This window comes from Buteo buteo, unplaced genomic scaffold (genome assembly GCF_964188355.1).
Source record: "Buteo buteo unplaced genomic scaffold, bButBut1.hap1.1 HAP1_SCAFFOLD_336, whole genome shotgun sequence".
NCBI classification, from domain to species: Eukaryota; Metazoa; Chordata; class Aves; order Accipitriformes; family Accipitridae; genus Buteo; species Buteo buteo.
This window is the reverse complement of record NW_027439500.1, coordinates 1-57,000: the sequence shown is the minus strand read 5'-3', so window position 1 is coordinate 57,000 and position 57,000 is coordinate 1. Positions and strand designations below refer to the sequence as shown.

Sequence of the window (57,000 nt, the reverse complement as noted above, 5' to 3'; positions counted from 1 at the left end):
AGGGTAGAAGCATCTTCTGAGAAAAAAGCTTATCCTTCCGTGCTTATCCCCAAAGTACAGAAGGTCACACTTCCATCTCAGACAAGTGAGTCAGGGAAGCGACTACTTTTTATGCAACAGTCAAGAGCTGAGGAAATTACTGTCCATCAAATGCAATAACCTGGGTTTATATCCTCCTCTGCCTAGGGAGGAAGAACATAAACGATTACTTCAGCTGCCAGGCAAAAGATTGTTCCTCCTGTTCCAGCCGACTTCAATATTGAACTTAAAATGCAGCCTATCTTCTGAACAAATTTAAGACAGGGCCAAACACAAGTACTTTCTCATTTCTTTACTCGGATGCTACGTAAAGCATTTTTCCTCCAGACTTCTGAACCTTACGTGTACCTTCACAATCTATTCTTGCCACCCAGTTAGTCCTCCACTGTCTATTTATGCATCCAACAGTTTCTGGTGAGTCACTGCAGGTTTGCTTAAGCCAATCCCTATCTGAATTTGGTCACATATTTCACGTGTGATTGCCCTTTGGCAGATATCAAATCGTCTCTTAATTTTTCTATTGCTTATAGATTTACATGCCCCTTATCCTCATCTCCAAGTGTTCCAAGCAAATTTTCATTCACACGCAACGTTGCCTTGGAATGGGTCAGTCCCCTATTTTGGACAAGGCTGACATGTAGGAAAGAATATCTTTTCAGGCACAGATCAGCTATTGATTTTTCGTGTCTCACTAGTTTCATCCTGGACGCTTTAAAGAATATTATCCCCAAACCCACATTATTAACATACGTAAGCTTCTCAATGTATGCCCTAATTGCAGTAGCTGGTTCTGAAAAATCATTCCTAAAATCTGGTTCATCAAAACACATACGTTTCCTGGCTTCACTGAACACTACTGATCGGACAAAGCGTCTTAGAAAAATGAGCTCCATCGCATCCTAGACTGCTTGACGTAACCCCAAGAAGCATGCTTTCCACAATCCCTCGAGCCACAGGCACAAGAAGGAAAACAATCCTAGTCCACTGGGGAGAAGGCGGTCTACTTAATCCATGTATGACTTTTAATAGTTATTTCAGAAGAGGATTTCTAAACATCCCAAGATTATACCCAAAATTTCACTCCCTAAAATGTTCTCTTTCATGAACATGCTTCCGTAAGCAAACAATTGAGACCCCTGCACCTCCGGGCATGGCCAGCTGTAAAGGCCTACTTACTCCCTCTTCAAAGTTTTCATATTCCACAGTGACAGGCAGCCATCTGAAAAACCCACAACAAGCTGATTGCTTCTGCTTATGTAGTACAGGGTTGATATTGCTGTTCCTGAAGGATTTTGTAGTTGAAAGCAGAGATGTCTCCCTTCTCTGGTCACAGCTTCTCTTCTTTGTGGAACTTCAGCAGGAATTCTAGTGACAACTTCTAGACCTACACACACAAAACCACGCCATGAGTTAATGTGTCAGGCCATTTAGGCTGCATGTTGAACACTGACGTGACAACACGTCTCATCCAATTCTACCGTCCGGGGCAAAATACCCATTTATGCAACGCTTTCTTTTGTATGTTTCCAAAGAACAGAAGAACTCTCTGATCGGACAGGTATTCTCACTCGTATTTTAAAACCAGGTAAAAGCGTAACCTTCGTAGACAAATTCTTCCTGGGCTCTATAAATCACACGTTTGGGCCTCACGATGAAGCTGGCTGAAGCGACACCAACTCCTGAAGCCACTCTTGTAATAGCCAAAACAGCGTATGCAACCCAAATATGCAAATTAGAGATTTCAGTCATCCAAATGCACGATTTTTACAAGTCGGATTCATTTTAACAAGCAAGCCTAAAATTTGCCCCAAGTCAACCCACAGAAGCAGAAGAACATTCCCAAGAAATAGGGCGCCTCTGACACAACTTCCTCTCAGGCAGCTGCACTGACTCACGTGGTAAAATTCCTACACCTCACTGGCAAGCATCATAGTGACGTACGGATCTTGGTGGCAGGGGGGCATTTATAACATTAGAAGGAGTATTAAGCCACTCCCATTTTTAATCAGGTCGGGACTATACCAAGGCAAACCGCCATCTGTAACCAGCAGTCAGAAATGCCTGCACACTAGTGTCTTCCAAGTGGGATGCATGTTGTTTATACACAAGTTTTCCTACTCTCAAATTCAAGTTTAAAAACTGCAGGCTTACCCGATGCTTGTATTTCATTCTGACTGCAAGAGAAATCATCCAAACAAAGGTCCACCAGAAGTAGATGACCAACATCTGTAGCCACTGCTGCCACTCCAAAGAGCCATCGCAGACTCTGATGTAGGTGCCGAGTGCTCACGCTGGGTCCTCCGTGATTAGTTATGGGTTCTATAGCAGTTACCTACAGGAAAACTGCAAGCTAGCATTTAAGCTGTTTGACAAGCTGAACAGAAATCATTCAAAAGTGAAGCCGGAATTAGCACATCAGAAACAAGAAAGTAAATGCAGAGGACCATAAGACTTAAAAGCAAAGCATTGTTTCCAGTTATATCAAGAAAAAACCAATATAGTCAATCTTGATGTTCTATTAACTTGCACTGATTCTTGTTTACATTAAGATAATGAGACTAGGGGACATTACATCATTGGACTTCCTGGGTTACAGAAGACAGAAAAAAATGAGTAACATTCCACCAGCCTCTCCCATCTACACAAACACAATATTCAATAAGCAGCGATTCAAGGACTGCAGGTTGAAAGTCAATCGTTCAACAATCCGTCAGGTAACTCCCTAACGGCTCTTCTTTCCTATCCTAAGTCAACATAAAAATCTGTTCTGCTCTAAAGCCACCCGCTTGCTAGTCTGAGATTCAGGGGAATGTGTCTAAGTCATTTACAGCACAACTATGGAAGTTTCAGATATTTTAAAGACAGTATTTCTAACATACATAGAAATCAAGCATTTCGGAAATGTATGTTACAGACACTGGGAACAGCGGGGGTTTTTTTCCTTTTTCACTCTGGCCAATAAAAGATAGTTCTCAATGCCTTTTTGTGGCAGTGGAGAATTAGGTAACTATGTGCTCTACCATAAACCCAGAAAACTTGTTTTACAATCAGTAAGCTCAAAAGATAACGGTACCGTTAAGCCCAAGAGTTTGCACCAAGGCTCTCTTGACTGGATACTCTGAAGTGACAGTCTGCACTAATGCAAGATAGAAAAAATACCGCCTACAAAGAGACGCTCCAAAGCTTCTCCTGAAACAGGATTACGCAGCACCTGACAACGCAAAAGCTTCGTTCCTCCGATTAAAGTGTACGTACCCTTCCTGGGAGAACAACTGCTTTAACCACTCTCGATATTCCAAGGTCGTACAGACAGAGAACACTTCCCTCTGCTTCTTCCAACCCAACCAGCAGTCCCGTTCTCTTCTGCCAGGAAAAATCCTTTACCACACGAATGGTGGGAGGCTGTTTCTTTACTCCACGGAAACGGTAAGCAGAGCGCCGCTCTCCCGTCACAGAGCTCACTACCTCCAGTTGAGGACCACACGCCAGCCATGCCAAGCCATTTCTCCCTGTAAGAGAAAAGAAAGCTGACTAAAGCAAATTTCCAATACAAGACTGAAAACAACTGAAAAATCACAGCCACTGCCCCTTTCCTTCACTAAAAGTACCCAAAAGGGAAGACCGACTTCCCTAGTTGTGGTCAATTATTCAAAATCACCCATGGAGATCCTCCAGCACTACCTCTTAATATTAACAACCTTATTATTTTGCATTTCTACTTGTCATTCCCGCACTGAAGGATTTGGACTGCTTGGGATGAAGATGACAACATATTGATCTAGAGACTTCATCCCATATTCGGCTTGTTTTGGCTAGAAATCGTCTAAATACATACGGGAATACGAGTCTTAAAGCACACTTCAAAGATAACAAATCTAAACCAATTCATTTCTAGTTTATTAATTTTACTTGACACACGCCTACTTGGGGCAGGGATTTGGACGGCAGCAAGAAATTATCGTCAAATGGGCACTGCATGAGTACATCTGATCTTTTACACGGGCTGACGACAGAAAGAATTTAACACATTTTGTTTCACTGAACAAACTCGGAGGAAGTATTAACTCAATTACTGCACTTTCAGTCAGGTAGATGGATTCCACCTGGTCTAACAGAGCCTAGACAACCAGGTAGGCACCCAGCTAGCTCTACTTGCGGATCACCTAGAAAGTCAACTACTTAATCTGCTTAGCCACTTTCAGCAGCTCTCCCTGGGTACTCATCTGCACCCTGTTAAATACGTTGGAAATATGGCTGCAGCGCTTAACAGTGTTATCCTCTTCCTTTGCTGTTTGTATTCAGACTAGGAAAAGAAAAAGCGGGGGGGGGGGGTGGGCGGCGGGAGGGGGGTGCCTCTGTAACGTTGTAGAAGAACTAGTTCCGCATGTGGTGTTATGATGGTCATAGAGCTTGAGCTGGTACAAATAAATAGGGCCCAAAACAACACTATCACTTTTTTGAAAACTGCCTTTTATTTAATTAACAATTGAGTGACCACAACATTGAGGAAGGCCCGCTGACTCAGCATGCTTAACTAAATTATTTTAATAGCACAAGACTGGTGAAGGTTGCTGTAATTTCAAAGTTTAACTATACTAGTTTTAAGGTTTTAATATTAGCATTTTTAATAGTTAAAACTTCCTTCCTGTTCTCTCGAAACCTGATGCATCTTAACAACAGCACCAGCCTGACACAGTCGATACTGTGACCCTGTGCTTCAGGTAACCTCCAGGCAATAAGAACTTCAGACCGAGACCAAATTTAAAGGAGAACGCTCACCTCCAGAAAACTTCCCGCTCAGCACAGAACCTAGGGGTTTCTCATCTTCCCCAAGTGCCTCAGTAGTCACCTCTGGAAACTGCAGCAGACTGCTCGTTACCTGAGCTGATAGGTCTCGCATTCTTCACTGTAAATAAAGAAAAAAATGCAAAAACAGACTCATGTCAGCCATAACTGAGATTTGCTTTTTGAGATTGACAGAAGTTTCATCAGTATGCCGCAAGTAATCTCCTAGACAGCTCCTGTAGCTCTTTTCCTTCAAAAAATGGCACTCGGGACAGTTTTTGATCTCACAGCAGAGCAAAAGGAGAATCCTTTTACTTTTCTAATGCCTATGAGATCACCAACAAAAAGCGACACAGGGGTATTGGTAAGGTCAATAACAGGAAAAAAAACAATACACCGAGTTCAAGTCTACTCAGATATGCGAGTCTGTAGTAAGATGCAATCCGAGAAAAAGCGTATTTCAATTAGCGCTGCAGTAAGAGGTGTGAGGTTCCATTAGTCCTTGCTCTTGATTTTGTACCTCATTATTTATTGCCAATTGTCTTCTAGTAGATTTCAGGCATCGTTTGTGTCTTGTTCACTTCTTGTGTGTTTATTTTGAACTCTAAGGAATACTAAGTTCTTAACTACCTTCACTCTCAAACTCTTCCAGAAAATGTACCGTTGATGTTTCCGCATGACAAGCGATACAGACTTTCATAGCTCATCAGTTGGAAAGTAGTTTTCCATACACTTATCACCTGAACATAACACAGCACCTTAAAACACGGATTCTTTTCTACACTTAAATCCCCATATTCCTTATTCCAGTCCTTTCCTTCCTATTGCCAGTCCTTATCACATCTCTGCACTATTGTACAAAAACTTTGAGGCCTTTCAGTTTCCACACCTCTATCGGTGCTCCACAGACAGTTCACGTTTCACTATGTCAAGATAGATTTTTTGGGGGGATGGGGGACGGGGGACGGGGACTTAAAAGCTCAGGTGACTTACAAGATTGAATAGGAGGCTAAATAAGAGATATTCCACACACGTGGAAATACAAACTACTTCAGCTCACTACGTTTTGCAAGTTCTATGGGTTATTGAAAAAGCCTCCGGAAGACAAGACAGGTTCAAGCATCTCTTCAAATAGCACTGCTTTCTATATGGAGTCTCAGAAGGAAGATATTCTACGTAGCTCGCTATTCCTGGGCGTTACACATGCTGACCAACTCGGGCATCAAACAGAACCCTTACCCTATGCCACAAACCAGTACAGCCAGCCACTTCAATGGGCACACAAAGCCCATTGCATTAACTGTAGCACACATGTTCTCCCGCAAGCAAAGTTTTATGGTTGCTTCTTCCAGCGTGCACTAATAACCTATTTTCCTTACGGCATAGGAGGTTACAGCTAGTTCTGAAGACCAGACTCTGGGAGCAACACAAAGTTATTAAAGGGAAACGCTTATAAATAATACCATTTACACAGATTGTACTTCTGTGGAGAAAGGTTATGCTCTAAAGCCTGGGCATTGGAATCTACTATATTTCAGGTCACAAGCACTCTACCTGAGAACATGTTCCAGTATCTTCTGCCAGCATGAAAACAACGAGCGCGTGAAACACAGGCAGTGTAAGCCAGGGTCCCGCACTAAGCGCAAGTCAACCTTCGGAAAAAAAGGCTGCCGATGGCAAAGCCAGTATTGCAGGACGCTGCTGCAGCCGGCCAGCCTGACCGCCCTGCCAGCATTCACAACTAGCACAGGTCAAGTTCCAAGTGGGACAACTCATTTGCAGTAGTTTTCTCGCGTTTGCTTTTTGGTACTTGTCATCCTTTCACAGGGACAGCGGGATGAACTTTTGCACTGCATCCAGGGGCTCCAGAGAGTAAAAAGCCCCACAGTTTGACCAGCCTTCCGGCTCAGTTTAATTGTCACGATTTAATCCATATGTTTTATGAGTAACCCATAATACCAAATACAAATACAGATCTATTGGGTTGGTGAATAGCATCTCTCAAAGGCCTTCAACGTCCAGCTGTTTTGACAGGTGCCTTCAGCAATACCGTGATGCTGAATAAGAAAGGAGGAATGACCAGAGAAGATTATCACGGGAAGAAATTTCAGAAGAGGAAGAACAAGAGTCACCCTGCGTCACCCTGCCTTTGCCACTGCCTACCTGGACAGGCCAAGAGCACAGAACTTGGCGTGGCCAAATTGCACATCAAATTTTAAGATACTCTACTGGGGAGAGTTGAGCGTAAAAACAAACCACTCGCCACCCCAAACTCCCCACCAAATCAGAAAGAATTCTTCTCTGGTGGAAAGCTCACACCTTGACACAGTGTACTCCTGCCTACAGTACACAACAAATGTGCTTATCAGGCCCATACCACCGCTAAGAACCATCAAGTACGTAACACTCCCACGCCCGGACCATTCATGGAACTTTAAATTTAATTCCGCTGCAGTTATTAACTGCATAGAAAAGCACGTGAAAACGCTAGACCATCAGGCATGCCCAGGTTTCCGCCAGTACGCCAATGGCCGTTTGAAACATTTTGTTCCTAGACATCTGGCTTGGTAATATGGAACTAGGAAAATAAACTCCACAATAAAGCCTGAACTGTATATACAGTGACCTGGCTATCAGGACGTTTTACTTGCATCATTCTGCTAAGTTGAACCAAGGATTACTGGCAAATCCACACAGTGGGAAAATAGTTAGATAGAACTAGGTTAAAGGCGTGAAGCCTCTCCTTTAAGAGAGATATCCAACACTAACTGCATTTCTGCTCTCTTTGAAAACAACAACTACAGTCATATTCCTCCTTCTGTCTGGTAGAAAACAGATCAGTGTAAAACGCCACAGGCCTACTCCATGTTCAGGAGGAAGCCAGAATCCAACCTCCCCGCTGTATGCTACACCAAAGTGGTCTGTGCACAAGTTGCCAAAATTACCGTTCTTCTTCACCCTTGCTACTTATGACCTCTAAACACCATGAACTGTTTCCAAAGAAAGGAACATGCCACAAGTCATAGACTGATGACAGATTTCTGGATTAAAAATCCCCAGGGGGAAAAAAAAAAAAAAAAAAGAGAAATTACATGTTCAAGTGGAATCACATACAGCCAAGTCAGAGTTCTGCGATGTCAGTTCTGACTGACGGTAGTCCAGGAAAATCAAAGGCCAACAATGTTACAGGCTTACTGAAGAAAAAGCTAAAAATACGCTCAGTCGCAGCTGAAGATACGGTTTCACAAAACACGTTGCCTTCACTGCCGCCGGAAGAGAGGCCTTGCTGCCGCCTCCCATCTCTCCATCTGCTCCTTTGTTCTACTGCTGTATTCCTGCGGCTTACCTTGCACTGACTTGAGCACTTTTTAGAGCACTTTACGAGCCAGGTTAACTGCCTAAGCAGATGGGAAACGAACCCAGAAAAGTAGATAGTTTTCCACCAGCTTAGAGAGTTAAACTGGCTGGCAGAGAGAACTAGCAAGCATGAAAGTTGGCACAAGGAAGGAGGCAGGACAGTGCGTTGGGAAGAAGGAGAGGGAATTCGTCCGTCTCCATTTTGTGGCAGTAAGCCGTTACGCTAGCTCATACACGTGTGAAACTACACACACAATTTGCAAGGAGAGCTGCAGAACCCTTTCCTTTTAGAAAGGACACCACCCGAGACACAGTCAGTCAACTTTTAACTCCCTCGTGCGCGTAGAGACTCACTGTCTCACTGAGAAAGGCTGCAGCTGACAGGCATCATTCTTTCATTCAGCCAGATGTGGAAGCTAAAGCGATTTCAGGGAAGTGCTACCTGGTGATCAGAGAACGGACAACAGCGTGCGACACGATTCAGGTCACATTTTCCAAGGAAACAGGACACAGAGTGGGAAGAAGCCAAAGAAGAAGAAATGGAAGAAAAACTAAGTCCTTTTGAGAAACCAGCATCCACTTTGTTGAATAACAGCTAAAGATGACAATGACAGAATTTTTTGAATTATTATTAACGACTGGTTCAATGACATTTTCCCCAGAAAAGCAGGAGGCAGCTCACAAGCGCTGGAGGAGCAGTGGATGGAAAAGACACTTTCTGCACCTTAGTAGTCGGGTTCAGTGAATTTGCGCTTTGCCATATTTTACTCCAGCCGAAAGAGGATTTAGTGAGTGAGTTAGCAGGTGACTTTGTGAGTACCACCGGGTCATTTCTTTCCCACTTAGGCAGAAACACCCCCCCACCCCGATGCTTTAGGCAACCACCCTACATTTCATCCAAAGCCTAAGTTCTAGTCTAAAAAGCCACTAGCATAACAGAGACGGTCTGTATCGGAACTCCACAGCCAGGCTTATTTCACTCAAGCGCAGCCTACAGATTCTCTTGCAGAGTTTGTGCGGATGCTCCACAAGCCCAAACCTACAGCAGAAGGCAAGGAGAAGGAAGAATTTCAGCTCTCTAGCCCAACAACCCCCAACAGCTAAGACCATAGATTTGACTTCCCTTCAAAGGAAAACACAAACAAAACCAACACAGCTCAGAATTTGACACTGGAGCCAGTTTACCCAGCCACCTCCTATGGTTATTCTCTAACACGACCATACTTTCATTCAAGAGTCGCAGCCCCTGTCTAACGTGGCTAAGCGAGCAAAAGTTCCTAAAGTCCCTTCTGAACTTACGCTCTTTTTACATTGCTTGGCGTACCTGGACAGACAGACATAGGTGCTAAGTGTCTCAGCACAGAACACACGCGCAGCCTTCCTAAGAGAGGGAGACAGCAGCTGACATTTCCAGCATACCACACCGGTGTGCCATCGCCCCGGTGCCTGCCCCTCCCAGCACAAATTCTAGAATCACAGAATCACAAGGAAGAGAACTTCCAGAAATTCTCTTCTGGAAGCAGGCGGCCTTCCAGAATCACTGGAGGTCATCTGGTCCAAGCCCCTGCTCAAGCAGGCTCACCTAGAGCAGCCTGCCCAGCACCACGTCCAGACGGCTTCTGAGTATCCAGCTCTGAAACGTACTTGGACAAACAGCAACCTGACAAGCTGAACCGCAAAAACATTGGCAACACGTGCAACAGGCCCAGGCTTTTGGTGACTCTCTCCTACCAATTTAAGTATTCTCTCCACCACACAGGTGAAAAAATACCACACCAGCAAAGGCTTGTCACCATTACTTCTCTAAAACTGTATCCAACAGCTTGCTGGGGAGAAGACTCAAAACTAATAGAAGCCCGATTAAGTTCATTTCACCGTCTTAAAAAAGCACACCCCGGGCAAATCAATGCAGGAAAACGAGCCGATGCAGTAAGTGGATGAGGAGCTGTCCTCAGCAGAACAGGGTCCTGTCCTGTGTGCCCAAACACCTGTGACAGCTGCCAGCCAAGACTGATGCCATCATCCAGACCGATGGGCCTAAGGCGGCACTTGAACTACCACGTTTAGCCGTACACCCTACACGGGGTTCAGCATTCCCGACAGAATTCGGGAATGTCCCTGAATGACACCCTGAATGTCCCCTAGTTTTACCAAACACCATCAGCAAGCAATTACTAGAGCTGAAAGACTGACTCCACGCTTCCTTCTATTGGCAGAAGCTCCAGACCTCGAGTCAGGAAGAAATCAAGCACTTTTGTTTAAGTCAGCAACTTTGCTGCGTGATGCAGGCTTCATGCAAAAATCAAGAGACCCCCACAAAACGCGCGGGATTCCTGTAAAGCTCTGCTCTCCCCATTAAACCCAGCCCTCTTCCCGCAATCGATCGCCGCTCTATGCAGAGAGCCGATTTCCCAGCTCCTCTGTTTGGCAGTTACCCATGTTGAAGCAATAAAATGGTTCGTGAGAAGCAGCTGGGAGGGGAGCAGCGTATGGCCTTTCAGTGAAGGTGTGCCTTGAACGACTTATTCATCAAGTCACCATCAGGCCCCTTCTTTCCCAGAGCAGCCCGTCATGCACTCCTTGGCTCTCACGCACCGCCACAGCCTCCTACTGAAATGCTTCTGGCTGGCTAAATAAGTCATGTGAACATTGGTTGCTTTCAGAAACATGCCCAAAACTAAAAGGGGGGGGAGGGGGTGTTGGGTTTTGGGGGTTTGTTTGGGGGGGGTTTGGTTTGGTTTTTGGGTTTTTTTCAGAAAGTGCAAAGAACACATCTGCCCCAAGTTCTAGGGTGTTCATCTCATGACTGGTTTTAAAGGGAAAACCTCTGGTTCTCCCTGTCAAGGACTTTGAAGTGACCCAAGCCTGAGCTGCTTTGACACGGCTCGGTACATTCACTGGCACCTTTTATTTCAGTCATGATTTCTCACAACTACAAAATGAAACCAAGAAACCGTAAGGTACTTAGAAGTAGACAGAATATGCTGTTATCTGAGCTCATGAGAGATTTGCTATTATGTTGTGGACCCGTAACCCAGGGCTACGTTATTGCCAGTTTACCCAGGCTGAAAAGCCCCTGGAGGGTCTCATCGGGGCACTGTTGGCACAGAAGTGTGTGAGCAACGAGTCTTAAAGATGACAAGAAGGGGAAAACATCAGAAGCAGAAGAGCAGAGGTTAAGGTATCTGCCCGCGATGCCCATTACTGGGAAACTCGCCTGAGCCACTGCAGTGTGCTGGTGCTCCCACTCCTTCTGGGCTTCCTCCAGCCAGGACTCCCACGTCGCCTGCGTGCTCCAGATCTGCCACTTGTTCTCAGCCAGCAAAAACCACACCTCTTGTGAACAGCAAGACAGCTTTAACCAGGGTACCTATGTGTAAAATATCAAGCCCCGTGAGAGACGAGGACCAGCAGCGAGGAAGCCATGCAGTGGGAGGCGGTCTGGCCTCTTGCAGAGCAAGCCCTTCCAACCCAAACCTCCTGGGGACCGTACGGCACGTGGGGACACAAACCCACCTCGCTGCGGAACAGCCGAGACGTTTGTTGCTGCTGTCAGCATCCTGAACTGGAAATGAAAGCTGCCATCTTCCTTGTCCTCGTCTAACCAGAAGGTGAGCAACAAAACACGGTGCCCAGAGCGTGCACAGGAGCCAACCCCCGCGAATCCTCCTCAGCTCCATTCCCACCGTACTTCTTCGGTGTTACAGATTACCAACAATGCCTCCTGAGAATGTTTTGGGAAGTCAAAATCTGCTTGCTATTCATAGCTGTATTTATGCTGAAATACGTACGTGTTCCATCGGCTATTGGTCGCCCTGTGCTCCCGAGCCCAGCCAGTCTGCACAACAGTTTGTTATTTGCAGCCTGCGGTTGGTTCTCTTAGAAGCTTCCCACTGGGACTGGCATTTACCACTGCTTTGTTCCTGACCCGTTTTGTCCTTTTAAATATGAAAATACATAAAAGACAAAAAAGAAGCTGTTACCCAGACAATCCCAGCAAACGACAACGTTTCCAATCAAACGTGACTTTTGGTTTGGTTTTGTTTTGTTCTTTTCCCTGTTCGGAAATATCCCATGTAGCTCTGGAACTTCACAAGCGAAAAAGTCTCACAGCCACTTTGCTCCTTGGGTGGAAACATCTGATGCCCTCTCCTGTACCGCTACCAGCAATCACAGCCCGGTTTGGTTTTGCCCCTGCCAGCCCACGAAAACCCTTCTCTTCTCCAGCTAACCCTAACTTGCAGCAATGGAGCCATAGCCGCTCTGCCTCTAGTATGCAGGGCAATATGGGATGGGGTACTTCAAAACCACACCTCACCCACTGTAAGTGTGGGTACGGCAGGTAGGCAGGCAAAGGACAACTCCAGCTGCCCCTGCACGGAGCTGGCTCAGGCGTGGGGAGTTTGTTGGTCTGCGTTCATATCGGCACATGAAAGCAGTTCAGCTCTCTGCAGGACTCAACTGCTGCTGGAGACATTAAATCTTCTGCTCCTGACACCTGCGAACAGCCAGGCTGCTGCGGCTACAAGGTCACCGAGCCATCACCCGCTTTGGGATAATGGACTGGGGTGTAAGTGCCTGACCTCTTTTTATGGGAGAGGGAATAAGAAGGCATTAGTGCTGGAGTCCAGCAAAAGCCTGCCTGAAAGGACTGCAAAGAGAGCGGTTTTCAGTCCTGAGGCCCAGGAAGCGCAGGAGGAGAGCAAAGGGGAGCAGAGAGGGAACCTTCTCCTCCAGAAGGAGCTGACGGACTGGGAAAGTGGCCGGGAAAGCAAGCTGCTCCTGGGCAGGAAGGAATAGCTCTGTGTGGCACTATCGCTGGGATCTGGGATTGGGAAGCAGAGACGACAAATGCCTGGCAGCAGGCATCACTTCTATGTTCTACGTTTCAACCACGGTTGGGCTGTGGGACCCCAAACTACAGCTTAGTTTTAGAGGTGCTGTGTTACTGGGAAAGAAAGGGCAGGAAAGAAGCTCAATTAAGTCACACATATGAGGGAGACCTGGAATCCTCAGGAAATACAGTTACCTCTGTCGTACAACTTACCTGTAAAAACACATGCCGTTCGTTAATAAGGGTAAAGAACAAGCTCTTCATGTGCCGCCCCTGCCTATGGACAGATTCACCCTTTCTTCCTTCTGAGCTGTCAGTCCCGTTGAACTGGTATCTTCTGTCATTTTGCCCAGCACCTGACCGCAATGTGCACCAAGACCAGAAAGGGAAAACTTATGAAAGCGTACCTGTCAGCATATCGTAAGGTTGACAAAGTTTCTTCGTAACAGATGTCTGCTGGACTCAACGGCCGCAATCTCTAAGCATATGAAAAGTATTAACTGACATTAGATTTTGAAGGAGGGTTTTTAAAATAGTTTTAAACGCTACCAAAAACCAGACAGGGATTAACGTGGAAAGATAGACCATTAAGTCCCCAAATATAAAAGGAGAACCCAGGTGTCTTAGCAATCTGGCCATAAATTAACTCTTTCTAACACTTGTGCCAGAAGAGAAATGAGACAGAAAGAAAGATGAGAAGATAGAGGTGGGTTTTGCAAAAATTAATACTGAAGGCGCTCGAATCCTGCTAACTCTGCCTTAATGCTAGCACCAACGCAAAAAAAAAAAAAAAAAAAAAAAAAGGCGCAAAACCACTTTGATGGTCTTTGTACAAGTAGCAATTGAAGAATCTGTCCTTCAATTTGTTCAAAACATCTTTGATGAATTATGCAAGCTAGCATTTGAAGAAACCCAGGTAAGCTGTTTTGAGAGTATCAGCATTTACAGTCAACCTTTTCACATGTGCACATTTTCTGTTCGTATTCTTCCACCTTTCATTTAATTGCACTTCCTTTAAAAAAAATACCTCTTCCAAGATGCTGGAGCATACAGTTAATTCACCTGAGACAAGGAAGAACCTAGGGGAGTTTCATCTCATTTAGGAATGCAACCTCTGGTGCACGGCACAAACGATAATCTCAGAAGTTAGGGCAAAAAGGACTTGTTTCATAATGCAGCCTAGTTTTAGGTAGGTAAAGAACACGGGTTTTATATAAAACAGGTGCCTCTGAGTTTTATAGCTACATTTACCTATATGTCAATAAATTTTTACAGATATGCAGAAAACTCTTTCAGAAGAAACGGAGGTTGTATCTCTAACGTAGACAGAGATATCTATTTTGCGCCAGCCACATTTCTGTTCCGAAAACAGAAGTGCTCTCCATTTGAGTAACACGTTTAGTAGTGGCTAGAAGCTTTTGACCAGCAGAAGGGTTCTCCCCTTTGTGTTGCACAGGAAGCAAGCTTAACTTTTAAATTACACTCACTTTCACCAATGTCAGAGCCGCACAATTCTATTTCAATGGGCAAAGCGGGTTATAAATTCAAGAATCAACTTACCATGATGGTCCTGCTTCTTCCCCCCTGAGCAGACTGCAGGAGTCTCGTCAGGACCAAGTCCCTGTATGGGATGTGCACCACTCTCTTTCCTGTAGCAACCTCAGCCAGAGCACTAAGGGAAAATAAAGTGAAAAGTAGAAGCATGACTATGAAAAGCAAATCTGGGGGGCCGGCGGCAGGGAAGAGGCTACCAGATTAGAACCTTCCGTATATTCATGCTTAGGCACAGGCTTCAGTATGTTTGTGCTTGTGGACATCTCAGGCTTTATTCATTTAAGTAACTTCTTTAGCCAGACGGCAAGGAATCCTGAATGGAGGGAAAACTATTTTTCACCTGCAGAAATTTAATTTTTACTTCACAGGGAAGGATTTTTTTAAAAAAAAAGAAAAAGAAAACCAGCTGGTGACATTTCCTAATGTGGTTAGACTTAGATTTACCCACCTGCCTTCCTTCAACCTGTCTCCTTCAGATCCTTCAGAGGATTTTTGCCTTTCGCTTCCTGCCAAGTCCGCCAGATTTATAACTGGCTGTTTGGCGATGGCTTCGTCGAGAAAAATCTGTTAAAATACGGTATCAACAGCAGGAAAAATTACCAGATCCGTCCCTCAGACATTATGAAGTAAGATACAGAAAACGATACTCTGCAGAAACGCAGAGGAAATAAATAGGTTGCGACAGTTACCGCTCTTGGAACATCTGACCTAGGAAGAATTGCTGTAAAGACGAGAACCACAAAGGTGTGCCTCAAAGCAAACGACCTACCGCCTCTCAGGATGAAGCAGCAGACAAAGCCGCTCATCCCCTGCACCCGCAGAAAGGGGGTACGGAAGCACCGCTGGCTCCCAACCTCCCCCGGCTGCAAAGACGACGTCTCCCTCCCATCCCCGTCCCAGATGAGCCCGGGACTGGCCCTGCCTGCCAGGGCTGAGCAGCTTTCGGAGCTGCCTGCGCGAGCAGCCGTGGGGAGCTGAGCTCGCTTGTGCTCCAGAGACGGGTCACGCACGTCCGGGCCAGCCGGAGCCCCCTCCTCCTCAACCAGCCCCAGCCCGGGCTCGTCCTGCGTAAGCGGCTCTGCAGACCCCTCTCCAGCTCTGTCGACAGGGGACTTCAGCAAAAACGGTAGTTCTGGTGTCCGTCTCCCGAGGGGAAACGTTGGGGGAGCGAGCGATGATAGGAGCAAGGCCCGTTGTCCGGAGCAGAGCCGCGAGCAGTCGCCTCCCCCGGCCCGGCTGCTCTGAGGTGGTTCAGCCGCCCGTCAGCAGCAGCACCACGGTCACCCAGCACCCCTCCGCCTGGCCGGGGGCACACACAGCGAGGACAGCAGGATTCGGGCCACGGTGACCCTCTGGGGTCACGTCTCTGCCACCGCCGCGCTGCGGCCTTCCCTCACGCGGGGTCGGGGAGGTGCCGCAGACTGCCCCGCGCTTGTGCCGCGCCCTGTGAGCTTGCTCGCTGCAGGGCTGCTTGTTAGCGCGAGCCCAGGAGTTCTGCAGAGCTTTTCTCTCAACAGGCCAGATCCCCACCAGAAATCAACACCTAGGCTATTTCGGATTAGTTACATGGGAACCGATGAAACTCCAGCAAATAAATGGATTGCACTGACAACCCTGAGAGTTATCTGCGGCTTTATTGACACACTAGGCATGTTCTTGTAATACGATCCATTACAGATCTTAATATTGCAGCACATTTTGATGGGTTTCACTCTTCAAGCATCATAGGACTGCCACCAGGTCCTTGGGGGAAGGCCTCCTCCTCTGTGCTCTCCTCCAGTGCTAATCGTCTCTTTCTGCCCCGACGCCCTGTTCCTGCTGTAGTCCTGGGTGTGCTTGATTCCTCGTTTGGCTGGGCAGCTCTTTGCTCAGGAGCATCCGTTTTTTCTGGTTTAGCATGTGGGACTCCTCTTATTCTTCTGAACATGAAACAACTAGAGTTTTTACTTACTGCTTCTTTCACAATTTGGGAAATCCTAGATTTATTTTTTCTCCTCGACCTCAACAGAGGGGGTGAAAAGACAAATTGAGAAGACAAGTCCGGGTCTATATCCTTAAGCTGCACAGGATGGTCTTCTTTTCCAGCTAAAATGACAAGGCATTCTTAACATTCATGTACGTTATACATAAACGACGGTGACATTAAATTACAGCTAATAATCAAAAGCACAATAGATTCCTGACATAAAAGGTCCAATTGGGTTTATAAAAAATGTGCAGGTATTCTTCGCCTAGTAACTGCCTCTTGAGATCCATTCTTTTACATTATATAGTGAAACAAAAATAAGCCAGTGTAGCCATTTTACCTGCCCTTACATAATGAAAGATACTATGCTCAAGAGGCATCGACAGTCCTTACTCATCTCAAAAAATATTTTTTTATCATGTACTCCAATACAAAGAACCCCATGAGCAGTGACTTCACTAACAAAGTATATGCCCATGAAAAACAATCCTATAACTAAACAGCTGTATAGTTTGTTGCAAGTTGCAGCTCATGTTAAGTTAAAACATTAACAGAATTTGAAAGCATGTCTCCTTTATTTCTCCACTGGGGGGAAGTGATGACAACCACATATTAAGATATGTCCTCCAGTTTTCAAAACAGATAGACATTCAGCTCATGACAAAAAATTAAGCTTAAATTTCATTTCAGTGTACTCAGATCAGCCTCCTCTCCTGTCTCCACCACAGCTAGCCAGGCAGTCATACAGAGTTCAGAAAAAAGATGAAATGCCTCTTTCCCAATTTTTTATTTCCTATGGTTATACTCTTACCATACTTAAAGCCATCCTCACAAGCTGTTTTCTGTGGTTTACAAAACAGCAATATGCCCTATTTTGCATATAAACATAGTGCACCTACCTTTACATTTCTTTGTCAGCTTTGTGAGAGGAGGAGAGAAAAGGAAGGACTCTTTTTCCTCAAGAGACAGTTTCTGATGCATAGAAGTTTTGCGGGATCTGGCTCTTGTAAAACGATCTGTTAAAGCATGTCCTGATGGGTTTCTGTCTTCAGGCAGCAAAGGACTGTCACCAGCTCCTTGGGGGAAGGCCTTCTCCCCTGTGCTCTCCTCCAATACTGACTGTCTCTTTCTGCCCCGATGCCCTGTTCCTACTGTAGTCCTGGGTGTGCTTGATTCCTCGTTTGGCTGGGCAGCTCTTTGCTCAGGAGCATGTGTTTTTTCTAGTTTAGCATGTGGGACTCCTCTTATTCTTCTCTTAGGAGTATCGAGGATTCCCACTTTCCCACCTGCACACATGTCTTCCTGAGCAGAGAGAGATTCTGTGTCTGCCAGGAGATTTTGTGCCTGCTTCCTAGCACTTCTCCTCGGAGTGACGGGAAGTTTGAATTCTGTTTGAGGAAGCGATGATTTAGACAGATCAAGGTCAGAATTTTCTGAAACTTCTGATGAACTCGTCTTTCTTCTTCTGCCTCTTTGAGTTGCCACCGGTAAAAGGAGTTGGGCACTAGGCTGCACCTCTTGATCCTTGACAATATTTTCCATAAATTGTAAATTAACGCTTTTCAGTTTTCTTGCACTTCTGCTGGGACTGACTGACGTTTTTATCTTATGACCCGTGTCAGTCTGGCCAGTTTCTTGACCTCCTGCTGAACTTTTCCCTCCTCTAGTCCTTTGGGAAGTAGCAGAAGCGATAACGCTACCTTCAGCAAGAGAAGTTTCCTCATTAGCCTCTCCCAAGAGTTCAGCTGCAGCTTCCTTCGCTCTCCTTAATCTTCTTCTTGGAGTAGCGGCTACGGACTGTGTAGGGAGGGACAATGTTTGTCCATCAGAAAGGCTGCTTTCTACTTTTCCTGCAGTACTTGGTTTAGGCTTCCTGCCTCTCCTAGGAGTAACAGGCATCACAAGCGTTTGCTCCTCTTGAGCATTTTCTTCCGTTTGAAGACTAGAAGTCTCAGGTGCTTCTTTTGTTCGCCTGCTACTTCTCCTAGGAGACAGTGCAAACAGACCTGGTTTGCCTGTCTTCAGTAGCTGCTGAGTGCCTGCCGATGGAGTACTTAGCCTTCTACTCAGCTGTCCCCTTGCACGTGTTCTAGGAGCGATGCCGTACTCTACTTGACGTACGCTGGTTTCGTCTTCCACTCCTTCCGGCACAGTTCTTAAGGGAGCTTTTGCGTTCTGGAATCCAGTTACCTTTTTACCTATGGTTTCATGAATAGATTGTTCTGCAACTTCAGATGTAAATTCTTTACTTCTTGTGTCTTTGATTGCATCCGGTAAGTTCTCAGCAGTAGCTGCCTTAATGGGTTCAGGCACATACGGGAGCGACTCTGCAATATTTTGAGATGCCTGATCACTAGTTACAGTGGACACCGAGTTGGTAACATGTTCTTGGTTTTCAGTATTGCCTAAACTGTTGACAGGTTTTTCCTCTGTTGTTGTGCCAGCTGCTTTAGAAGCATCTACTAATGTAGGGTCTCCCATCTCTGCTTCACCTTCTTCTCCTTCCAAGACTAAAGTAAAATTACTCTGAGATAGAAAAAGCTCTCCATCTCCCTCAGCTGCATCACATTCACCATCTCTGTTATCAGGCAAATGACATGCAAACTGTTGCTCTGTACTATCATAGCTGTACTGAAGATTGCCTGAGGGATGTAGTTCACTACATGGTGATGTTTCAGGTGCTTCTTCTGAGGTTTGTGCCTTAACCGCACCATCTTCAAGAACCTAAAGTTAAAAAAGGTCTCTTAATGCAGTATCAGTTACCAAACAGACTAACTTCAGGCTGAGCTAGATGAAGCTGAGGACACTGAAATGCTGCTTTTCCTTTCCGATCACCACCAAATGTAAAGTTAGAAACATACCATGTACTCTCTACTACAGGTAAAAGTTTATGCGTTTAAGGGACAGAGAACAGAGTATTCCGTGTATGCAATCACATGCTCCATTTCTGATACTTCTGTTCATGACTAACGATTTGCCACCACCCGTGAACAAAGTGAGCAGTTTTACAATACAAGCTGTACACCCAGCTGGCAGTAATCATCACATTGCAGTACTTTCCGCACTGACTACAAATCCACACAGAGTGACCGACTCTGCATCTAACGGGGCAAAGTACAACGATGTCCCCCAAGCTTAAAGTTTCGCTCATCATAGGTGTCACCGCAACACTTAGTCAAACTGGCCAGGTATCACATCGCACAACTCAACACCGCACTTTAAGGAATCACTTGGATTGCAGGAGACAACACATAGATTCTAAATACCTCCATCGCAGCCTTTGTAGCTCCCCGTACTGAGCAATTATTCTCTCCTGCTAGAGCCACATGAGACACTCAAGCTTTTATGCTGAGAGCAAAAGTAGTCTCTGTTATGTATTTCAAGTGACTCAGGTGGCCAAGGTAATTTAATCAACGCGTGAAGACCTTTGCCCAACCCTCTAAGTTATAGGGCTAGCCAAAGAGGGCAGAAGGAGGAAGCCACTCAGCGGGAGTCTCCATAGAATCTGCTTATTTTCTTGCCTCCTGCCTTGCCAAAAGTTGCTAAAGCATCATCTTTGATCGTATTCTTAAACAGTTGTTCAACCCTAAACAAGACCTGAACGACATGCAGGAGACCTCGCATAGGACCATGCTGGTTTCAGCAGCCCAAGGATATGCAAATTTTCAAAGTCCTCAAACACTATTGGAATTAGCCTGGCAGAGAAGGGGAAGATGCGGGAAGATTTCTCCTCCCTAGGCTGGCTCCCCAAGGAGAAAAGGTAAAAAGTGGAATCATTAACAGTCTCCAGGCGATGGCACCCGAAGGACGGAGATGCCCCCCATAGGCGGGCTCGCCGAGGAAAAAAGCTAAAAGCTGTAATTACTGATAGTTTCCGATGGATGGCTCCCGAAGTACGAAGGTGACGGCAATACCGAGTACAAATACCAGACTAGTTTCACGACCACCAGCAATTCTACCCTGTCATAAGCCGGCGTTACAAAGTGCAACGACAGGGTAACTCCAGCCCGGTTCCCACCGGCCGTTAACAGCACGGCAGGGAGCACAGACTGCAAGCGAGGTATTAGCGCAAATTTGAGAACAAGTGCATGGAGCTGCGCAACACGCATCTAGCAACATGCCACGCTTCAAAGCTAAATTCGAGAAATACTAGTCATAGAATCATAGAATCATAGAATCATTTAGGTTGGAAAAGACCTTCAAGATCATCGAGTCCAACCATTAACCATGCCCACTAAACCATGTCCTGAAGTACCCTGTCCACTCGCTTTTTGAATATCTCCAGGGATGGTGACTCAACCACTTCCCTGGGCAGCACATGCCAATGTTTGACAACCCTCTCAGTCTGCATAAACTTTCCTTTTATGCTTACAAATCTACGACCAAGAAAGTAGTAAGTAGTTTGTCCTAAATTCAGTGAAGGTAGACAAGCCAAAAAGACACGTTTACGTATAACTCAGTAAGAACCACTCATAACGAAAGCAGGAAAACCTTCACTCTACTGCTACAGGAATGACTGCAGCAGCTTTGTGACCGTCTCACGTACCGGCTCCCTTCTTCCCATCACAAATTCTCCATTTACTCCCATAAGTGAGTGATTTATGTATTCCCAAGTCTATAATCATCTTCTCTAGAGCGTTGTCCTAAACCCCAAAGCCGAGACGAGCGACGTAAGCGACTGCCTATTCAACTTCATCTGAAAACTGCGACACCGAAAAGCATCTTCTGTTGCTTGAGACCAATCTATTTGTGCTACGCCTACCTTTCAGTTTGTATTTCACTCTAACTATTACTAATTCCCGTGAGTACAACCCTACAGGAAATCGACAGCATACTCTATGTGGTACTTAGAGGACATCCACAATGAATCCAAATCACTCATCGGCCCCAGCAGAAGTGAGAACAATGGGGAAAACCTGCCACAACTGAGGAATCTCTGGCTCTGATTTTCAGCCCTTGTGAACAACCTTTTAAAATTCATACTTTACAAAGTTGAGATGTTAAAACCCCCGCATTTTCACACGCACACAAAAAGAGTTTTAGGCAGCTGGAAATATCTTGACACTGAAATTAACTCATTACTGGGAATTCTCTTTATGTTAATAAGGAACAAATAGCAAAGGATCTAAGCACCCAAATCATTCTGAAAATGAGTTTGGTTCCCACGCCATTTTGTCATTTGGTAAACGGCCTCCGGTATTGAAAAGCTGCACTCCCCAACTTTTCTTATTGTCTTTAACATTAAAACTATTTCTTTTTTTAAGTCAAATAAGAAACATTTACAGTCTAGCAAACCAAATGAAGGCATGGTGATTTTAAAAAATATTTAGGCGGGTTTTGGCACTCCTACAGCTCTCAAAGGCCCAAGTCTTGACAGGTTCTATTCTGTGTTATCGGTACAGCAAATGCGTAGGAGAAAAACCTATCTGCCCTTACCCAACGAGGTTTGGACTTGTGTTACCCAGCTAAAGAAACTGAGACGGTTTTGCATGCCTTCTAATCGTCAGTTAGACAGGACTGTCCTCAATTTGCAAGGTGTTTTCTCTTTAGTAGAAAATGGGGAAATAGTTTACTTACATTAATTTCCTCAGTTTTAGGAAGATTGTTAGAAACAGTTACTTCTTCCTGTGGAAAAGGAACGTTTCCTTCATCTCCAGCTGCTTCTGGGTTACGTTCTTCAGGTAAATCCACACACTTCCCCTCAAGGCAATTTTCTGAATGAGTACTGACCACTTCCTCGCTGTCAAGGATACGTATCACAGCTGGAAGAGATTTATATCATTTTAACTTAACTGCTCTATAAATGAGATGCGTTTAAGCAACAGGAAGTAACAGAGGGAGCAGGAGCCAAGAATACAGTTCTCCATCCTGCCACATACATCGGGCTTTCCCCAAACGCTAGAAACCAGAACCATCTACCCGGCAGCTAGTAATTCTTCACAGCCTGAGTACTGAGGGATGCATCATCTTTCAAAATAGTAACTCAAGCAGCAGATCCCATAGCACACAAATTAGTAGTGGTGTACAACACCGAAATACATAATGATCTCTCCTTCTAATATTTGACATTCTACCCGTTTTCTCAGTACCTTTATCCAGAACAGGAACATTGGCTATGCATTTTCTACAAGGACTTTCTCTGAGGAGGGTATTCTTCTCTCTACAGTTTAATGAAAGGTAGCAGTAACATGCTAGTACTACTTCAGTCTGAGACACCTGTAGCGCTATGGCAAACTGCATGTTTTACTTGAGGCCTTCAGCTGCCTTAACTCACATAACATCTCCCACATACTGTACGTACATTCACCCTCTGCCTGCAGGGATTCAGAAAGCTGTGGGTTTGTTGCAACTGGTATGGCTTTTTCTTCTGATGAAGAGGACATTTTGGACTCCTGCTGGTTTGCTTCACTGCATGAGCAGAAAGAGAGAAATCCATCACAAAGCTTCAAAACAAACCTTGAAGAGCTTTACAAATTACTTTCTCACTGTAAAGTCTTCCAGTTTCCAAACAGAAAAAAACTAAGGAAAATGAGAAATTCCTTTACCAACACATCGACATTCAATTCCCGACTCATCTTGTGCAACGAATCAAGTACTTAACATTCTTCCCAGCTATCTCACACTGGATAATAACATAACAACAGAGTTGTATTAAAGAATAATATATTCTTTGTCTTCTGTAGAAAGAGTGCAACTGCCATACTCGAGGTCTAGAACCAACTGAACAAAAGTTTGTGCCACTGTAAGTTACCACTTGAAATTAAGGGTTATTTCATCGCTAACGTCTCTCACTAAGCAGTTGCAGCTTTTAAAGTACCTGCTGAGAAAACTGCTTCCCTTTCCAGAAACAAACAGGTGCTAATTGACCACACACAGAAAATAGAAACTAAGTGTATAAATTACTGCCAGAAAGTAGTCAAGCCCCACAATAAACCCACTAAAGTTACAGGAATCTCAGGTGTAATTTGCACCGACATAACATTCAGACAAAAGCAGGGCTTCTCTTCACAGTACCTGCTTAGTAACCCCCTCAAACTGTAAAAAGGTGCATATAGCCTGCTGAACAAAATCCTTATCCCGCTACTTTGGGGTCTGCAATGATTTGAGAAAAAAAGGCTCAAACTGACAGCTCGTCAATTTGACTTCTCTTCATGCCACATTAGTTCTGTCCACAGACAGAAAGGAACAGGAAACCTGTTGTATTTAAGAACACAGGAGAGAACCAATACCAGCTCAAAAATCATAGTTTTCAAACACAGGAAAGCCAGCAGTCACATGTTGTGTGAACCTAAAGGTGTATCTATATTTCATAAACTTACCCTTCACTTGCAGTCCCAGAAGTAGCAGCCTCAGCAGCTTTAAACAACCATTTACCATCCTCAGGAAGGGTAAGACGGTCAGCATTTGATTCTTCCACAAATCCTACAAAAACAGACAGATGGGTGACTTCCCTGTTGCACTTAACATCATTTCTTTCAAAATGCTCATATGATTTTCAAGAGAGCCGTAACGCATTTCACCTAGGATGGTGATCTAACAAAATAACGCTACCAAGACTTCAACTGCACAGAAGGTCTGAGTTCTTCTGTCCAGTAAAACCAGAAGTCTGATGCATAGTTTCCGTCAAGAAAACAACATGGCCATTGACATTCTGTTTACAAACTCAACTTGATATGTTACTGACCTAATACATAAAAACCTCAGGAAACATCCCTCCTTCTTAAAATTGGGTCAGAAGTTTTTCTTATTTCTCTTTGGATATTTAACTCATCCCAGCAATGCTTCTTTCCTTTCCTGATTTCGTTTCCCCTCTTCTACAAGAATGCATCTAAGGTCGTCTCCTGTTCTTTTCTCTAGCGGTTGACTGGTGGTGTTGAAACCCAACTGCTTGCTAGCCTGTTTTTCTCTCAACAGGCCAAATTCTAGAAACACCCTCCTCCTTTTCTTCTTTGTTTCTGCCATCTGCTTCCTCCAGATCCAACAATTACCTTTGCAGACAGTACGCAGGACTGGGATAATTTTGCTAGCTCAGCCCAAACAAGAGCTATACTGACTGCCCCCTAACGCTTCCAGAGGACTGAAATTGTACAGAACTGTTTGTACCATAGTCCGGCAATGACAAACTTTCTTCATAAGGTTATTCTTTAATGATTAGGACCTTATCATTGTTTTTAAGGAAAAGCACCCTTGATTTCTTGTCCAAACACAGGGCAGCTAAAAGCAGACAGGCAAATGTTTTGACCTATCTTACTAGAAACACTCAGACCTGGAGAACCCCTTTTACCCATGTACACGGAGTCCCTGTCTGGGCACTGCTCTTATTGAAAAAGAAAAGGAGCTGAGGAGCTTCAGGAGCAGCAGTGACTCTCCAGGATCCTCCGGAATCATCTCAGGCTTAGGACTGAATCAGGCTGCATATGATGCACTGATACCGGAGTACACGCTCCCCGCTACAAACTGTTTCGAGACCTCGGACGCAGAACTCCGACACTTGCATACCTCTCCCAGGAATAGCAAACTTTTGTTCTAAGGAGCTGAGCGGACTGAGCTCTGTTTGTCCAATCCTGACTGTAGCTGTGTTTACACATCTTCTCCCTGTTCCTGCACCACTGTCATTCCCAGCTCTTCATCACTGCTCACCACCTAGTGAGCTACATCTCTTCTAATCTGCCAGCAGACCTGCTCATATGAACACATCCTCAGCAGCTGCACTGGCTTGAATGAGTTGAATTGAGCTGAATTACCAAAGACCAGCTGAAATAGGTTTGGAAAAGGCTGCAGAAGCTGTTGAGCCAGCAAAAGGAGCAAACATGGCTGTAATGAGAAGCAGATACACAAGCAGACTCACTTCCCAAAGAAAACTACTTAACTGAGCACTAACGAGGGGGGTAAAAAAACAAAACAACAAAACATTACCTATCTAGTCAAAGCACGCCATAGGCTAAACGTGCTGTAAAAAAACCTGCAGCCTACAGAAGTCCCCCTAAAACAGAACCAGAAGCCTAAGTTTTCAGCTTGTACCCCTCTCAAAACTCCCACAAGTCGCTGCTGCCTCTCCGCTGCAATTACACACAAGAAATGCCAGCCAAAAGCAGTATACATGCAGAATGTCCACGAGACCTAAAAAAGGGCTCAAAACACAGTGGCAATTTTAAAAGCCTAGGACAAGGAAGTGCCTCGGACATTTGTGAATGCTCATCATGGACTGTTGCACCCGTCAGTAATTTAGCCTTTTGAAGACATTTGAAAAATGCAGAAGCTTAGGTTATCATAGCAGGAAACACACCAGCTGCTTTTCTCAGTTCTGATGAATCTGGTTGTCCCATCGGGAAGGGTTTCTCTTCAACTATTTCACTGTCTTCCTCCTTCTCCAGTTCTTCAAAATCGGCAGTTTCTTCAGCGGAAGAATTAGCTGGATTAGCAGCTATAAAGATGACTTCATCTTCAAAATCGCCAGGTGATTTTGCATCATGATACTCCAAAGCAGCTTGGTCTGACCTGGCAGAGAAGTTACTGTTTTCTTTGCTGACATCCGTTTTCTCCAAACCGTCTCCAGACTCTTCCACTTCAGCACCACCTTCCTCGGGATTGCTCAGAGGAAACAGAGCTGGTTTATCTCTACTTTCCGACCAAGCATCCTCCACCACTCCGTGATGATGCTCAGATGAAACTCCAGATGGTGCTTTGTTATCTTCCGTTACCTTTATTTTTTAAAAAGAAAGTTCACAATCAAGATCACACATATGCTTTTTGTCAAAGCAAGACAAAAAAAAAGAACAAATATATACCGATATTTGTCAGTTTTGCAAGTGTCGCCTTAAGCAAGGCGCTACAAAATTAGTTCTCATGCTAGCACTATCTTAGCTTTTAAAGCAGAGTGTAAAAACCAATCCCACTGTTGACTGCTTATTGAGTTTCCACAACCTTGGAGAATTAAGATGAAGTGGGCTTTGTAAGTGCTTGCTTACCCTGTCATCTCAAGGCTGTTCATTGGGTTCACTACTGTGTTTTCAAGAAGAGGGAGCTTTGCATACCTAAAATCATAACTCCAAGATTTCTCTTTTTTTATGCTTGCCTTTTCAGCTTGTATGCACTACTAACATATTTTAGCGTTCACTATGCCTGTGGCGTGGAACAAGTAAATTAATCCGGCCACACTGCACTATTACTAAGAACTTCCTACAGGAGAGAGAGCCTCTTCTTACAGTTGAGTAGCTCTTTATAACAGGCAATAACAGGTACGATAAAAACAGGTTAAGACAATTTGTTAGTACAGGTACGGAAAGCTCCTCCAGGTAGATACTAGCTTTGGAACATTACTTTGGCAACTGCATGACGAGCTGAATCAGGGAAGCCACCTGACAGAACAAAAGGAGGAGCAGAAGGGGGCAACTTCCAGGTGGACAGACTTCATTTGACAACTACACAAATGCTATCGCTGGTGCAAGGCAAGAAGCAAAACCAAGAACTTTAGGGCTAGAGAAGAGACAGCCATACAGCTCTCTTCATCGGCAGTCTATTTTTACCATAGCTTAAGGAAACCCAGGCCTTGCAAAAAGAGAGACTGAGAGTAAATGCAGCTCATGACTTTTGTTGCTTTCAGAGGTGTTTCATTCACAAAGCTTAACGAACCCAAACAACTGACTCAATCTGTATTCCTTACCCTCCTGCCATACCACCATTTCAAAAGGTATAGCGGGAAGCTGCACACATGCAATTTGGAACAATCACAGCGCCTAGTGATGCTGGAGTAAAAACCACCAAGGTGGCTGGTATTTGTTAAGAATATGTTCCTGCAGGCAGGTGATGTTACAGAAGGTCTAACATAACCTTTTTGGACCAAATTCAAGTCTGCCGTTCTGATTTGCTATTCCAGTTCTCAATATAAGGAGTATTGGAAAACTTGAAAAAAACTAAATCAAATCACAGTCTGTAAAGCCTTTAACTATAAAGATCACTAACTACAGGCCAGCTTACCCCAACAGTCCATTTTGCATTCAAGTTCTCTTCCCTGAAAGATACTCTACGCTCCTTTGCTCGTAGAGGAGGAGGTAGAGATCGTCCTGGAGATGCAGAAGGAGTTGCTAGGGGTGTAGTGCGAAGGCTGGATCTGAGAATAGACCGAGGAGTAAACACAGGAAAACCAGAAGCAGCTGTGGCCAAAACTTTTGTTACTGTTGATAACGGCTTTGGTCTTGCGACTGTAAAGCAAGAGGGGAAAAAATATCAGCCTTGTGTGATCAAAGTCGTGGTCAGTTGTCCATTGTATTTCCCTCCTCTAAAGAATTACCTTCTCTTGAGACCGATGAAGGCAAGTGGTAAGGCTTGGCTCTCTCTCTGGCCAGCTTCCTTTGAACTCTAGGAAGGATCTTGCCACATTGGTGCAATGTAGAATTCCTGGCAACTGCTCTCTCTCTCAAGCCAGGCTCACGATCATTCTGATGAACAAAAAGCATAAAGCAAGAAGGTAACTGATTACAAGAAGTTCACTGCACACAACTAAAGTATTAGTTCAAATTAAACCGAGTTTGTACCAGCAGAGAGGACAAAGTTTAGCCTCTGCACTGCTGTTTTTTCCAAAGGGACAAAAAACTTAATGGTATAAAAACCATGCATTTTATGTTTCTTATGAATCTACTGGCTTCTTTCTTCTTTTTTTTTTTAATTAATGCAACATAAAATGTTAGCGTTCAAATTAACTTCCTGAAGAAACAAGGATATGGCATCTTCTTGTCACAAGCATCAATACGTAGAATCCCTGCAAAAAGCCATCACTGAATTTGACAGAGACTGACATCGCTTAACTGGCATCACTTACGTTGTCATTCCCTTAAGTGGATTAAGAAACTGAAGCATATACATTCTTGCTTGTCGGTATGCAAGTCAAACTCCACAGAGCTATCGAGCACTTAGACAATGAGATGGTTAAGCTACAAATTGCATCTCTAAGGATCTATGTGTACTCAGAAGTCCAATTTTTAACTTACACTCGTTTTTATTGCATGGAACAAAGTATTTCACAAAGCTATGGGACAATGTGCGTACGGCAGTTAACTTAGAACTAAACTTTCCCTCTTCAAGACTGTTCCCAACGTCCTGCATCCAAAAGGATTCTACGTCCAATAACCACACGCATGCGGGAAATATTCCACAGTCTGAATCGAACAGGGTTTGTGTTAAATACTTCGGTGGTTTCATGTTAAACAAAGCTTACAGGCTTTTGCTTCGGTTGGTTGATCCTGTTTTCTAAAACACAAACCTTAACCACAAGAGGTGTCTCCAGTAAATTCAGCTCCGATGCTCTTGAAAAATTCTTTTGTGAGATGGAACCAAGCATATTTGATTTCAGTGGGCTGGATGCCATGAATGAAGTAGAAGCGCTGCATGGTGACTGCCAGCTACCACCCTGTGCTGCAGAACTTGAAGGAACAGGACGAACCACCAAATCCGGCAATCTGTGAAGATACACAATTGAAAATATGAACATAAATAAATACATGAAATAAAATCTTGAGCTGCACTCAAGACATCTGAGATGATACATAACAAAAACATTCAATGAACAAGAAATACAGGTGAACCCGCACTGCTGGGCTGATGGATCAGGCCCATGAACAAGTTACAGGCCTTCTCTTGTTTTTTCATGATTTCGTGACATGTCACACTTAATTTCCTAAATCCCTGCCATCTGAGGCAAGAGTAATGCAATTTTACGTTGCACCAGTGATGTAATTCTCATGTCAGAAGAAAATTCCTCTGCATTTCAATGCTGGGGCCACTTCAAATTCTCCACTTAGTTGTGTCCCCAAGCCGACCTTTTCTTTAACAGGTACAAAGCTAAATTTTGTTAACGGGTGTCCCAACAAATGCGTCGGGCAACTCTGCATCAGGGAGAGGACGTGTTATGACTGGTGGTTCTGTAGCTCTAGGCCTAGAATTAAAAGGAAAATGTAACTGACTTGCACTCCCCTCAAGTCCAAACGTACCAGAATTCAAGTTTCACCTTGAATATACTACCTCTAGGAAAATCATCTGACAACTGCTAGCTTCTTTTTTGCTCTTTATAATTCTGCCTGGTTTTGAGTGAAAAAAAAAAGAAAAAGGCAGAAACGAAGCAGAAGCTGGGCACAAAGTGGTAAAAGATTGCTATTTGATCACACAATCAAGTCTACCAAAACCTGTACACCAATAGCTTGTTGGCAATCATGGGTTTCGTTTCAGCTACCTTAAATTCTGTAAACACTTTTACTGTAATGTAAATAGATGTATTCGCATAAATGAGACTATCATAGCAGAAGAACTCTCGCTCCAAGTATTACTTAAGATGAATCGATTCTTAAATGTTATATCTTGTAGGTGCAAAAAAAGCCAAAGAAAGCTTTATTCAGGTGCCCCTTCCCTCCAAAACACTAACATAATTCAAGTGGATTTCTCTCTCTCTCCCTCTCTCCAAACACGCAGCTCAAGACTAAACTTTGTTAAAAGGCTGCTTACCTCTCACGGCATGAGCAACTGGTTTCCTGCTCATTTCCTACCCCTACTTCTCCAATTTTGGACAATACATTACTGATGAACGTTGCTCTTGTACGCACATTTCCTGCATTTGCTTGTTTTGTTACTGTTGATAACGGCTTTTGTCTTGCGCCTGTAAAGCAAGAGGGGAAAACATATCAGCCTTGTGTGATCAAAGTCGTGGTCAGTTGTCCATTGTATTTCCCTCCTCTAAAGAATTACCTTCTCTTGAGACCGATGAAGGCAAGTGGTAAGGCTTGGCTCTCTCTCTGGCCAGCTTCCTTTGAACTCTAGGAAGGATCTTGCCACATTGGTGCAATGTAGAATTCCTGGCAACTGCTCTCTCTCTCAAGCCAGGCTCACGATCATTCTGATGAACAAAAAGCATAAAGCAAGAAGGTAACTGATTACAAGAAGTTCACTGCACACAACTAAAGTATTAGTTCAAATTAAACCGAGTTTGTACCAGCAGAGAGGACAAAGTTTAGCCTCTGCACTGCTGTTTTTTCCAAAGGGACAAAAAACTTAATGGTATAAAAACCATGCATTTTATGTTTCTTATGAATCTACTGGCTTCTTTCTTCTTTTTTTTTTTAATTAATGCAACATAAAATGTTAGCGTTCAAATTAACTTCCTGAAGAAACAAGGATATGGCATCTTCTTGTCACAAGCATCAATACGTAGAATCCCTGCAAAAAGCCATCACTGAATTTGACAGAGACTGACATCGCTTAACTGGCATCACTTACGTTGTCATTCCCTTAAGTGGATTAAGAAACTGAAGCATATACATTCTTGCTTGTCGGTATGCAAGTCAAACTCCACAGAGCTATCGAGCACTTAGACAATGAGATGGTTAAGCTACAAATTGCATCTCTAAGGATCTATGTGTACTCAGAAGTCCAATTTTTAACTTACACTCGTTTTTATTGCATGGAACAAAGTATTTCACAAAGCTATGGGACAATGTGCGTACGGCAGTTAACTTAGAACTAAACTTTCCCTCTTCAAGACTGTTCCCAACGTCCTGCTTCCAAAAGGATTCTACGTCCAATAACCACACGCATGCGGAAAATATTCCACAGTCTGAATCCAACAGGGTTTGTGTTAAATACTTTGGTGGTTTCATGTTAAACAAAGTTTACAGGCTTTTGCTTCGGTTGGTTGATCCTGTTTTCTAAAACACAAACCTTAACCACAAGAGGTGTCTCCAGTAAATTCAGCTCCGATGCTCTTGAAAAATTCTTTTGTGAGATGGAACCAAGCATATTTGATTTCAATGGGCTGGATGCCATGAATGAAGTAGAAGCGCTGCATGGTGACTGCCAGCTACCACCCTGTGCTGCAGAACTTGAAGGAACAGGACGAACCACCAAATCCGGCAATCTGTGAAGATACACAATTGAAAATATGAACATAAATAAATACATGAAATAAAATCTTGAGCTGCACTCAAGACATCTGAGATGATACATAACAAAAACATTCAATGAACAAGAAATACAGGTGAACCCGCACTGCTGGGCTGATGGATCAGGCCCATGAACAAGTTACAGGCCTTCTCTTGTTTTTTCATGATTTCGTGACATGTCACACTTAATTTCCTAAATCCCTGCCATCTGAGGCAAGAGTAATGCAATTTTACGTTGCACCAGTGATGTAATTCTCATGTCAGAAGAAAATTCCTCTGCATTTCAATGCTGGGGCCACTTCAAATTCTCCACTTAGTTGTGTCCCCAAGCCGACCTTTTCTTTAACAGGTACAAAGCTAAATTTTGTTAACGGGTGTCCCAACAAATGCGTCGGGCAACTCTGCATCAGGGAGAGGACGTGTTATGACTGGTGGTTCTGTAGCTCTAGGCCTAGAATTAAAAGGAAAATGTAACTGACTTGCACTCCCCTCAAGTCCAAACGTACCAGAATTCAAGTTTCACCTTGAATATACTACCTCTAGGAAAATCATCTGACAACTGCTAGCTTCTTTTTTGCTCTTTATAATTCTGCCTGGTTTTGAGTGAAAAAAAAAAGAAAAAGGCAGAAACGAAGCAGAAGCTGGGCACAAAGTGGTAAAAGATTGCTATTTGATCACACAATCAAGTCTACCAAAACCTGTACACCAATAGCTTGTTGGCAATCATGGGTTTCGTTTCAGCTACCTTAAATTCTGTAAACACTTTTACTGTAATGTAAATAGATGTATTCGCATAAATGAGACTATCATAGCAGAAGAACTCTCGCTCCAAGTATTACTTAAGATGAATCGATTCTTAAATGTTATATCTTGTAGGTGCAAAAAAAGCCAAAGAAAGCTTTATTCAGGTGCCCCTTCCCTCCAAAACACTAACATAATTCAAGTGGATTTCTCTCTCTCTCCCTCTCTCCAAACACGCAGCTCAAGACTAAACTTTGTTAAAAGGCTGCTTACCTCTCACGGCATGAGCAACTGGTTTCCTGCTCATTTCCTACCCCTACTTCTCCAATTTTGGACAATACATTACTGATGAACGTTGCTCTTGTACGCACATTTCCTGCATTTGCTTGTTTTGTTACTGTTGATAACGGCTTTTGTCTTGCGCCTGTAAAGCAAGAGGGGAAAACATATCAGCCTTGTGTGATCAAAGTCGTGGTCAGTTGTCCATTGTATTTCCCTCCTCTAAAGAATTACCTTCTCTTGAGACCGATGAAGGCAAGTGGTAAGGCTTGGCTCTCTCTCTGGCCAGCTTCCTTTGAACTCTAGGAAGGATCTTGCCACATTGGTGCAATGTAGAATTCCTGGCAACTGCTCTCTCTCTCAAGCCAGGCTCACGATCATTCTGATGAACAAAAAGCATAAAGCAAGAAGGTAACTGATTACAAGAAGTTCATTGCACACAACTATCTCTGCTATTTCTAATTAGTGAATACATTTCCTCCACAGATACTGTATAATACCGCCACTGCACAGAGGAGCAGCAAGTTCTACTCCTTGGCACACACCAATTTCACCTGGTAATTTCAGCAAAGGGCAAGGCAGACTAGGATAAGAACAGAACCTACAACTTCAAGTTGAAACAATTCTGGCACTCGGCAGAACCTCACTCCGATACGCTTGTTCTCACCTGCAATTTTCAAATGGCTTACGAAATAGCAGGCTTTCCCTTGTTTTTCCTGAAACACCAATGTCCGAGATGACTGAATATTCAGGGCAACTGCAAATTACAGTGGACGCAATGATGTGAATATTAAAACAAGTAAGAAAAGGCTACCTACACACACCTTCTGGCCAAATGAAAGTTTTCAAATGCAGGACCTAAACCTTCCAAGACCACCTTATAAGTGCGATCCACTGGAAAACTATGGTTCCGGAACACAGAAAATGTATCACAGATTCATAACAGAAGTTCGCAAAACGCAAAATTTAATCTGGCTGTTTTGAGAAACAGAAGTTAGATAAGAATTTCTGTCATCAAAGGGGTAAAACAGAAGTTGTGGAGTCGCAGAGCTCATGCTATAACTGGAGGAAATAAAAAGAAAACCAAACCAGCACACAGATTTTACCTGTGCATTGGCATCCAGACTGCTCTCAGCTAGAAAAATAAAGTTGTGTGCAAGATTCAAGAGGTGACATACAACATACTCTTCATGCCACAGAAAGGAGTGACACAAACAGCGTTCGGCAATCTAAACCATTATTCCTTAGATGAAAACAAACTATTTTAAGTGGAGTCAACAATGGTCTGCAACACTTAGTTTATAACTTCACGCAGTAGCTTTGGAGTAGTGAAATATTTTGTTCAACTTTTAGGTTCAGCTGGAACGGAAAGTGTAGAAACTTATTCCTAGTATTTCAAAGAATGGTATAAAAACCAAAGCGTTGATTTTTATTTTATTTACTACCAAAAATGGTTAGTAACACCTAACAGAAACCTGCACACTTGACAGAACTTTCACGCTTACCGTAAGATTAACGTTCATTGAACGATTCGACTGCAGCGCTGGGATATAGTTGGCACGCTGCACATGGTGGTCTAAAGGAAATCTAAGATTCCGGACAGCAGCATCGCTCTGTAAAATCTTCTCCAAACACTCCTATGAGAAATAACACATTTCAAAAATCTGTTATGATTCTGCCTCTTCTCTTTTCAAAGAGACCATTAAGATTTTTTTCGTGTCCACACTTACTTGTTCAGTGCCTGTGAAAGGTAGCTTCAGTAAGTCTTCCATTAGTCCCATCTCCTGACAGATTTCATACACGTGTTTTAACAGCTCTTCGATGTTTAACCTGGTGGCATGTTGCTGCAACAGACCCCAAGCCTCCACCACGCACCTGTAATTCAATTTTTTGAGATGTAAAGGAATATTAATAGTATCACCAAAAAGATGCCCCCAAACGACTGTATTCAGAGTTTAAAGGGAATTTAGGGCATGGTGATTCGCATTAGTTGTTCTCCACCTTTCACAATATTGGAATGCCAAAACGGTGGGATAGGTTTCTTTACCTATTGGACAACAACACCGTGAGGAAAAGCCGCACTTCACTGCTGCTTGACATTGCTGGCTTCATCATCTGTATGTATCTGAGGGCTCGCCTACGCTCTCCTTGGCACATCAGGGATTGAATAATTCTCCTGTGCTGCCATGACACAGTTTTGATTGTGGCTGGATGAAAGAGCAGGGCCAGTGAATTCTGTAGAGGTTAGAGGTCAGGTGTATTATCATATGCACGTGCACGCACGCCACAAGAACATTCAAAAGTATCTTAAGTAAGGGTGGACGTGTGTCAAATAAACTTAGATGACTAACTACTGTAGATAAAAATTCTCAAGTATTTGCAAAAAAAATAATCCAGTTAGCCATACAGAACAAAGCGAGTGTTTTAAAAGGAGTAATTCACACTTTTCCAGAGTAACCAAATCTCTGTGTACAAACACCACTTTCTATAAATACATTACTAAATAATAAGCTATTCTCCCAGACAAACAGATATATTAACTTTGTGACAGGCAAAGAACAACCTTCAGCATCAGAAAGAACATGAATTAGGTTGAACAGTCACTTCTGCAGTCTTCTGCCTCAAACCTTGCTGCTATGATCATAGTTTTAATATTTAAAGTACCTAAAACACTGTCTTTGAGAAAGCGCTCCATCGGTCTGCTGGAAGCAACCTAAATGGATGGCTTTGAAAACTCAAGTATCAAGCATGATTAAAGTTGATTTCTTCTTTGTTTTAATCCATTTCCTGTCAAAGTGGCTAAAAGAGAATTTCAGATTATAACTTATTGCTAAAGATGTCGAAGCAGTATGACAAAAGGGCTTCTAATGTTGTAGCACTTGTTATTAGCTAAGCACCGATTTTTTAAAATCATTTTACAGATTACAGCTTTGGACTGTAAGGGATGTCTAACTGAACTGTAACGTACTTACTTCGTAATCATTGTGATCTAGAAGCCAAAAACCTTCAACAAGCTTAACAAGTCCCCAAGGGATAGCAAAGGCAGTTGGGAAGGAGTCGATTGAAGTCTCTGTTTTATTCGGAAAGGAACGCGTGATATCTAGCAGCAAGTAAATTGTCTGACATCAAGTATCTAGTTAAGGCTAATCAATTTGGAAGACCAAACACTTATCACATCACGTTTCGAAAAACACAGTGAAGTCAGGATATACAAGTGGTAGGAAGCAGAAAATACTGCCGTATTAGTCTTGCCATTTTGAGCTATTCTAACTTGAGGACGGTCAGGTCCTAACCACAAAACTGCATTCTGAATAAATAGCCACAAAGAAATACTCTTTGATTTCTGTAAGGCATTCAGAAAGGTTAACTTTAGATACTTAAATACTTCCGTTGTTACAAACTCAGGCTCCCTCTTTAGTCACTGGAGCTACCAGTTGGACATTCAAAACACCTGAACATCCAATGCTTAATTATTAAAGCAAACAAATTCTACCGTTGGTTTTTTCCTCATTTCCAGAGTATATAGAACAATGTAAATTAAGGTGTCCTTACAAGACAACGTAGCACTGAATGATTAACACTGGATTTAAAACAGTATGCGGATCACTCATCGGTAGTGTCATTTTCTCTTTCTGACATCCGTTTTTAGGGACATATTCTAATAAGACAGCTCTGGGGTACAACCGTTTTTAAACCCCTTGCTCTCTAGGCTCCCCTCTCGGGTTAGGCAGCAAACAACAAAAAGTAATTCTGTATATTTCAGCAGCTTAAAAATTAAGTTTCTGCCCGATGACTTTTCTCTTCTCTCCCTTTCTTATTCGGTGTGCCTGCACTTCTAACAGAACAAAAGCAAGCACTGCTATCTGGGCTGGAAGACAGATGAATTGGGCAAAAATCAGGTACCGGTTAGAAATCCTTCTGCTCTCAAGCAGCACGTATTACTGCATCATCCTAGTAAGCAGCCATTTGCTACAGGTACGGGTGCTTTAAAAAATTAAACACTGTGCTAAGTTTTGAGAAAAACCAAGGGAGATTTTTATCTTTAACATTTCTCAGTAAACCTGTTTTCGCATGTCAGAAAAGACTTTGCAACAAAACATTAAAAAAAAAATCATAAAGAATCCACGGTACAAAGAAATAAAACAATGCTCCTGTCCACGCCTTCATTCTAAACTAAATGTTTTCACTTGCACTGTGTTGGAAGCATAAATTCAAAAACATTATTAAAGGCGCAGGTGACAAACATTTAAGAACATTTATGTGCGTATGCTGAAGGTGTAGTAAAAATAACGAGAAAGGATACAATTGCATGTTTGTAGCTTTCTTCAATGCCTTCTAGCAAATAGAGATCCAGCAGTGCCTGAAAATGAAAAATCAAAAGTTTTTTAAAAACTCCTGTCTTTCATGAATCATGGGCTTTTGGGTGGGGCTTTGGGGGGTTCGTTGCTGTTTTCAGGGAACGTAACACTCACGTGTAAACTAGCAGGTGGGTATTTCCCAGTTCCTCCTTCATCTCTCCGCCACAACTTCTCAACTTGGTCTCCTAACTGGGAAACCATTCCATCAATCATCAAGCAGTCAGAATCCCATTTTCCTCTGGAACAAAAGGTAGCAAGGATTTGGAGAGTCAAACACTAATTCCAGCCTCTCAGTGTAACAGATCTCCTCCAGTCAAACCAAACAGAAAAAAGCTCCCACGAGGCAAAGAAAGTGACAAACACACAAAGGCATGATTATGACTTGAAACGCACATGAAAGAAACGTCCGAGTCAGGTGAAAGATGTTTGTTAGATCATAGTGAATGATTCGAGGAGTTCCAAACAGACATCCTGGAAAGCTCCCCTACTAAGGGACCTTTTCGTTTTCAGGTTCTCTCTTTTGCTGTCTTACTTGTAGTACAAAGGAAGTGTGAAAAAAGTTTTTTATGTGCCAGAAATAACCACTCTCCTACTGTCTAACAGAGGAAACGGAACAGTATCAAAAGACCAGGACTATTCTTTAGCGCAAGTCTAATGCCTCCCGTTGGAGTGTCCCAATACACAGCTGTGAGAAGACAACACCGCGGAAAGTTCAGATTTTGTTCTCAGCAGCTCACTTTTGCTACTGAAAAAAAGTTGTTTTCAGAAAGCTGAGCATACAGGTGAAGCTTAGTGTCATCTTAAGCAGCATTTATGTTTCTGTGCACAGACCATTACAACCATGGATGGGTGAAGCTTTAAAAATTGCTTTCTTCACAAGTCCATCACAATCTTTGGCTGACTGCGACACTACCCTTTAATTTCCCCATAATAAGAAGCAGAAAGAGCACACTGGAGGTTGTATGCTTCTAAGGGACATCTGAGCCGGTATGGAAGTTACTTGAGAAGTAAGCTAAGTAAGATGAACTTTAAAGTCAATAGCTACTACACCGCAGCTTGCACCTTAACTCATCTTGCAGCATCCTGTTCTTGTTTGCGGTGCCATAGCCTAAGCTTCTTTAGCTCTTTATTTAGTTTTCAGCACAATTTCCAAAGAAAAATCTATTATCGTCTAATCCAAGGCATATCACCTATATGCTAGTGAGCTAGCGCAGCAAAGAGAGTTCACGTTCAGCAAGTGACTTTTATCCAACAGCCAGTAGAGTGCTAGGTGTGCCAACTACATCGAACTCTGACTATCTCATTAAATCACACAAATGTACTTGTGATTTAGGCCAATACAGTTATTACCCTTGCTCGCTAGTCAATAAACGAGATGAGGTTTGGTTTGGGTTTAAAACTGGCTTTCTTCTCTGTCCAAAACACCTGTTCTGTGAACACCATGCTTTGCTGAACGGGAGATCGCTGACCCTCTCCTGAACACATGACCTTTTTCAGTAGTACCAAATGATACAGATTGGCCGCTGGATTAAGTACGCTACCAAGAAACGATGATGCCAACAAATGGTACTAAGCAGAGGTATACACAAATGTTGTAACACAGGAAAGTAACCTCCGTGTTCAAGAGAACGCATGCATCACTGAAGCGGAGAGGATTGCCGGCAACTGCATTAAGCAGAGCAAATACCAACTGTTGATAGCAAAGCCACTCACTCACTGCCACTTCTGATTTCGCAGTGGAAGTGTTCTCGAGTTCTCCTGTAAGGCTCACCTTGATAAACGCTCAAGTTTCTGTCGATGACCAGTGTAGTAGCTCTGAATCAGAGGGTAATTGTAGAAAGGTCTACCCAAACGCGCATCATCATCTACAGGCAATAAAGTAAAAGCAAGTTAAAGAAGCAATATCACATGTTGAAACTAAAACGTTTGACTAAAAAGACAGAAGATCATACGAGCTAAGCATCAAGAAGCACAGGCAAGCCTCCCACTTTGAAAGAAGCCAATCCTCTTTCTGCCTTTGCTAACGGAGCGGTGAGACACAAGACTCAACTCCTTCTTCTCTCAAGTGCCATTTCAAGTTTACAATTGAGGTAGCATTCAGAACACGTACTGTAAGCAGAAGCTCACTACAGAAAGGACAATTCTCAAAGGGAATGGTTTCTTAAACATGTCATGTGAGCATTTGTGAGACAATGAAGGCTGACAATAGACTTTATAATCCACCCAAATAAAGAAGTATTGCCGAGGTGTATTTTTTCCTCAGGCAATGAATAAAAAGTTCCAAACACGCAGGTAATGCCTTTGCTGTAAAAACAAGCATTCCAGGATTTGTTGTGTAATAGTAATTTGTTTCAAATCCCAAGTCTTGCAAGCTGTGGACACAAGCAACTCCTTCAAGTCAGAGGCTTATTGCTCTTTCTAAGGAACATCCAGGAAAGAAACTGCTTGCATTATTCTACACTAGGTATTTGAAAAAAACAGTAAAATCTCCATTTCACCAGCACAACTTCAGCACTGACAAAACATTTACAAAAACATGGCTAAGCATGTGTTCATCAGAATCACTTACTGGATAGTCTCCCTGTTACAAATGTATTACAGTTCATGCTTACCTAAACCCTCTGGAAGGAGACTGGATCGACAGAACCAGATGACCACTCGTGCATACAAAGAAAGGAGGCCAGTTACCACCTGCTTGTTTGTCAAGTCTGTAAAACCTGAAAAAAAGGCACGAGATGATTCTTGTTATCCAATTCCTTTCATTTTTACAAACCCCCTTTCATCATCCCAAATAGAAAGTATAAAAGTAACGTGGTAGACATCGCGGTCTTTGCATTTCTCACTCTGTGGCACCTTCTTATTTGAAGAAAAAAAACACATTCACCACCAAACCAAAAAAGCAACCCCTACAAAGAACCAGATTCACTAAAGCTTCAAAGAAAAAAAACCTAAAGCCGGAACTATTACATACACTCACGAATAAGACATTTGTTTTTCACGTAGCGGGGGATTTTTACCGTAGCAAAGGGATAGTCTTCTTTTCCCCTCAATATGCCAAGGACAAGTGATAACATAAAAAGCTACAGAAACTCAAGTAACTTACTTCACAAGTTACTCATTTGTGCTTCCTTTGTATTTTCTAGCAATTTGCAATACAACATTCGCATGCAATTATAAATTGCTAGCTAAGAATTAAAAGGAATCATTTGCAGCGCTACCACATCCGGTTGCTGGAATCTCCACCCAGCTGCTTACACAGCTTCTCGCTGAATGTAGCCTCCCCTACCCACTTGCATGAACTCCACAACCAACTGTTTCCCTGAAATCAACGCGTATTAAGTGGTAGTCCCAACTTCTCAGATTTCAGCCCCTTCTCCCAGCTAAATTTGGCTGTCTTCCAATCATCAAAACCAACAGAAGCTCATCTTTCCACACTTACAACTCAAGCATAATTCCAAATCTTAGTAAAACATACCAAAGATTTCATATATACGATTACAAACCTTTTTCAGTAAGCTCTTGTGCTTCTGTTAGAAAACAGGTTAAGACCGTGCTCAGGTTGCTCCAAAGCAACTGGCAGTGCTGAAGAGACTGTAACGTCTGCGGGTCAACAAAGTTGCGAGAGCCATCAAACAGCGGAACACCTTTTCAAGAATAAATATTACATCATTAGCCTTCAGAGCAATTTCAGAGCTTCAAAGTACGCTTAAAGAACCCCGTGCAGTACCATATACCGCCACGTTCCTGAATAAGCTCAATTAGAAAGAACCATTTTGTGTTGGCAGAATGACTACACTAGTACTCACATATTTGGTCAAACTCATCTTTTGCATAGATCACTTTCTTCCATGTCCACTCAAGAACAAACTGTAAATTAGCAGCAGAACTTGGCTGCGCTTTAAAAAAAGAAAACAAAAAAGAAATGAATCGACAATTGCAAACTAGAAAAATATATAACGTAAGAACAACGTAAGAAGTATTACCTTCAGATGCCCAATGTTTAATGCATCCAGTCAGAAGTTCTAAAGAACCTGTCTGGACGGCAGCTGACAATACCGCTTCTAACTGCTCCTCCTAAACGTAACCGACAAAATAAACTGAGAATCTTACATGCTTTCAATATCTGAACCAGTAACAGCAAGCGTTTGTTTCTAACTGTACACTCATTCAGACATCACACAGTCCACTAGTACACACGCAGCTAATTCCACATTCCTTTTCTTAACTCTAGCCACAGGCTGCACTGCTTGTTGGTCTGAGAAACACGTTAAACTTTCCCTCTAACATTTCAACTTACTGAAGGCTGATTCTAACCTTTATTTGCATGCCTCTGCAGTATAGTCTCAGTTTACCGAGTTCCAACTATTTCCGGTAACATCCTCTGCTAATACCCGTCACGCATTTTGCACGTAGAAGTTTGCCATCAGGAATGCGTGAAGGGGACAGAGCAAAGACAACGGTGCAACGCTTGCACGGAAACGGGGAAGCTAAGGGCAAGCAGCTTCCTAGACTCTGAAGACATGAAGCAGTTCAGACACCCAAAACTTTACCATTTTCTAAAATGACAGAAAAAGACGTGACACATTTAAATTCTAATAGGTTTAAATTGTAGGCTGCTCAAATACTGTATTATAATGCAGTGGTAATCCTTGAGAAGGATAATGCACAGCTATGCACAGACGTGCGATTATTAAGTAGCAGCTTATTTCAGCTGGTGGTGTGATAACTTCTTTCAGGTGAAATGACCCTTCACAAAATTTTACTTCTTTCTTTTTGTTTTTTTCTTTGTTTGTTTTTTTAATGTGGTTTTTTTTAAACACATTCAAAAGTAGCTTTCCCTTCTAGGCAAAATCATTACATTCAAAGCAATTTCTACACATTAGAATACACATATGATATGTCCATCTTTTTCTGAAAATGGGTTTCAGACAAGGAAACACACCAGATACTACTTACGGTGGCAAACAAAACTCCAAACCCAGCTTCTTGACCCTAATTCTGAAATTTGTCTTACTAACTTTCAAAAGAAATCCCTGCTCAAATGCATAACAAGTCTCTGAATGATATGGCCACAATTCAGCAAAGGTTATTAAAACACGTCTTGGTTGCCCAAGCTATTTCCAAACCGGAGCTGACATCAGAACATCCCATTTGAATGCAAGAGTCTACGCCAGGCTTGCAAAATAAGCAGTCTATGGGCTAGGGCAGCTTGCCAAGAAACTTCTTTTAGCTACCACACTGTGCAGAAGTGTTATTTGCCTTAACGCATTTCCACAAATCTGGTGAACAGTCCAGTAGACAGGAAGATGAGGGCAGCGAGAAGACCGCTCTCCCCTTCCTACTAATGGCTCCACTGTGTGACGACTAGCTAGCTAATCGTTTAGCTTAGATCCTGCCTGCGTGAAGAGGGGCTGTTCATCACAAAGGCTCCGTCTCTCATGAAACTCTTCAGATGAGAGAGAAAGGTTGGTGCACTGCAAGTGGAAAACCTGTGACGAGGCGGGGGGAGTCACTATGGTGGGACAAAGCAGAGAGAAGATAGTGGGTGTCAGGAGATAAAGGCGATTCAGGTGTTGCAGCAACAAGGGGGCAGTCTAAGCAGAGTAAATTGGGCTACGAGGCTACAGAGGTGAAGATCTGCTTTGAGAGGCTGCAGGAAAGCCTACTGATGAAGGGAAGATGAGGGGGAGCGGTGATGAAGTTGTCAGGCAGAGCTGACAAGAGTAATTGTTTACCACAGCCCAATTCCTTGGAAGCAAGCGATCACGTCTAGTGCAGCAAGCTGATGTTTGCAACAGCTCGCATCCGAGTGAGGCACCCCCATAGTCAGCTACTGCACTGAACATAAGGCTTTGAGAAACCGATGGGGCGAAGGTTGTTGTGAGGGAAAGATGCTTTATGTTGCGCATGACCAGCACTGCCTGCACGCTTCCTTGTGCGTATCTGTGGCACGGAATTAAGAGATGGGTCTCTCAACGCAGATCTCTTAGTGCTGCCCCCACTCAAACTCGGTAGTTTGGATTGAAGAATACTATAACTTCTGCTAACTCAAGTCAACACCTGCATTTCAGTGCAACTTGCGAATAATAGGAAAATCAGATTATCATGTCTTGTAGCCTCTACAGCCCTCTCAGACGAGATGGATGTATTTCCCCCTTGATTCCCTGATACGCACTCACCTGACTCAAACTGGATGGCTGGACATCAACGCGTCTTGGAGACAGCAAGCCAGCTACAAGACACCTGTTGTAGCTATCGTGAATGGTTTCACTTATAGAAGGACCACATTTCTTTAAAAATTTCAAGGCCTGAAACATTAATCAAAAACTACGGATTAAGACAGCAGTATTATTCAGTCACTAAGGTTCTGAATAATCGCTAAGAGAAATAAAAAAAAATGTTCACTTAAATTGTTAGAAAGCTTGCATCAGTAAGCACTACTACGTAGAGTCTTAAAGACGGCAGCCAAACTAACCGCTACGGTTTATAAAAAATATCCTGTAAAACAAAAGGTCAGCCCTTGCAATGCTTAATTAAGTATTCTCTAGCTTCTCTGTCAATACACAGACCTTTTTTTACCCTGAACACTGACACAAAATGTATTCTATATAAGCTAAAGCTAGCACACAACTTTAAATCACGCTTTGGAAGACCCTTTCTGTGCTTGTTTGTGCAGAAGTTGATTTATGTTGGAAACACTTAGCGAGCTGAAATTTAATTCAGAATTATTTGTCACAAGCTGTGCAGTGGCTTGGAAGTTTTAATTTGGCCAAGTGCGGGAGAAAAAAAAAATAATCGTTTCTTCTCAAACAGTTAAGTAATATTTCATTTTCTCCATTCTGCCCTCCTTTTTCAAGTTAATCAGGCATCAAAACCCTAACTCAAGACTATGGAGGCAGTTCCACTGATGGGTAATGCAGAAGTAACAGCTTTCCCCAACTTCCACAACAGTTTTGTTCCTGCTCCTACAGCAACGTTGTATTCCGCTCTAGACATTCAATCCCTCAGCGTGCTTCAACAGGAGACAGTGGTAGTTCTACAGTCCCAAGAGTGGACCTAAAATGTTACCATTTGCATAAAACTGGCAGGACACCATTGCAATCATGCATGTGGATGGGCAGGATGGGCATAAAATGGTCTCCGACCCTGAAAGCAGTGCAATAGAAAACATAGGAAAGGTTCATCTCTTGCCATTCTCAATAAAGATACAGTAAAAGATCACCTCCTTCTGGAAGCCGGTGCAAGTCATACGAACAACTCCGGAGCTCAGCAAGCACGTACCATCTGCAGAGACAATGAACGTTTGACAGCCTTCCATACTCTCGCACTTAGCTTATGACCACTTTACGTTTTGTAAATAGCAGTATCTGGAAAGCTGTAACTGAGTACCCATTTTCTTCATCAGATCACTTCCAAACTTACTTTTTTGAAAATAATTACTGCGTGTAGCAATTTTATCTCTAGTGCTATCAAGGTGCTCTGCTCTGAGCTTCAGTTCAACGTCATTTCATTTGATGACCATCACCCCTTCACAGGCTACATTACAAAAGCACCACAACCCAAAACTCAGCAGACTGTCAGATATGTGTCACAGTGTTAAACACCTTGTTAGTACAACGTAATCAAGGGTTGGGCTTGTGGGCGTTTGGGGCTTTTTGGTTTCAGATGGGGTTTGAGTGACAAACAATGAACAGGAGAACCAATAAATGGCATTTGACCTCACTTTAAGCTTATCACTATCAAAAGCAGTGAAATACCTACCAAAATTGTAGGAGCTTGGATGAAAAAACTGCTCAGGTGGTGGACGAGAAAGAGGAACTCCCTGACTTAGACTCCGCTCGTGTACCAGAATATCCAAAATGGGGTTTGGAGAAGTCATGCTTATTACAGTATCCAGTGACCACAACGCAAAATAGGGGCAATCATGAAGGAGTTCTTCTGGCCTGAAAGCAAGCAAGTGCATAAGCTAAACACCGACTTCCAAATGATTGATTTGTAGGGATATTGAAAACAACTTAATAAAAATATACCTTAGTGAATCTGGCATTTGAGCACGATACCAGCGATTAATGTCAAATACACCCAAGTAAGCAGATGGTTTTCCCTGACCACATGTATTCACTTGCCAGCTGAAGATTGATACACTGGTGTCAGGCGATATTACTGTAAAAGACAAGACATTGTTTCTTGTTTGTAGAAAATAACGCTATAGCTGATATGTTTAAAACACCACTTCCTATTTTGGCTTAATTCTGTTATATCACTCACAAAGCACAACACTCACTGAGAACAACAAAAAAAATTTACGGAATAGCAAACATCTCTGTGACAGGTTTCAGTCATACTGCCCCTTCTTCTGGTATCACTCAGCAGGCACTACTAATTTCCAGATCGGACTCAATTACAGGTTTTAAGAATAGCTCCTTTCCAGCACATTCAGAATGAACGAACACAATTATCACACAAAATAAATACAAAAAACCCAAACCCAACAAACGGGAAATTGGAACAAAGATTTTAACATAAAACATTCACAATGTTATACTCCAGTTCTCTCAATAAGTGGAATGGTTTGTCTTCTCTGGGGAGAACGCATTCTCCAGATGTAAGCAAAGGATGTGGTATATCATTTACCCTAGTAGAGTAAGGAAGAAGGCGACAGTTTGTTTGGCAAAAGGTTTCTCTGTTCTCTGCTGAATTCATCATTACGTTTAGGGATCCTCACACACTTTACTATGTTTCATTGTGAACATCTGTGCCGCTTCCGTTTTGTAGCTGCTGCAAGTGCCTTTGAAGATACCAATTATTTTCATAATTCAGAAGACAGCTTCTTTGCTAGCCTCAACCCACATCCAACAGCAGCTCATGTGTGCCTAGAACTTAACTCGAACAGATTCTGAATGAAAGCTAATTAGAAACCATCAGAGAAATTACAGGTATTTCTCCATGCCTCATGCTTCATAAAAAGGAGACAGAAAGGGGGTTTGTTGTTCTTATTTTGGTTTGGGGTTTTTTTTTCGGGTGTGGTGGAGTGGTGGTGTGTGTTTGTTTTTAACAAGCTTTTAGGAGGCACTCTCCTCAGAAACGTGACACAAGTGGAGAAAATCCAAAGGTGTTTTTGTTCGATTTTGACACACTGTTGATAGAGGATGGCATCACAAAAGAGATGCAAGTTGCCGCTTCAGGACTAAGTCAAAGATGATAAACAGAAGTAGCCTAGAAAGATCATGCAAGTGTCTTCTTTGTAAACATCATACATCAGTAAAGGCCAGTCAGAAGAGAGGGAAGGTGAATAATGCAGTCAAAACAAAGGGCCATGGAAGTTATCACTGCAGCAGGCTCAAAAATAGGGTCAGAACATAAGTGAATTTGTAAACCCAGAGAGGGACATTTAATTACTGCAAGATAATGAAAGACTTCGTAAGAGTTTTAACTGTGTATATGGACAAGGAAAGCTATTGCTATAAGAACTTGCAGGTGTAGGAACCTATTAGATTTAGAGAGGAAGAAATGGACAGGCAGATCATAGAATCGTAGAGTTGCTTAGGTTGGAAAAGACCTTTATGTTCATTGAGCCCAACCCTAAAGCCAACTGCCAAGTCCACCACCAAACCACGTCCCTAAGCGCCACATCTCCCTGTCTTTTAAATACCTCCAGGGATGGCGACTCAACCCCGGGCAGCCTGTTCCAATGCTTTGTAACACAGTCAGTGAAGAAATTTTTCCTAATACCCAACCTGAACCTCCCCAGGCGCAACTTGAGGCCATTTCCTGTCGTCCTATCACTTGCTACCTGGGAGAAGAGACCAACACTACACCTCGCTACAGCCTCCTTTCAGGTACTTGGGGGGAGTGGTAAGGTCTCCCCTCAGCCTCCTTTTCTCCAGGCTAAACAACCCCAGTTCCCTCAGCCACCCCCGTAAGACTTGTTCTCCAGACCCTTCACCAGCTCTGTTGCCCTTCTTTGGATGCGCTCCAGCACCTCAATGTCTTTCTTGTAGCGAGGGGCCCAAAGCCAGGCAGCTTTCCAGCCACTCTTTCCCAAGCCTGTAGTGTTGCATGGGGTTCTTGTGACCCAAGAGCAGGACCTGGCATTTAGCCTTGATGAACTTCATACAGTTGGCCTTGGCCCATTGAGCCAGCCTGTCCAGATCCCTCCACAGAGCCTCTGTAGACCCTCAAGCAGATCAACACTCCCACCCAACTTGGTGTCATCTGCAAACTTACTGAGGGTGCACTCAATCCCCTCGTCCGGATCATTGACAGAGATATTAAACAGAACTGGCCCCAATACCGAGCCCTGGGGAACACCACTTGTGACCGGCCACCAGCTGGATGCAGATGCAGACATAGGTTGGAACAGGGAAAGAAAAATTCAGGTAACACTCCTAAGCAATGGGGAGCATCATCTTACTGTTCAAAGACGACAGCTGGAGGAATAGAACGACTGACAAGCTTCATGCAGGTGACCCCACCATACATCGCTATAGCATGTCAGCAAGCATAAAACACAACTTATTTTTTCCTTTAAAGAAGTCCCATATAACTTAAGCACCCATTTATTTTTTTTAAATAAGCCCAACAAGCTAGTCTGTAAAGGTATTCAAGACTCACAGACTGGGGTACAGAACAGCATTCATTGCTTAGATTCCAAAACTACTTATTTTAGAATAACCAAACAGGGACATTAGAACAAACCTGCATTAACGCTATCCTCTCCGTCGACACGTTTGGGAAGTTTTTCTACAGTCTGACAGCTAAGTAATTTAATATCGCTGGCCTGCCCGCTCAAGGGAAAGACTCCACCTGTGAGACCTAAGCTGTATCTTTCGACACAGTATTCCAGACCCTGGGGAAAAAATAAAAGGAGAGAGAAAAGGTCATTTTGAGATAAAAACATACATTATAGCTAAATGTGAAAGAATGTATATATGTATAATATAATATGCATATTGTACCGTATATTTCCCCTGAGCTTATTTCTGATGGCAAATAGAAACTACATCTGACATGCAAGAGAATGAAGCGTCAAATAGTAACGGGCTTTGCACATTTTCAGAATTTAGCATTTCCCTCGCTAAAATTTGCTCTGCAGTATGCACAGTTCATTCTACTTTATCAAGTAACTTTGGAAATAACAGACATGTGCAGAGTAGACAGGAAAATCTAAACCATCTCTTTGAAAAACTAGCGCGAAGCCTAAGCAAAGAATCCCATTTTTATTACAGAAGGAATAATCACCAAACACAGTTTATAATAAAAGATGTCCTGAACAGGTCCACCGTGCCAAAAGACCCTTTTGTCAGATAAAGTACTACAACTCCATCAACCTCTTAGAGATGAATTTTAACCGCTAGAAATTTCAACTTTTATTCATCTGTGAAGAGCCAGTCCCCCCCCAAAGTTAGGGCTGAGGGGAAGGGAAAAAAGATATCAAACAATTCCTGCCGAAGACAACTTCTGAAGCAAAACAGCGTATTTTAAATTCTCCACTGGGGCAAGCAAATCTAAGTTAAGGAACTCCACTGCGTGGAAGATGTTAAATAATGACTTTATTGACCCGTAAAATCTGAAGACAGTTTTCAAATGAGATGCACTCGTCAGACTCTGATGTGGACGTGGGGGCTGCATACTCTATCCACCTGCAAGCATCATGCAGGACAAATGTCAAGGTGCGCTCCATGACCATGGCCAGATGCACTAGATTTCAAGCTTTCTTTCAAGCTTCTGTGAACTCTCTTCAACGAACAAGGGTCAACAGTAGATTCCTCCTCCTTTCCTCCAATTTGGCCTGGCAATTGGGAACAACTCTTAAATTTTCTGCCACGGAAGACGGACAAGAAACTTGACTCAGCCAGTCACGCAGGCAGACAGTCATGTAGTACTGACCAATCTGTGGCTACAGGGAAGTATTCCGACACTCCAAGTGTCCTCTGTAGAACACAGATCCTGTACTAATGCTTCTTCTGGGTTTGTTTCCGGGGGGTGGGAGTTGTTGGGGGGTTTTTTTGGCAGGAGGTGTTAGCAAGTCTTGGTATGAAGCTACATGTGTAAGTGGCTCATCTGGAAGCTAGCTGAAGAACCTGACTTTTCCCCCCAGAGGTCCAGCTGTTTTGTTCTCTCTTCAACTACCTTGTGAGATTGGTTCCTGTTTCAACCTTGCACAACGCTCATCACAGGAACGCAGGAACAGCAGGGGAGTAAACTATCTCAAAGGCAGAGACTGGTGCCTGACACCTCTTAGAAGCCTGTGAATGTATTACTGGTTGCACTGTCTGTAGAGGGTTAAAAGTCTCACACTAGCGACACCACAGCTTTCTCAGGTCACAAACGCAAACCACATTATTTAATCACTTTGTGTGCTTTTTTTTAAAACCGGAAATTTTAGCAGACCCATTTTTCAAAGCTGCTGAAACATTTCAACCCTCTGAGGTGAAATCTGACACTCGTCACACCTTTTTCAGGAAAAGAAGATGACCAAGGCAAAGCATTGCCAAATAGTAAAAGGTCCCCCATTTTAACATTAAAGCGTTGAGACAGAACAAAGTAGCCACGCGAGGAATGGATATCGACGACTGGGTTTTCTTCCAAAGCAGCACACAGTACAAGGTCTTTGCCACTGCTAAGACTGTAGCTACAAATAACTTTTAAAAGAGGATAAAGCAAAGCAGAAGTTCAAAAGTGAAACTGGAGAACGATTAAAGCATCTTTCTCCTGTCGACCTGCCAAAGTGCTTAGAGCACTACAAGAGATGCAGCAGCATAAAACATGCCCAAGAAGACTCAGCAAAAGATTGGGGTTTCAGTCACCTCTGAATTTTGATGGTAAAAATCACCCCTGACAACTTCACTGATACTCACATAGACAAAATCACTATTTTCATCTTTTCACATACGTGCACGCCTTACCTCATACATGACTTGTCCTGGGGCCAAGCGTTTTCTGTCACCAAATGCTAACTGCAACAGATGTAAACTCACGACGTCACCTTCACTGAAAAAGGTAGAAATTAGGACATTTGATTACAAAGCTGCTTTAGAGGCCTTGTTATCATTTTATTAGATCTAGACTGATGTTTTCTTGCTGAAAAGAAAAACACCACTTCCCAAACCATCAGATAACTGGTCACGTGCAGCCGCTACAACACAAAGGAGGACATTTGGACACTAACAGCTTCAGGGGCAAATGCTAACCATACAATTTGAAAGCTTTAATATGTTGTACGGACTACAAATTGTTGCTTTAAAGTCAAACTTAAAAAGACTGCCACACTGTGAACGGCTGAGCTGATTAAATAGCTTGCTGATGCTGAAAGAGAGAGATCTTTCTCCCCTTCCCTTCCCTTCCCACCAAAGTTCCAGCCCCTCTCTTGCATACACACGCTGCACCCTTCCACATACTGATTCGGGTCATTAGCCCAGCAGGAAACCATTGACTTTGCTGCTCAACAGGGATCGGTCTCTGCCAGGTGAGCTGGCCTGGCTCACAAAGGCTCCAAAGACCGCGCAAGTTGGCACAAGGTAATCCGCAATACTGTCACCTCCCTCCTTTAGGGGCAGCCGGCTGTCATATTGGCACGTTTAGCGCTCGAGATCTGCAGCCCCAACTACTTCGAATGGTATTTTCATACCATGGTGCGAGTACCAAACAAATCGTGAAGCAGTCCTCAAGAAACAAAGGAAATCGTTTAAGAATGCAAGCACAAAGATACAGCCACTGTTGCTTTGCCTTCTTTCAGAAGGTAGGCACTAGTAGGTCCCTCTTCACATCTGTTAAATCCTGTAAAAATTGCAGTGTAAGCTTAACACCTTCCACACCTGAGAGAATCTCCTGCACGGCTACATAAACAAAACAAATATACATGTATCAACGGTATGTGAACAAAGATACAAAAAAATTTAAATGCATTCAGTGGCTTATAGTAACTTTTTATTCACCTTTCTTGTGTAGACTGAACAGCCCACAAGTAGCAACAATTGCGAGGATCATTCTCAGGCTCCTGAAAAGTAACAGCATAGACAGGAATCCTTCCTCCTTCAAGCTGAGAGTGGTGCCTACGTGGTTGGGAAAAAAAAAAAAAAAGAAAGACAGAAAAAATGAAAAAATAAAAAGGAAAAGGGGAAAAGAGAGAAAAATAAAAACCTGTGAGCCTACGATGAGCCCTAACTGTTTGTAGAAGGGTAGAAGCATCTTCTGAGAAAAAAGCTTATCCTTCCATGCTTATCCCCAAAGTACAGAAGGTCACACTTCCATCTCAGACAAGTGAGTCAGGGAAGCGACTACTTTTTATGCAACAGTCAAGAGCTGAGGAAATTACTGTCCATCAAATGCAATAACCTGGGTTTATATCCTCCTCTGCCTAGGGAGGAAGAACATAAACGATTACTTCAGCTGCCAGGCAAAAGATTGTTCCTCCTGTTCCAGCCGACTTCAATATTGAACTTAAAATGCAGCCTATCTTCTGAACAAATTTAAGACAGGGCCAAACACAAGTACTTTCTCATTTCTTTACTCGGATGCTATGTAAAGCATTTTTCCTCCAGACTTCTGAACCTTACGTGTACCTTCACAATCTATTCTTGCCACCCAGTTAGTCCTCCACTGTCTATTTATGCATCCAACAGTTTCTGGTGAGTCACTGCAGGTTTGCTTAAGCCAATCCCTATCTGAATTTGGTCACATATTTCACGTGTGATTGCCCTTTGGCAGATATAAAATCGTCTCTTAATTTTTCTATTGCTTATAGATTTACATGCCCCTTATCCTCATCTCCAAGTGTTCCAAGCAAATTTTCATTCACACGCAACGTTGCCTTGGAATGGGTCAGTCCCCTATTTTGGACAAGGCTGACATGTAGGAAAGAATATCTTTTCAGGCACGGATCAGCTATTGATTTTTCGTGTCTCACTAGTTTCATCCTGGGCGCTTTAAAGAATATTATCCCCAAACCCACATTATTAACATACGTAAGCTTCTCAATGTATGCCCTAATTGCAGTAGCTGGTTCTGAAAAATCATTCCTAAAATCTGGTTCATCAAAACACATACGTTTCCTGGCTTCACTGAACACTACTGATCGGACAAAGCGTCTTAGAAAAATGAGCTCCATCGCATCCTAAACTGCTTGACGTAACCCCAAGAAGCATGCTTTCCACAATCCCTCGAGCCACAGGCACAAGGAGGAAAACAATCCTAGTCCACTGGGGAGAAGGCGGTCCACTTAATCCATGTATGACTTTTAATAGTTATTTCAGAAGAGGATTTCTAAACATCCCAAGATTATACCCAAAATTTCACTCCCTAAAATGTTCTCTTTCATGAACATGCTTCCGTAAGCAAACAATTGAGACCCCTGCACCTCCGGGCATGGCCAGCTGTAAAGGCCTACTTACTCCCTCTTCAAAGTTTTCATATTCCACAGTGACAGGCAGCCATCTGAAAAACCCACAACAAGCTGATTGCTTCTGCTTATGTAGTACAGGGTTGATATTGCTGTTCCTGAAGGATTTTGTAGTTGAAAGCAGAGATGTCTCCCTTCTCTGGTCACAGCTTCTCTTCTTTGTGGAACTTCAGCAGGAATTCTAGTGACAACTTCTAGACCTACACACACAAAACCACGCCATGAGTTAATGTGTCAGGCCATTTAGGCTGCATTTTGAACACTGACGTGACAACACGTCTCATCCAATTCTACCGTCCGGGGCAAAATACCCATTTATGCAACGCTTTCTTTTGTATGTTTCCAAAGAACAGAAGAACTCTCTGATCGGACAGGTATTCTCACTCGTATTTTAAAACCAAGTAAGAGCGTAACCTTCGTAGACAAATTCTTCCTGGGCTCTATAAATCACACGTTTGGGCCTCACGATGAAGCTGTCTGAAGCGACACCAACTCCTGAAGCCACTCTTGTAATAGCCAAAACAGCGTATGCAATCCAAATATGCAAATTAGAGATTTCAGTCATCCAAATGCACGATTTTTGACAAGTCAGATTCATTTTAACAAGCAAGCCTAAAATTTGCCCCAAGTCAACCCACAGAAGCAGAAGAACATTCCCAAGAAATAGGGCGCCTCTGACACAACTTCCTCTCAGGCAGCTGCACTGACTCACGTGGTAAAATTCCTACACCTCACTGGCAAGCATCATAGTGACGTACGGATCTTGGTGGCAGGGGGGCATTTATAACATTAGAAGGAGTATTAAGCCACTCCCATTTTTAATCAGGTCGGGACTATACCAAGGCAAACCGCCATCTGTAACCAGCAGTCAGAAATGCCTGCACACTAGTGTCTTCCAAGTGGGATGCATGTTGTTTATACACAAGTTTTCCTACTCTCAAATTCAAGTTTAAAAACTGCAGGCTTACCCGATGCTTGTATTTCATTCTGACTGCAAGAGAAATCATCCAAACAAAGGTCCACCAGAAGTAGATGACCAACATCTGTAGCCACTGCTGCCACTCCAAAGAGCCATCGCAGACTCTGATGTAGGTGCTCAGTGCTCACGCTGGGTCCTCCGTGATTAGTTATGGGTTCTATAGCAGTTACCTACAGGAAAACTGCAAGCTAGCATTTAAGCTGTTTGACAAGCTGAACAGAAATCATTCAAAAGTGAAGCCGGAATTAGCACATCAGAAACAAGAAAGTAAATGCAGAGGACCATAAGACTTAAAAGCAAAGCATTGTTTCCAGTTATATCAAGAAAAAACCAATATAGTCAATCTTGATGTTCTATTAACTTGCACTGATTCTTGTTTACATTAAGATAATGAGACTAGGGGACATTACATCATTGGACTTCCTGGGTTACAGAAGACAGAAAAAAATGAGTAACATTCCACCAGCCTCTCCCATCTACACAAACACAATATTCAATAAGCAGCGATTCAAGGACTGCAGGTTGAAAGTCAATCGTTCAACAATCCGTCAGGTAACTCCCTAACGGCTCTTCTTTCCTATCCTAAGTCAACATAAAAATCTGTTCTGCTCTAAAGCCACCCGCTTGCTAGTCTGAGATTCAGGGGAATGTGTCTAAGTCATTTACAGCACAACTATGGAAGTTTCAGATATTTTAAAGACAGTATTTCTAACATACATAGAAATCAAGCATTTCGGAAATGTATGTTACAGACACTGGGAACAGCGGGGGTTTTTTTCCTTTTTCACTCTGGCCAATAAAAGATAGTTCTCAATGCCTTTTTGTGGCAGTGGAGAATTAGGTAACTATGTGCTCTACCATAAACCCAGAAAACTTGTTTTACAATCAGTAAGCTCAAAAGATAACGGTACCGTTAAGCCCAAGAGTTTGCACCAAGGCTCTCTTGACTGGATACTCTGAAGTGACAGTCTGCACTAATGCAAGATAGAAAAAATACCGCCTACAAAGAGACGCTCCAAAGCTTCTCCTGAAACAGGATTACGCAGCACCTGACAACGCAAAAGCTTCGTTCCTCCGATTAAAGTGTACGTACCCTTCCTGGGAGAACAACTGCTTTAACCACTCTCGATATTCCAAGGTCGTACAGACAGAGAACACTTCCCTCTGCTTCTTCCAACCCAACCAGCAGTCCCGTTCTCTTCTGCCAGGAAAAATCCTTTACCACACGAATGGTGGGAGGCTGTTTCTTTACTCCACGGAAACGGTAAGCAGAGCGCCGCTCTCCCGTCACAGAGCTCACTACCTCCAGTTGAGGACCACACGCCAGCCATGCCAAGCCATTTCTCCCTGTAAGAGAAAAGAAAGCTGACTAAAGCAAATTTCCAATACAAGACTGAAAACAACTGAAAAATCACAGCCACTGCCCCTTTCCTTCACTAAAAGTACCCAAAAGGGAAGACCGACTTCCCTAGTTGTGGTCAATTATTCAAAATCACCCATGGAGATCCTCCAGCACTACCTCTTAATATTAACAACCTTATTATTTTGCATTTCTACTTGTCATTCCCGCACTGAAGGATTTGGACTGCTTGGGATGAAGATGACAACATATTGATCTAGAGACTTCATCCCATATTCGGCTTGTTTTGGCTAGAAATCGTCTAAATACATACGGGAATACGAGTCTTAAAGCACACTTCAAAGATAACAAATCTAAACCAATTCATTTCTAGTTTATTAATTTTACTTGACACACGCCTACTTGGGGCAGGGATTTGGACGGCAGCAAGAAATTATCGTCAAATGGGCACTGCATGAGTACATCTGATCTTTTACACGGGCTGACGACAGAAAGAATTTAACACATTTTGTTTCACTGAACAAACTCGGAGGAAGTATTAACTCAATTACTGCACTTTCAGTCAGGTAGATGGATTCCACCTGGTCTAACAGAGCCTAGACAACCAGGTAGGCACCCAGCTAGCTCTACTTGCGGATCACCTAGAAAGTCAACTACTTAATCTGCTTAGCCACTTTCAGCAGCTCTCCCTGGGTACTCATCTGCACCCTGTTAAATACGTTGGAAATATGGCTGCAGCGCTTAACAGTGTTATCCTCTTCCTTTGCTGTTTGTATTCAGACTAGGAAAAGAAAAAGCGGGGGGGGGGGGTGGGCGGCGGGAGGGGGGTGCCTCTGTAACGTTGTAGAAGAACTAGTTCCGCATGTGGTGTTATGATGGTCATAGAGCTTGAGCTGGTACAAATAAATAGGGCCCAAAACAACACTATCACTTTTTTGAAAACTGCCTTTTATTTAATTAACAATTGAGTGACCACAACATTGAGGAAGGCCCGCTGACTCAGCATGCTTAACTAAATTATTTTAATAGCACAAGACTGGTGAAGGTTGCTGTAATTTCAAAGTTTAACTATACTAGTTTTAAGGTTTTAATATTAGCATTTTTAATAGTTAAAACTTCCTTCCTGTTCTCTCGAAACCTGATGCATCTTAACAACAGCACCAGCCTGACACAGTCGATACTGTGACCCTGTGCTTCAGGTAACCTCCAGGCAATAAGAACTTCAGACCGAGACCAAATTTAAAGGAGAACGCTCACCTCCAGAAAACTTCCCGCTCAGCACAGAACCTAGGGGTTTCTCATCTTCCCCAAGTGCCTCAGTAGTCACCTCTGGAAACTGCAGCAGACTGCTCGTTACCTGAGCTGATAGGTCTCGCATTCTTCACTGTAAATAAAGAAAAAAATGCAAAAACAGACTCATGTCAGCCATAACTGAGATTTGCTTTTTGAGATTGACAGAAGTTTCATCAGTATGCCGCAAGTAATCTCCTAGACAGCTCCTGTAGCTCTTTTCCTTCAAAAAATGGCACTCGGGACAGTTTTTGATCTCACAGCAGAGCAAAAGGAGAATCCTTTTACTTTTCTAATGCCTATGAGATCACCAACAAAAAGCGACACAGGGGTATTGGTAAGGTCAATAACAGGAAAAAAAACAATACACCGAGTTCAAGTCTACTCAGATATGCGAGTCTGTAGTAAGATGCAATCCGAGAAAAAGCGTATTTCAATTAGCGCTGCAGTAAGAGGTGTGAGGTTCCATTAGTCCTTGCTCTTGATTTTGTACCTCATTATTTATTGCCAATTGTCTTCTAGTAGATTTCAGGCATCGTTTGTGTCTTGTTCACTTCTTGTGTGTTTATTTTGAACTCTAAGGAATACTAAGTTCTTAACTACCTTCACTCTCAAACTCTTCCAGAAAATGTACCGTTGATGTTTCCGCATGACAAGCGATACAGACTTTCATAGCTCATCAGTTGGAAAGTAGTTTTCCATACACTTATCACCTGAACATAACACAGCACCTTAAAACACGGATTCTTTTCTACACTTAAATCCCCATATTCCTTATTCCAGTCCTTTCCTTCCTATTGCCAGTCCTTATCACATCTCTGCACTATTGTACAAAAACTTTGAGGCCTTTCAGTTTCCACACCTCTATCGGTGCTCCACAGACAGTTCACGTTTCACTATGTCAAGATAGATTTTTTGGGGGGATGGGGGACGGGGACTTAAAAGCTCAGGTGACTTACAAGATTGAATAGGAGGCTAAATAAGAGATATTCCACACACGTGGAAATACAAACTACTTCAGCTCACTACGTTTTGCAAGTTCTATGGGTTATTGAAAAAGCCTCCGGAAGACAAGACAGGTTCAAGCATCTCTTCAAATAGCACTGCTTTCTATATGGAGTCTCAGAAGGAAGA

General features: G+C 43.1%; 1 pseudogene; it reads right to left on the bottom strand.

Moving 5' to 3' along the window:
- Positions 1-16,141: 16,141 nt before the first annotated feature.
- On the bottom strand, positions 16,142-56,223 carry LOC142028397 (protein ELYS-like; annotated as a pseudogene).
- Positions 56,224-57,000: the final 777 nt, after the last annotated feature.